The sequence below is a fragment of the Brachypodium distachyon genome, chromosome 3 (genome assembly GCF_000005505.3).
Source record: "Brachypodium distachyon strain Bd21 chromosome 3, Brachypodium_distachyon_v3.0, whole genome shotgun sequence".
Lineage (NCBI taxonomy): Eukaryota > Viridiplantae > Streptophyta > Magnoliopsida > Poales > Poaceae > Brachypodium > Brachypodium distachyon.
The window spans coordinates 30,038,809-30,110,302 of NC_016133.3; the positions used below are offsets into that span (position 1 = coordinate 30,038,809).

A 71,494-nucleotide genomic window follows, 5' to 3' on the forward strand; every position below is an offset into this window, starting at 1 on the left:
TGTTCGTAGCAAATGCAGGGTTCCTTTTAGATTTCTAGATTGCTTTGGATTATCGTGGATATTTTATTTACACCATGCCATCTTGTTTATTTTGTGGTCGATAGTTAACTTGAAGGCATAGAATCATTTTCTGTTCTTGTAATCTCATTATGCAGGTAGCTGACAGCTTACTTCATGATGAAAGCAGTAACTTAGAGACTCTCATGTTCTGTTCTCAGACCCTCAGAAGCAAGGTAAAACACACATCAATAGCATTACTGTATTCGTTTCAAGCCATGTAGGGACTTGTTAATTAATGTAACGCTGAATGATGTTTTTTTTAACATGATTGCGTTTTAGGTGCAAAGAGACTTTGAAGAGTTGCCCTCGGAAGCTTTTCGACCATTGCAAGATTCTCTTTATGTAAGTAGCAGCTTTTGAAGTTCTTTAACAGTAGAATTTGTGAACTGTTTTGCACTACAATCTATTGAAAGTCAGTTTTACAAGTTTGCAATAAATAATATGTTCTACTGTCATGGCCCCCTCTGGACGGTAATTGTTATCTCTGGTTGATCTTGCTAAAGTTAATTTTTTTTGTTTTGTTTAACTGTGCTACATCTGCAGAAATTGCTGAAGAAATTTAATAAAGGACCGCCAAAAGTTAGAACACAGGTAAATGATTGAATTAAGCAGGCATATTTTACACTGACACAATTCTATTGACAACACCACTTGTTCTGTCAACTCCAGATTTGCATTGCAATTGCTGCTCTGGCTGTGCATGTTCCTGTGGAGGACTGGGGAGGTGGTGGAATTGTGAATTGGCTAGGTGATGAGATGAAATCTCAACAAGAGTTCATCCCAAGCTTCCTTGAACTGCTTATTATTTTGCCACAGGTACATGAACATTTCTTAGCTTGATATGGACGCCTATTATAGTCTCAAATGCTGTCGTCATATCCCCTATTTAATGGAGAGAAAAGGATAACTACAGAGCTATTTTGAGCTGAAGTTTCAGTAGGCCACTTAAAGTTGTAATGCCACCTTATGATTTGAGGAAAAGTAAAGTGTTCGACCTTTTCCTCGTCTTTTCACCACTTGCAAAAGGTTCTCTAATAGTCAATGGGCGGTCAGTGGTCTTGTTGCTATTATGTTAATAATAAAGTAGATCATTGATGAATCACATCCATAGATACAATATGAGATTTTCCTAGAGCTTTGAAATATTTTAACCAGGTTTTTTTTAAAACACACAAATATATTGTACTGATCATATATTTGTCATGGTGATCATGTTTGAGTTCAGTTGAGTGATATACATCATCTAATCAAAATCTCGTGGTCCAACACATTCAATGATTAAGTGACTAGATTATCCTAATACAATTAGGGCCAGTTCTTTTCGGCTTCTAAACCGGCTTCTAGGTCCACAGCAGCTGAAGCCGAAAAGAACTCGATTCCAACCAGTTTCTAGGAGCAGCCCAACCCCTAAAATCCTTCATATGAGAAAAAGCTGGTCTAGGGTAGCTTCCTGGGCTTCTAAAAAATCCCACCTTTCTTTGCCCCCAAAAGACGCTCTAATTACATGACAAATGCCACCGCGTACCGATTTGTTTCTTTCTCCCGTGCAATCCCCATCGCGAGCCATCTCCTGCCTCCTTTCCTCATCTTCTCCAGTTGAGACTAGGGTTCGAGCCGCCGCCGCCCTTCTGGTTCGTCGGAGATGCGAGGCCGTGGCCCTTCTGATTCTTCGGCACGGCGAGGGCCGCCGCCCTTCTAGTTCGTCGGAGATGCGAGGGTCGCCGCCCTTCTGGTTCGTGGCCGTCGCCGCCAGCCGCCTCTACTCGCCGGCCGTCTCTTCTCCGTCCTCCTCGCCCTGATGACCTGATCTCCTCTGTCCTGACCGGATCTACTCTGCCGCCGGCGCCTGAACTCCTCCGCCGCACATGCTGTTGCCCGGCGAGCTCTGTCCTTCGTTCCAACAAGAAACCTGAAGATATTTTCATATGCTGATCCTGATTCTGATTTTGTGTTGTATTTGGAGTAGTACCAATGAATGATTTTGATACGAGTAGAAATTTTTGATCTTTGTGGATGTCTCCCCTGTGTCTTTGATGTCTTTGATGTATGTTACAGTTCGATATGAATTATTATGAGCTAGTTAAGATATGCAGTTCTTGATATGAATTATGAGCCAGTTTGGGTCAGGGTATTACGGTCTTTATATCTGAAAACTCCCCTACCACAAAAGCCGAAAAGAACTGGACTGAAGTTTCTAATGGGCTTCTCTCCACTACGGTTTCTGTGGGTAGAGAAGCTTAAGCCGTTTCTGGAGAAGCCGAAGCCAAAAAGAACTGGCCCTTAGTTAAGAACCAGTATATTCTGGCATTCACTAGTCTATGTTATATATATTTCTTTTTTTAAAGATATTATACATTTTTCTAGGTGAAACTGAACTTACTTCTATGCTATCCTGCAGGAAACTTCTAGTTATAAAATAGCTGTTCGTCCTGAAAGGCGCAGGCAATTCGAGAATGACCTTTGTTCATCAGCTGATGTTGCTCTTAGTCTATTGACTGCCTGCTTGGGTTTGGATGAGCTAAAAGAACAGGTTAATTTCTTTTCTGTGAAGATCGCTTTTTGTGACACGAACCAAAGTTTACTTAGTGAAGTGGTTAGGGATAGGAAACATGTTGCATATGCATGATAAAAGGGGATACTCACCCCCACACCCCACCTAAAGGGAAGGCATTGAAATAATGAGATTTGTACACATGTTGCAAAATAATTGAGACAACTCAATCAGTAGTCCAGTACAAAATATAATGAGAACTGATTGTCTTGAAGTATGTGCTACGGAGTTAGGGTGGATACGAGCCGAGCTTGACAAAAGCTCGGGAACAGCGAGCCGAACTGGCTCAGCCCGAGGCTGCTGGCGAGCCACCGGAGCAGGCTCAGCTCGAGCTACTGCCTGGCTTGGGCTGGGTCGTGAGCCAGTGCAGTAAAGCACCGGAGCAGCATTAGCAGTGCAGTAAAGGAACATCAGCATTTGCAGTGCAGCAACAGCGCAGCAGTAATCAGCAGCGCCCAGCAACCGGCAGCACAGCAGCCAGCAGTTCCTTCTCCTTGGCCTCCGTCTTCTGCTGCTCCATAGCATGTGGCGAGCCGGCGAGCGTGACAGCAGCGATTTTGGAAGAAGGAAACAGGGGCGAGTGCTGTTGCAGGCGGCGAGTGCTGAGCAGCGGCGGTGCGGAGGTCAGGATTGGCCGAATCGGGTGCTTGGGCGTTCGGCCAGGCTAACCCTAGCTGGATTGCTGGGCCAAAGAGGCTGATCTGTTGTGGGCCTGAATCTATGTGGCTCGTTGAGCTGGACGTATCAAAATGAGCTTGAATATTAAGCTTGGCTCAGGCTTTCTTCCCATTGGGCCGAGCCCAAGTTGATCCGAGCCACCATTAGCTCGACCCAGAATCCGGATGTCCACCCTGAATATGGAGTTTATTTACTATTTGGGCAGTAAGCTGAGGTTTTTCCCCCCTGTTGTTTACTTGTTATGTATCTTGCATGCATATGCAAAATCCTTCCAAAACTGAGACCTCTCTGGGCTACTTCTCTTTGTTTTGGAGTTTGGACACTAGGAAATTTTGTTGCTACTTCCCTTTGTTTTGGCTACTAGGAGATGTAGTTATTACTCCTCTCTGTTTTGGCCAATAGGACATGTAGTTGAAAGTACTTTACTTGAGAGGCATCTTTTGGTTGCTGTTCTCTTTGCTGGTTACAACATTGGGACGTCTATAATGTGCTTGGCATCTCGGTACAGGCAAATGTGATTTTCATGTTCCACATGGTCACAATCTAACTTAGATGGTTACACACTTGTTTTTGAACATGTGGGGCCATGGTTTGTAGGAGAACATAATGCATAGAAAAAAGGGGCTAATCTCTAGTTTAAACACCTGGCAGACCTACAATATATTACTTTCTTTAATCGTCTGCAAAACTTTGGAGGGGCCCTTGTTGGTGTACACAAAGCTCTGCCCCTGTGGACAACCTAACTTCTGACTCTTATCTTTTCTGGATACCATATTTTAATTATTGCCTCAATATGCTTCCCTGAACCCAGAACTACATATATATGCAATTCCTAAACACAGTTATGCAACGGCAGGACTATGTGTATTTTGGCAACTAATCCTGGTTGTTTATTTCACAGGTTTTGGAGGGTTTTGCTTCTTGGCTTCGTTTCTGTCATGGGTATGCAGCTTCTGGGATTTTGATATAGTAATACTTTATTCCTTGAGAATGTAACTGTTGCTGTACACCTAACATTTTCTATTCATACTATTACTAATGTTCACTAACTGCATTGGCCTCATGAATTTATGGAAGTGTTATTTTTCCTCAGAGTCTCCGCATCTACCCTTGCTTCACATCCTTTGGTTCATACGTCACTCTCTTCGTTGAACACTGATCAGTTTCTGGAGGCAGCTGTAAATGGTATTGTTTGTATATGCAACATTTGCTATTTTTAGTGCATCTCTTGTTCTCTTACTACCATAGTGATTTACTGGTGTTCATCTTATTCAGTTTTTATGAGATTGCAAAGTTCACAGATTTATATTTGTTTCTGACTATCTACCGTGCAAATGTTGTTCTAGGCACTAGAAACTACAATGGTATTTCTTTTATTTGTTACGTTGAATTTAGGGATAATAAAGATTAAAGGAAGATCGCAAACCAACTATGGATGTTTGTTCTAACTCATTTATAATCTTGTAGTTTCTACGGAACAGTATGAATTTGGGATTATGAGGTTTCAACAATTTGTAGGGTCATGTCTACAAAGTTTGAATCAAAACCAAGTGGAAAAGCAATTAACGCTTAGTAGGTTTTAAACAAAAATAGATTTCTGGTGTAGGTCTCCACAGGTGAAAGAAACGAGTCACGCTTGAGTTGGTTTCAACTAGTTTAACTATAAAACACAATATCTGGAGCTGGTTACTAGAGGTGGATGAAACATGGGCGAGTGTTAGTGCAGGTTCACATATGTGCTCTTTTGCAACCAAGGTCTGGCTCTAGGTGTCGAAGATGTTGGCCGCAGCCCTACAGTGACAGATCAGGACTTCTTAGATGATTTTCCTAGATGTGTGTGTGGCTTTCTTACCAGCTGCTTGGTTACGTCATCCTCCTCGGTCTTGATGCTCCATCACAAACACTGATTGCTTCGCAGGCTCTCTGTTCCACCCTCTTCTTCCATGCTCTGTAGCAGCACCTCTGTCTGGAGCTCAGTAGAGTGTAGATTGAATAATCTAAGTTTCAACTGCAACTTCATTACAATAATAAGCCCCAGCTTGGCTAAACAGTTGGCTATTTTTTATTTTTTTTTGGCTCAAGTCAGATTGTGAAGCTGCAGCTATTTTCTTGAGCAAAAACATGTGGCCTGAATATGGCGGCTTCTTCGATTTCCCTGTGGGCTTCTTATGTCCTGCGATCTCTCCTTCACCTCTCTTGCCCACACAACCAAGATTGCAAACTGCGGGTGGATAAGAGCTTGCCATTTTTACATCTGGTGCACCCATCAACCATTGTGAAGATCGGAGCCTATATGTTGCTGCTCCTGTCGTGTCGTTGTTGCCAAGATCTTGGTTCACATACTGCTATGCTGCCGCTTCACCGCAAAAATTACTATCTGTTGGCATTGCTAGGATCATGAACTTTTTGTTTCTGATGGATCCACTTATCTCTCATGCTTGATGATTTTGTAAGATCATAATTGTTCCAATAGCTTTTCAAGGTTGTCATGTAAGCTGGCCTTTCGGGCTAGCAAAAGAAGCGTAAAAGGCTACCTATGGATAAGCTAAACCTGGCCAAACAGGCCTACCATAGTTATCATGAATGCCTGCAATTAGTTAAACTACGATACATATTATTTGCTCTGACTTTTGTTATCAGCTTGCTAATGTACTTGTCTCTAAATACCAGTTACCTCTGAGTTGATACATTTTACTGTATCTCGAGATTCTAGTGGCATCACTGAACAGTTTCCGCTGATTCAAATTCTCATCCCTCATGTGATGGGTCTCAAAGAGCATCTGAAAGATTCTTCTAAGGTACAGCGTCTTTTCCAATATTCTGCATTTATGTTCTCTGGCTCATTTTTGTTACCTTGTTCTTAACCCAGGTATTTGAACAATAACTAAGTTGCTTTTTATTTAGAATATGTTACCTAAGGTACACCTACACCTACACCTAACTCTTTTTAGATGAATCCTTTTATGTGGGGAAGGCCGGACATTTTGATTTCGTTTTTTAATTTTATTAGTGAACTTCACAAATCCTTCAGTTCAGTGTAAGATCCTAGAATAAGAAAGTTGGTTATATCCATGGACATCATGCATGCCCGAGTAATTTACATGCAAATAGTAAAAAAAATAGATTGCATGCATGCATATAGAATCACGTCCAGCATTTTGTAGTAACGAATTTCAAAATATGTTCTCTCTCAAACGGTGTACTTGATTTATGATCCGTCTTCGCCATTGGATTTGTCTTGACGAGATCTTCAAAACTAGATCCCATATTGACATGTTCCGACGAACCTTTTTTTGGGCTTAAAAGTTACCCTCAAAGAACTAATGAAGTTACCACCTTGTAACGTGTGAAGTTACCCCGTAATGAAACACAAATAGCCATGTGCCTCCATTCATCTTGGTCAAAATCTAGCACCCACCGCAGCATCCTGCATCTCCTTCACTCCAATCGAGATACCATCTCCATTTAAAATGCCTCACACAAACTCATCTCCTTGTCGTCTGTAATGGACACAAATTGCCACTCCCATAATGCACATAAATTGCCATCCTCTGATGAACATAAAATTGCCACCCCTAATGCACACAAGTTGTCACCTTCGATGAAAACAAATTGCCACCCTAATGCACGATGATTGCCATCTCTTTGAACACAAATTGACATCCTAATGTAGACAAACTGTCACCTCTAATGAACACAAATTGCCACCCCTAATGCCGTCATGCCGATAAATTGCGACCCTAAGGACCACATTTAAACGTTGTACGTCCATCCATTTCGGTCAAAATCTAGCACACACCGCTCGCTCCACCAGCTTGATTCCGTCGTCACAACCCTGGTCTCGTCCGGGTGTAGTGAGTGTGCAGAGCTCCTCCCCGGTGCAAGCCTTGCGGGAGAGGGACCACCGCTCGATCCACCCTCGATTACAATTTGTGTACAAGCAGCCTGATTCGCCATCCGATAATATGTAATGTCACCACCCAATAATATATGAAGTTGCCACCCTATTAGTAACATAATGCCACGTGTCAATTATATATAAAATACGGTGGCGATTTTTGTTTCAATGGTACCATCCAATAATATGTAAATCACCACCTAATAATATATGATGCCACCCTATTAGTAATAAATTACCACGTCATAACTTCATATGGTGGCGATTTGTGCATCGAAGTTGCCACGTGGTAAAGTTGCCACCCAATATATATATATGAAATAGTGTTGTGTTAGGAATACATTAGCGCATGGTAACTTTTCTTAAACAAGTGTGGTAACTTTTGCATTACCGCATGGTAACAGAAGGGTCAAATAATTTGTTGAAAAAACATATGAGAGAGATCTACTTTTGAAGCTCTCATCGATACGAAGTCAACAGTGAAAACAGATTGTGAATCGGACAAACAATCTACAAAACATTTTGAGTTTTCAAAATAACTATTAAAAAAAGTACATGCAGAGAGCATGCATGCTGCTATAACAAACACAAGTGCATGCATGGGTTGTGCCCTTCCCGATTAGCAAAAGCAAAGTAGCGCAGCAGGCGGCAGGCAGCGCATCGCAATAGCGCTCGAGCGTGTCGCGCAGCCGAACAAACGCACGAACGTGCGCGCAATATATTTTCTGTATATCCATTGTGGACAGTAATATTATCAAATTGAGCAAATTTGATATGAATCTCAATTTATCTTGGTTCTTGCTCTATAGAAGGCTGTTTCTATTATGTGACATCAATCAGATCCTTGAATTCTGAAATGCAGTGAGCATGTTGTATTTACCTTTTGTCTGGCAAAAATCTTGTCTTGCTCTATGGATCCTTTTATTGTTCCCTTTAACATTTTGTGCCATGAGTGCATGATCTGATGATCAGCATGTGTATCTGCGTATCCCCCCCTGATAACTCATTTTTCATTATCAGGATGAAGAAGACGTAAAAGCTATCGCTCGTTTGTTTGCAGACATGGGTGATTCTTATGTCGACTTGATTGCAACAGGTAATACTTGATAGATGATGGCGATCTAAAATATGTTTTTTTTATGTTGTATAAAAGAAACGGAGATCAGTGTGGCCATTTAAGCATTGTGCTTGCATTTCGTATTTTAAATGTTCAGGTGATGCCATGGAAATAGTGAATGCACTACTAGAGGTTACTTCTCATTCAGAATTTGACATCTCCTCCATGACGTTTAATTTCTGGCACCATCTTAAACGTAACCTGACTGGGAGGTAACTTTACTAAGATATTATTACTTAAATTACTTGAGAAAACAACCAGTTAAGTGCTTAAACATTTTAGGGACTCATATGCATCGTGTGGATCTGAGATGTCAATTGAAGCTGAGAGAAACAGAAGGATGCAAATATTCCGTCCTCCGTTTGAAATTCTTGTGTCTCTGGTATGTATTTTGAGGGGGTAGAGACTGTTAAGTAATCGTCTTCTTTTCTGATGATAAAAAAGGGGAGACACTTATCCACCTTTTGTGGTGCTAACTAACCAGTTCATTCCATGTATAGTTTATTGGGATAATCACCTGTTCATTTCATGCTGTTTTGATTTACCGAATCAGGTCAGTTCCCGAGTTGAATATCCTGAGGACTACCACACTTTTTCAGAGGAAGACCGGAGGGATTTCAGACATGCTAGATATGGTAATACTATCTGATCTCTTTGAGCTGAGTTACTTTGCAGTTCATTGGCTATTTTATACAATTGCCATGTAATTTCAGATCCATTTGTTTTTCAGCGGTTAGTGACGTGCTAATTGATGCAACTGATGTTCTTGGAGGTGACTCAACACTAAAAATACTATTCATGAAGCTAATTCAAGTGAGTTCAGCTATTTTCTTATCCATCTGTGTTACTTGCCACAATCTTGTGGCGAGTCTATTTGTATGTTCAACAATTCCCTTCCTAAGAGAAATTTCTGCTTGCTGCTTGGCACTGGTATCTATACTTTTCCTATTGCACCGCAACAGTTTCTTAGTTTTTGTATATAGTCTATCATGTGGGTTTCCACTTATTGATGTGTGGATTTTTTGTTGTTGGCACTGAGTCATAAATGAATATGTATTTAACAAATTTAGTTAACTGTAGTATATTAGCTATATGCACCGTCTCTTGTTTTTCACAATCACATAGTTTTGAATATCTTGTGCATTAAGCCATTAACTCATGCTAGTTGCAGGTTCAGCCGCTGTAACTTATGCAAACTGTATGAAATGAACTTCTTGTTTGCGTGTTTATGTCGTATACTCAGCACAATACTATCATAAGTTCTTATCCATCCATCTTATACCATAGTTGCACAATTGATTTTCTCTTTTTCAGATAGTTAAGAGTAAAATACACTGCAGATCCTAATTCGTTTTTAAAGGTGTCAAGTTAGTCTCTAAACTTTGAAAATGCACGTTCGGGTCCTGATACTTTTTTAAGTTGTTCATCACAAGTTCTAAGTGTATGCCTCCTCGTTTGACCGGGTGACGTGGCCATTTGACCAGCGCCACGTAGACCTGTGCCCACCTATCGGGTAACATGTTTGATTGCCATATAGGCCTGAACTCACCTGGAGAGAAAGAAAGGAGGAGGCATATTTTTTTTTTGGCAAATTACATTCCAACTTGTTACCTAACAGGTGGGCTCTACGTGGTGCTGGTCAAACGGCTATGTCACCCGGTCAGACGAGGAGGCACACACTTAGAACTTGTGGTGAACAACTTAAAAAAAGGATTAGGAACTAACTTGGCACCTTTAGAAAAGAATTAGGACCTTCAGTGTATTTTACTCTAATATCAGTATGGAGTAATTTAATCTCTTCTATCTTAGATACTGATGATTATTCGCCGAGCTTCCTAATCCAACTAAGAAATTTGCTTAGTTCTCTGTAATAAAACCCATATGCTTTTGGATTTCAGGCATGTGGAAGCTGCGCCGAACAGAATCAGAATTGGCAACCTGTAGAGGCTGCTCTGTTCTGTATACAAGCCATTGCTAAATCAGTCTCGGTTGAAGAGAAGGAAATATTACCACAGGTACGAATGGCATCTTGATTATGCCAACTTCTGATCTGTAAGATCTTCTCTTTGTATGGCTAGTTTCTCTGTGCCTCACCACAATTATTTACTACCATATTCATAACGGGTGCTAGCTTGTGACGATAATGTGCTGATGCTGTTCTTTGAAGGTTATGCCATTGCTTCCCAGGTTACCTCATCAAGAACTACTGCTACAGACAGGTTTGTTTTTGTGTAATTGATAGTGCATAGTTTATTTTTTAAACCATACACTGTGAATAGCATTAGGAATTGCATGTAGACCGTAGCTAGTTACTGCCTGTGATGGCTGGTTGGGTTTATGGTAAGTTAGGGCTGTTTGTGTATAGCTGTTTGGCAGGAGTCTGGTGTGATTCGGTTTTCCTAGCTTGATTATGATGACAATGGGAGTTCAAATACGCTTGAATCTTGCAGTTTGTTCAACTATTGGAGCATTTTCAAAATGGATTGACGCTGCACCAGCTGAACTGCCGATCCTACCACCTTTAGTTGATATTCTCAACAAGGGTATGAGCACATCAGAGGATACAGCTGCAGCTGCTTCTATGGCATTTAAGTATATATGTGAAGGTATGGCATATCCACATCTTACCATGGGTCTGTCTGGCTGGAATGAAGTAATTATTGTGTATCTTCCCATTTGTATTGATAGTGCTATTTTAATATACGAAGGTGTGATGATATATTGCGGTATTGCATAGTTTATGGAGCATCTTTTTGTACTATTGTTTAAATTGTTTAAATTTTATAACAGGTTTCTTAATATTATCATATAGTTAACTTGTCCCTTTTTTGTGTGATAAGACTGTAGGGGAAAGTTCTCGGGTTCATTGGATGGTCTTTTCCAGATTTATCATATTGCAATAAGTGGAGTTGGTGGTTATAAAGTTTCTTCGGAAGACTCATTGCATTTGGTTGAAGCCTTAAGGTTCCTTAAATTCCCACCATTTCACACTCAAGCTATTATTACTACTTTTTTTGGCTGTATTCAACATTCCACCTTACTTGCTCTTGTATGACACTTACCAGTGTTGTTATCACGACGCTTCCGCCAGACCATGCTAGAAGAGCCCTGGAGTTAATCTGCATGCCAGTGATTAATAGCTTGCAGGTGAGTTGCAATCTTTGGTAGTCATTAGTCAACTGTCAATACAATCCTCGGTAATTTTTTATTTAAAAAACAGGAAATAATCCAGCAAGGTGAAAACACTCTTCAACAAGTCCCTGCTCGGCAATTAACCGTTCACATAGACCGGTTATCGTGCATTTTTAGGTGGTGACCTCCCATTTGTCTTTTTCTTTTACAAAATTTTATTTTGTATTAATCTCCAAATTGTTGCAGCAATGTGAAACTTCCAGAAGTAGTTGCTGAAGCTGTGAATAGATATTGGCCCACATTGAAAGTCATCTTTGATCAGTGAGTATCGGAACCAGGCAAAATCTAAGAGATGTTCCTATTAGTATTATATATACAATTATAGAAGGAAGATCTCATCCATCCCTACTTTTTTAATTTGATCTTTTGCAGTCGGGCATGGGATACACGGACCATGGAATCTCTCTGCCGATCTTGCAAATTTGCTGTAAGTTTTTTTTTATTAATCTGAGTTGGTGGAATTAGTACAAGAGTAGCATTTAAAAAAAAATGGTAGGTAAATGGGAAATCATGCCTTTATTTATCTTCAGATGTGTGCCTTTTACTTGTATGGAGAGCATTGGAGTATTTGCCTAGCTGACTCCTATTGTCACTGTAACACCACATGCATGTGGATTCTTCACCAAAATTTCATGCTAATATTATTCTTTACGTGCTGCAGGTAAGGACATGTGGGAGGTTCATGGGAATCACCATCGGTGAAATGCTTCTAGAAATCCAAACACTATATCAGCAACACAATCAGTCTTGCTTCCTGTACTTATCCAGTGAAGTTATCAAGGTTCTTTTTTTTCCAGAAGTCTAGAGATATACTTTTATTTGTATTTCACATTTTCTGACACCATTTTATGTATAGATATTTGGATCTGATCCATCTTGTGCGAGCTATCTTGCAAGTCTGATACAGACACTCTTCAACCATACGATACAGCTTCTCAGAACAATTCAAGTAATTCCTGCTTTTCAACCCACAGAAGCATATTTAACAAAGCGGGAACTAATTCATTGGATTTCGTTCTCTACGTCGCAGGATTTTACAGCTAGACCAGACATAGCTGATGATTGTTTTCTGCTTGCGTCAAGATGTATTCGTTACTGTCCTGATCTATTTGTACCTACAGAGTTGTTTCCAAGATTGGTTGACTGTGCAATGACTGGTATAACTATACAACACAGGTAGTATCTTGATTCTTGAAGATTAATCATGACTTCTGTTCAGAAATATAAGGCACACTTGACTAGGTTCAGTCTCGATGCAAGATTTGACTATGTTTTTTTTTCCAACAATATGCTATCAAAAAATAATTTAAAGCATTCAATGTTATTTTTGTAGTCTATCCATGTTGTTTTCCACACTTCTGGTTTATAAGATCTAAAAAGTTGGTTGCCTGCATCTTAAGACACCCTAAATAGACTATCAGATGCTAGAATTGTCTCAGATTCAGATTATGCAAGGGCTGGATATACTTGTTTATCCCTGTTCTATGATTCTATCTGATAGTGCAATGGCTAACTGTTGCTGTATCTTTCATGCTATGTTACAGGGAGGCCTGCAAATCCATACTATGTTTTCTATCTGACACCTTTGATCTTGCGAAATCGCCTGAGGGAGAAAAGTACCGAGAACTAATAAACACAATTGTACTTCAGCGTGGTGCAACCCTTACAAGAATTATGATTGCTTCCTTAACAGGGGCGCTGCCATCTGGTCGCTTGGAGGAGGTATGTGTTATGATGTCTTCTGTGATATTTCCTTTTGTCACTTGATACAGCTATGCCTTTTGTGCTACTGCGATATTTCGAGAATGTTCGTGTTTATACGTAATCCTGCTTGTGAGCTTAAACAAAATCTTCCTTATAAAAAAACTGTTCTGCTGAGTCTTAAATTAGTGATGGGAGAAGGATGAACTTCATATCTTCTGCATGGTCCTTTGCAGGTCTCTTATGTTCTGCTGTCCCTTAGCAGAGCTTTTGGTGGCAATATGTTGAATTGGACAAGAGATTGCATTGCCCTTATACCCCCCCAAGCCCTAACAGATTCAGAACGCTCAAGATTCTTGACAATTATATCTGATGCATCATCAGGATCTAGTCTTGGTTCCTTGACTGATCGATTTGCGGAAATCTCAGAGGTTTGTAGACGGAATAAAACGGTGCAGGAAATTGTTCAAGGTGCTTTGCAGCCTCATGACTTGACCTTCACGGTTGTTCCGCGGCATTCGTGATGACTGGACATTTTTATAAGACCAGTTGAAAACCCGTGATGGAGTGAGTATTGGTGCATGTATCCACGTCATCTTGGATTTTTCCCTTTCATACAGGTTTGAGTTGCGGCGTCATACTGTTCAGATTTCTTGAGAGGATAGATAGCTAGGTCAGCCAGTAGTCATTGCGATTCATTTCGTGTTTCAGTCTTTGTACATGTGTTAGTGCATTTATGTATGTGGGAGGAAAATCGTGTTGTATTATCTCAAAATACAGTTGTATACATACTCAGCTGGGTGATCACGCTGATTGTGATCTGCCTTGGTCTTGAATTTTGTAATGATTGACCATCTTAAGTTTGTAAATTGAGATGGTCAATTCTTTCTATGTAAACATCTGCCGAATATTTGATGGTGTCCTTGATGTCACATCGCGGCTGTCTTGGAGATTCCGTGTGAGCCTTGATACGAGTCAGTATAGTAGGAATTACCGGTTTATGATGATTGATTAATTATTTCTGGTTCTTATTAATACTCTGGAATTCATATTGGAAAAAAGTTTTGTAATGGCAAACTAGTTTTTAAGCCCCGTAAATAGTTGTATAATTGATACTTGAAGTTTAATTTGCGTATTGCTCATTGATGGGCGACAGAGTAATTCATACTGTGTAAGTTTTCGAAAACGAAACATCTCTCACTCGTTGCGGGTTTTACTTTGTATGTGAATGCTGCACTCGATAGGATCCTCAAATTTGTGTAGAACTTTTGCCAGCAGGAGCAACATCATCTGTGCAGTTTTGTAGTACAGTACAACAGAGCTGAGCAGGCTGAGTTATCTCGGAACTGGGTAAGTCGAAGACTACCATAGTACCATGTGAAGCTGATGGACGTCAGCCGGCCGCGAAGCACAGCACGAAGAAGGGCATGCACGTCATCCAGGAGGACCGAGAACGATCAGTCCGGACTCCGGAACGGACAGGCAGAGACGGACCCGCCCGCCGACGAAATTTATTACTAGCACGCATGAATGCATGTGAGCGCGCGAGACGAGACGCACGACGGCGCGGAGTGTCCGATCGATGTCGCGGCCGGCCGACGGAGCGTACGTACGTGAGCAGGGCGTGCGCGTACGGTTGTTACGTGACCCGGACCGATCGATCAGATTCTGGCGGCTGGACGAGGGTGCATGGCATGTACACTTGTACAGTACGTACGTGCCACTTGCGCGTGTGCTGCAGCTGCCACGCGACAAGATGCGACGGTACTGAGTCTGAGCATGCGTGGGACGTACGTACGAGACGCGGACACGTCGCTCGACCATGCGTGTGGCAATCGCATGGTACGGTTTTCTTGGGGTTTTCGGACCGGAACTTCTGCATCAGCTTTTGGTGATTTTAACGATCTTAAAAATATTTCTTTTGTTTGCACATGAAACTGAAAAACACTTTGAGACGTGTTTTTAATGCTTCTAGTTGAGATTCTGGCTCAGCATTTGATGATTTTAACAATCTCAAAAATATTTCTCCTGTTTACACATGAAACTGACAAACACTTCCGGACCGTGTTTTTGGTGCTTCTAGCTGAGAAGCACGTCAGGTGTCTCTCAGCTTCATTTGTAAACGAGAGAAGTGATTTTGAGATTGCTAAAAACACCAGAAACTGAAGCCCAAACAAACAGGGGCCTTCGAACGATTGAGTCATCGAGCTATCGAGCTAAGCTAGTCTGTGTTTGTTTTCTCTCCTCTCTGTGCGTAGGCCTGAGAATGGTTCAGTTTTTTTTTTTGAACGATGAGATTGGTTCAGTTAAACCGGTGTTGGTTCAGGTGAGAATAGGCTGGGCGTCAAAACAGTTTGGTTTAGGTTTGGTTCCCCGTGAAAACAAGTTGGTCTAATTTCGTTCGGGCCCAAATAGCTTAGTTCAGAACCGAATAAGAGACGATGGGTTAACAACCGGTTCTCAGATTTGGTTGGGCAGCCTATCCCTTCCCCCGTCTCGAGCGGCCTACTCCCGCCGGCCACCGCTGCTCCCCTTCCTGATTCTGTTGATGAACTCCTGGTAGCAGCCGCCGCGCTCGCCGGCCCCGTCTCCGCAACTGCTTGGCCTCTTCGAGTCTCCGCTACGGTGCCACATCCGGATAACTGAACCATTCTCAGGCCTAGATGCGTTCCTCCATCACGTTCTCACCTCCCCTACCGATGATACTATTAAATTAAGAAGTCCGTTTTCAACCTTAACAAAGTCCGAATCAAACCCTGACTTCTTAATCTCTAAATTTTGAACTCTGACTTTAATCGTAGAAATGGCGATTGGTATACTGATTTCGTTGACTTGGGGCCAGGATTGCCGAGTAAGCCGAACGAGACATTCCCAAGTCAAGATTCTCTCTTCCTTTTGGCATCGACGTCCGTGCTTACAGATGGCGTGCGACGTTGGCCAATAATTTACGGCAGACAGAGACAACATGATACTTCTTTGTTGCTACCATGGGCCTGTTTGGTTTAATCCCGACCAGCCCTGCCAAAATTTTGGTACGATGAAAATTAGGGCATGATCAAAATTTTGGTGAGACACACTTGTTTGGATTATGACCATTGTGCTTGCCAATTTTTCTAGCAAAATGGTTAGGTCTTTGTTTGATTTTCTTTACAAGGTAGGTTGGGCTTCTACTGGGCCGTGCTAAATGAGATTAGCATTTCGTACCGGACTAAACAGGATTAGTTACACGCTCCTCTTTTTAACCCGTCTGCCTAGATTGATCATTAATTGCGTGGCTCTCGTTGATGTCTGTTTAGATAGTTCACGTGCCTCCTTTATAGTGGGCCCATCGAGGGAAAGAGCTGTGCCAATTTTTTGGCGAAGCAATCGGCCGCCCTCAGCTCGCCCACGCGCTGGCGAGAATCACACGGGCTAAGCAGGGCGGACGCGGGCGAGCCAAATTCCCGGTATCGGACCAAACGACCGCCAAATCACGTTGGCAAGCCAACTTTTTGGTAAGGTTCGCTTTGGTTGTGAACCAAACGTACCCCATTTCTCGAGACGTCGATCATAGGTACCCTTTGCGGGACTTCTGATATAATTTCGAGTCCATGATATATCCATCTACAATGCACCAGTTGATGAGATGAACAAAGTACAAGGGGTTAAAACGATTGGTCAAATTAAGCGAGCATGAACCAATAAACCAATAAAAAGTATCACCCGCTCAGTAAAAAATTTGTACTAAGTTAGTACAATATGTGCGACACTTTTTATGAATCGTAGGGAGTAGTTAACTGAGATTCCCATTAATTAGTAATTTCCTAGTTGTCTTAGCTCGGGGCTTAGACACCGGGGATGCGAGGCATCCCTTTTTGGTTCGGCGGTGGACGTTCGGGATCGCTTCGGCGATCGCCGATGAGGCCAATGACGAGCGTACAATGCACAAACTCGTTTACCCAGGTTCGGGCCACCCGGAGGTGTAAAACCCTACGTCCTGCTTCTGAGTGTTTATTAGCCAATGAACAAGCGTTTACAAGGTTGCCAGGGGAGCCCCGAGCGCTCTCTTCACTTTCTGCTAAGTGGCTACTTACTACTTCTGAACTAAATCTCTCGGAATTGCAATCTACGCTCGAGTCTAACTTTCGGAAAACGGAACCCCCCGACCGGTCGCGTGGATCCTCCTTTTATACTCAAGGGGATACCACAGGTGCCTTGGTGCATGGGAGACAAGTGTCGAACAAAGACCCTAGACAGCTTGCCCTCACTGCGCTGGCATGCATGCATGGTGCAAAGCGCTGTAGCTGGGGTGGTACGTGCCTTATATTCACTGCGAGCCACTCATTGTGGGCTGACTAGACAGGGAACCACCTTTTCTGTCGAAGCATTTAATGCTTGCTTGTGCCATACTCCACGCCCTAACCAGCCCTGTGCAAAAGGAGCCTGCCGGGTGACCACGTGGTGCCATTACTCTGCTTGCTCTGGGCGCCGGCCTTGTTGTAAGTGCCTACGCCAGGGAACACCCTCCCCGGCAAGTGACCTTCCCGAAGGGCGCCCTGACGGGAACCTTCGCGCTGCCATCCGGGGCAACCCCCGCAGCCCGGCTAGTTCTGCCGGGCTGGTGGCTTCCCGGGCAGCTTGCACCAGGCTGCCCGGGGTGAAGTCCTTGCGGGGAGCAAGTGAGGCGACCCACGCGTTGCGCAATGGTGGTACCCCGGGTGCCACGGGTGCGACAATAGCCCCCGGGCGTGGGCTGGCAACGCCTGTTCCCGAGCGAAGTCATCCTTGGTCGGTTGCCGGGCTATGCCCTTAACCGACGCGTGGGTCCCGAGTCGTTCCGGGTTCCCGTTCATGTGCTGCTCCAAGGACTCCGCCGTTACGGCAGAGTAGTGGGGGCGAGATTTCCGCCCTAAGCCCCCTTTAATTGTGGGTGGTTAAAGCCATGTCCCGCATTCCCCTTTTAAATCATAGTTATCACCCGCACACCCGTAGGGTGTGGATGTAACCGTTGCTCGGCGCTAGGGTGCTATAAAATCCCACCGCTGCTCTGAGGGGCAAACACTTAGCCCCCAGTCCTTCTTTCTCATCCCCATTCCTCCTTGCGCCCCTGAATCCTGCTAATCGCCGCCCACATTCCCCAGGGCGCCCACGGCCCCCAAGAGAGGGAAGGGTTCCGAAAGCTCGGCGCTCAACAAGGGCGAGAAAGACCCCAAGAAGCCCTTGTCGAAGAAGGACCAGAAGAACCGGGAGATGAGGGCCACGCGGGCCTTCTTCAAGCCCGGCTACAACGGCGAAGGGGTCGACAAGCTCCGGCACGCCGTCGCCACCTCGTTCAACGAGTACGGCGAGACGCTCCTCTTCCCTGCTGGCGGCGACCACCAAGACAACGACTTCCGGGTGTTCGGCCGCTTCATCCTTGCTGGGTTCGTACCTCCGTACTCCCTCTTCGTCCATGCTCTCATGACGGCGTACCAGCTTAAGGGTGCGCAGCTCCACCCCACTTCCCTCTTCCTTCTCGCCGTCTTCCAATTTCTGTGTGAGCGGTTTATCGAAGTGATGCCATCGGTGGCGTTGTTCCGCCATTACTTCTACCCACACGTCGAGCAGTCGGGAGCGATGTCGTCGTGGGTCTCGTTCCGCGCCCGCAATAAGATGAAGTCGGAGTTCATCGTGCGGAGCGAGAAGAAGATCGAGAAGGAGTGGCACGGGAGCTGGTGTTGGGTTCGCGTGGATGAGCCCGATGAGTTCATTCACGTGCCCACCGAGCTGCCAGTGAGTAACGGCAGCTGGCGGGACCGCTACAGTCGGTACACAGAGCTCCTTCCCATCATCAAGAAGATCAAGGCCTTGCGGCTAGCGGGGCTCACCGATCTGGATGTGGCACGCACCTACATCAGCCGGCGCATCGCCCGCTGCAGCTGCGGTCCCGCCCCGCGTGGATGTACACGGGGCCCGGCGACTCCACGCGCCTACATAGCATGGGCGTGACATCGGTGATGATCCAGGAGTGGGTGAAAGGAATCACTGGCGAGGACGTTCCATTCACGGAGCTGCTCCCGGGGGCTCCATCCCTTCACGCCGACGTCGCGGGCCTCCACGACATCATCGGCAGCTACCAACTCTGCAACGAGTGGGGGCTGATGTCCGATCCCCCGGTCCCAGCGCCGAAGCCTCCGCCACCCGTAGCCTGTGGGAAGCAAGTGGCTGACGAGAGCGAGGGGGGATCGGATTCCGGTTGGCCCGGCAACGAGTCCTCCGGCAACGAGGCTGGCGGCGTTGCCGGGGCCAGGACGGTCCTCCCTGAGGCGGAGGTGGAGGACGAGGACGTCGTGCCGCTAGTGCGGCGACCAAGGGTGCGAGCGGCAGTAGCTTCCTCTGCAACGGCGGCGGCCGCCGCGGCAACTGGGGCTGCGGCAACTCCACGAGGGTCTGCGGCCCCGCCAAAGCGAGGAATCTTCACGGGTTACTCGCTCAGGCTCAACCCCCCAAGGTAAGCTGTCGTTGTCTTTCTCCCCCTTCCGTTTATGAGTTTGTGCCTGCCTTGATGCCTTTGCTTCTCCGTCGACGCCTTGCAGGGACAGCGCTCCGGCCGGAGCCGGCAAGAGGGGGAGAACCGACACTGCACCCGCCGCGCCTAGCAAGAAGCCGCGCACCCGGGCCAGTGTCAGTGCCAGCCAGGCCAACACGCGGGCCAGCGGCGCCGCCACTACGCCTGCCGCCGCCCCGGTCCCAGAGGAGGAGCCCGCAGCAGGTACGGTCCCCTCTCCTGATTCCATTGTAGATGCTCCCTTTGCACGCTGATCCTTAACCGTTGTGATTTTCTTGGCTTGCAGGCGAAACCCGGCCTGCAGCGGTCAGCCCGCTAGCAGAAGCCGGGACGGAGGGGGACAAATCTCCCCCCACAAGCGCGGTGGCCCCGCAAGGTACTTACTAGGAACTCCCTTGCGCTCGTCGCCGAGTACCCCATCCTAGCTTGAGATACTCATTCTGCTCTTGTCGCAGGTCCCGATGTGCCCACCACGGGGGCGGACGACACCGTGATTGACCTCACCTCTGACGCCGAGGACGCAGAGCTGAGGGACTAGCCGGAGGTGGCCCCTGCGCCAAGCCCCGCCGCCCCAGATACGACGGTGGTGGCACTTACTGCCGCTACCGGAGTGGGGCTCGATGGGGCGTCCCCGGTCCCGCCGGCCGGAGGCGCGGACCCCGTGGCCGCTCAGCAGGAGACGACTCCCGCCTGGGGCGAGGCCCCTCCACCAGACCTGCAGTCCACGGGCACGAACGTGGAGGAAGGCATGGTTGGGGAGCAGCAGGCGGCTCCCCTGCAAGGGGACGATGCTCCTCCCGGCCAAACCATGGCAGCGGGGGTCTCGTCCTCGTCTGCCGCTACTTCCAGCCCAGACCTCGGCATCCTTGCCGGGGCGACTTGGGACCCAAGTATCTACGATCAGGGGCACCAGTTCCTTGACACCATCAAGGAGCAGCAACTGGCGTTCGTCACCTCATTCAACAAGGTGAGGGAGCACCATGAGCTCGCGAAGGGCCGGCCGCACGAAGTGCGGCGGGATGTCGATAGGGAGCGGCAGGAGCTCTCCCGGCTAAGGGAGGAGACCCGCCTGGCTCGGCAGGCTAGGGACGAGGCCGCAACGCCGATCGTTTCCGAGGCAGAGATCCATCGGCAACTAGAGGTCCAACGCGCCGAGCACCAGCAAGTACTAGACTCGCTGGCCGCGGCGCGGGAGAAGGCCAACAAGGAGCACGAGGAGGTGCTCGCAATAGCTCAAGCTCGCCTCAACAAGAAGAGCGAGCTGGTCAGTAGCTACTCCTCCCAGCTCCAGGCGCTGCGCACGAAGCTGGAGGAGCAGGCCAAGGTCGCGGAGGACGCGGCCGCGGCATCGGCGTGGCGAGAGAAGGAGCTCAATTCCACTAAGGAAAAGAGCGCCCATCTCGAGTCCGAATTGTCCACCGCCCGGGGTGAGCTCGTCAAGATGGGCGAGGACAATGTGAGCAAGGCCAAGGAGATCGCGCGGCTCGCGGAACTCCTTCGCAAGGCCAAGCATGAGGTGGCGCTGGCGCGCGGCAACCACGACAAGTTGGCGGAGCAGCGGCGGAGGGAGACCGAGAAGCTGCACGAGATCGCCCAGGCCGTACGCGAGCTGCTGTCGAGGTTCGAGCTGCAAGCCGCGAAGGTGGACGGTACGAATGTCAGCACCCTGATCCCGTTCTTCTCCGACATGGTGGAGGAGCTCGGGGCGCTGGACGTGTGGATCTCCAAGTTTTGCGACGGGAAGATAGCGTCGTGCGCCAGGGAGATCGCCGAGACAATCCTCCCCCGGGTGCACTACCACCACCCCGACTTCCCTTTCGAGACGCTGCTGGACGCGTGGTCGGACAGCGAGGACGGCCCCTCCCACAGCAGGGCAGTAAGAAGGTTCGTTGAAGAAGTGGTGGAGCGGATGCAGAGGAAACCGGAGCCGGAGCCGGAGCCCCCAGCGGAAGCCCCCGGCAACCAGCCGTCTTAGTCCCCCGCAAGCTTTGTTTTCATTTTGCTTCCTGCAAGTGGTGCTTGGCGCCGTTGAACAATTATGGTTTTATTAGTCCATGTAATCATTTGCTACTTTTAGAAATTTTGTTTTTTGGTTTTTCTTGGTACTTGCTCCGGGAATTGACTCATGGGGTGGATCCTCCAGCCCTCGTGTGTTGCACTTTGTGTTGCCGGGGACTCGCACGCTACCCACTTAACCAGACCAGGGACCCGTGACGGACCCGCGGTGCCAACCTGGGGCCAAGTAGCAGCGGCGAGCCACTCCGCTTGCAGGTTAGCTACTCCCAAGCACGCGCCTACGGGATGGACCCGCAAGCAACCTGGGGCCAAGTAGCAGCGGCAAGCCACTCCGCTTGAAGGTTAGCTACTCCCAAGCACGCGCCTACGGGATGGACCCGCAAGCCACATGAGGAGCGCACTCCCCCCGTGAACGTTCTTCTAACACTCCAGCCACACGCAAGACTCGACCAACACCAACGAGCCAGCGTTGAGTATTAGAAAGCTAGGCGCCTATGATAATGCACTTAGTTGTCTGCCTCATGTCGAACGTATCAGTTCTATACTTGAAACGCCTGATGAAGGGGTGCGGCAGGGACGCTGTGGCAGTGCACCCATCGGCGGTGAGCACTGATGGCATGCACCCCCACAGCGTCTCCACGGCATCCCTCGTCTTGGAACCGCCTGCTGGAGGGACGCGGCAAGGGCACGGTGGCAGTGCACCCATTGGTGCTGAGCTCTGATGGCATGCACCACCATCGTGTCTCTGCGGCCTCCCTCGCTTCTGTAGCCATTTCCTTAGCTTTGCTCTGAGTTGCTCCGTGGTCTCCATGCCCTTTTGTAGGCACGGTGAAGAATCCTGCTGCCGCGCGCGCTGAGCTACCACTGCATCCATGGCGACACCCTCCTGTGGTAAGAACCTTGAAGCGGTCACCATGCACCAGTGGCTCCCCGCTAGACGACATGGCCCGTGATTACTCCACAAGCATCACAGTGTGCCCGATCCCTATCCTTATCCTGCATGTCAGATTCTTACCAAGCCCGAGATGCTGCAAAAAAAATTCGAAATGCACGAAAAAACGGTACAGCACAGACAGCCCTCCTGCCTCCCAGCCCCCGGGCACAGAAGGGTCGATTCCAAACTTGGGTGTGAGCACTCTTTTATTCCCAAGACGCAGCTACTGCGTGGTGCGCGTTGCGGGGAACCCGGCAATGGCACGACCCCGTGCTGGAGTGATCCGGCAACGGGATTTATGTTTTCGAGGCTCCGGCAGCCCCCTGCTCACAGCCAAGGATGGAGAGAAACTTTTGTGCACCTAGAGCAGGAGACAGAAGGAAGAACATGCAATAATCGAGACAACTTAAAATTCAAAGGAAATCACTTATCTTTATTCATAGAAACTAGCGGATTACAATCGGGGGTTGCCCGGCTATACTAGTTCGAGAGGCATGCTGCAGCAGCATCACCCGTGGGTCAGGCTCCGCCGCTTCACAGTTAGAACTTGCGCAAGTGATCAAGATTCCAGCTATTTTGCACCGGCAAGCCTTCTTCGGTTTCCAGCCGGACAGCCCCCGGCCTGGTCACCTGCACTACCCGGAAGGGGCCCTCCCATTTCGGAGCCAACTTGTTCCCGGCCTTCGTTCCTTCTATCCGGCGCAGGACAAGGTCTCCGACTTCGAGCTACCGGGTAAGGACCCGCCTGTCATGATAACGGCGGAGCCCCTGCTGATAGCATGCAGCTCGTACAACAGCCCGGCATCGAAGTTCTTCGATGAAGTTAAGATCATCAACCCTCTGCTCGTGTTGGCTATACTTGCCGTACGCGCGTACCCGAGGGGATCCATGCTTGAGCTCGAGGGGCGGCACCGCTTCTGCCCCGTAGACAAGGGCGAAAGGAGTTTCACCCGTTACCCGGCTAGGTGTGGTCCTGATTGACCACAGCACGGGCTGGAGTTCTTCGACCCAGTGCTTTCCGTGGCCTTTGAGCTTGTCAAAGGTTCTCGTTTTGAGCCCCCGCAACACCTCTGTGTTGGCTCACTCCGCCTGTCCGTTGCTCCTCGGGTGAGCAACAGAGGCGAAGTAGATCTTGATGCCCATGCCCTCGCAGTAGGCTTGGAACACGGCGCTTGTAAATTGTGTGCCATTGTCGGTCTTGATGTCGTTAGGCACACCAAACCGGCACACAATGCTCTTGAAGAATTTTATGGCCGCCTGAGCGGTCATCTTCCGCACTGGTTCCACTTCCACCCACTTGGAGAACTTGTCGATGGCCACGAGTAAATACTCGTAGCCGCCAACCGCTCTCGGCAACTTGCCAACGATGTCCAGCCCCCAGACCGCAAACGGCCAGGAGGATGGAATGACTTGCAGGGCTTGTGCCGGCTGGTTACTCTTCTTTGCATGGAACTGGCACGCCTCGCACGTCTTGACTAGTTGTTCGGCATCAGCTAGCACTGTAGGCCAGTAGAAGCCGTGCCGGAAAGCCTTACCGGCTAGAGTCTGGAAGGCCACATGGTGCGAGCATGTGCCTCGGTGTATGTCTTCCAGAAGTGCGCGCCCTTCGTCTTGGGGCATGCAGAGGAGCTTTACTCCATTTACACGCCTCCGGTAGAGATCCCCGTAAACCAGAGCGTACATCTTGGCTTGCCGGGCTACGCGCTCCGCGGCAACGTCGTCTTCAGGGAGGGCTTCCCCCTTGAGGTAGCGGGCAATGTCCACCGCCCAAGGAGGGGTTTCCCTACTCATGCATGCCGCCACATCGGCGACATGGACCTCCGCTGTTGCGCGGTTTCCCTCAGTTGCCGGGGGGGCTTCCCCGGCAGCCAGCTTGGGAGTGACTGAAGGCACAGTCTGCCTGTGCCAGAAGACCCCTGCCGGGACTTTCCGGCGCTCTGCTGCCCACTTGGACAGTTCATCAGCCACGAAGTTGTCCTTGCGCTTGATGTGCTCGAATCGCAAACCCTTGAACTTGCGCTCTAGCTTGCGGACTTCATCCACGTACGCTGCCATCTGCGGGCAGTCGTAGTCCTTGTTAACATGGTTGATCACAAGTTGGGAATCCCCACGAACAGCCAGGCGCTTGATATCGAGGGCGATTGCCACCCGCAACCCGGCGAGCAACCCCTCGTTCTCAGCTGTGTTGTTGGTGGAGTTGGGGAAGTTGAGTTGGATGGCAAATTTCAACTGGTCGCCCGCGGGTGACTCGATGACGACTATGGTGCCAGCCCCCTGCAGGCTGAATGCACCGTCGAAGTACATGATCCAGTGGCCTTCGTCCAGCTTGCCGGGCAAGCTGGTCTTCAGCTCCTCTTCCTCCATGCCCGTCGAGGTCCACTCTGCAACGAAATCTTCCAGGGCGGCACTCTTGATACACTTGGTGTTTGTGAAGTGCAGATTAAACTCGGACAACTCCATCCTCCACTCGGCCACCCTCCCGGTGGCTTCACGGTTGGTGAGGGCCCGCTTGAGGCAGAATCCGGACACCACCGTGATGTAGTGTGCCTGGAAGTACTGGCGCAGCTTGCGTGATGCAAGCAGAAAACCCAGCAAGAGCTTCTGCACTTGCGGGTACCGTACGCGGGCGTCGTGCAGCACCGTGCTGACGGAGTACACGGGATGCTGGACGAGCCGCTTGCGTGATGTCGACGCCGCCGGCTCGATGGCGGTTCCTGGGTCCGAGGCGGTTGCTGGGCTGGCTCAGCCCCTTGCCTCACAAACTCAGCCCCCAGGAGATCTTCTTCTCTCTCAGCAACAAGCACCGAGCTGACCACTTGGTCAGTCGCCGCTAGGTAGAGCAGCAGCGGCTCGCCCCGCTTGGGGGCGACGAGGATTGACGGCGACTTCAGGTATCACTTCAGGTCCTGGAACGCCGCCTCAGCCTCGAGGGTCCAATCAATTGGGCCCTTCTTCTTCATTACCTTGAAAAAAGGCAAGGCGCGTTCGCCCAGCCTTGAAATGAAACGCCACAGCACGGCTACACAGCCGTTGAGGCGCTGAACGTCCTTCACCCTGCGGGGAGCCTCCATCTTCTCGATAGCTTCTATCTTCCTTGGGTTGGCCTGAATCCCCTGTGTGAAACCAAGAAGCCCAGAAACTGCCCCGAATCTACACCAAAGATGCATTTCTCAGGGTTTAACTTGAGTTTGATCCTGCGGAGGTTATCAAACGTCTCCCGCAGGTCATCAATAAGCGAGTCCCCGTGCTTTGACTTGATGATGATATCATCCATGTAGGCCTCAACGTTTCGGCCTAGGTGGGGTCCCAAACACTCGTGCAACGCACGCTGGAATGTTGAGCCCGCGTTCTTCAACCCGAAAGGCATGCACGTGTAGCAGTAGCAGCCAACCATGGTGATGAACGTTGTTTTCTCCTCATCCTCGACTGCCATCTTGATTTGATGGTAGCCGGAGAAAGCATCCAAAAAACACAAGCAAATCGCAACCGGTAGTGGAATCTACTATTTGATCAATGCGGGGTATAGGGAAAGGGTCTTTGGGACATGCACGATTAAGATCGGTAAAGTCTACACACATGCGTAATTTATTTTCCCCCTTGGGTACTACAACTGGATTCGCTAACCAGTGGGGTACTGTACTTCCCTGATAGCCTCCGCAGCCTTCAACTTGTCCACTTCTTGCTTGATGAAGTCTTTGCGCTCCTGTGCTTGATGGCGGATCTTTTGCTTGACGGGGCGGGCGTCTGGACGCACCGCAAGTCGATGCTCGATCACCTCTCTAGGGACTCCGGGAAGATCCGATGGCTCCCAAGCGAACACGTCGGCATTCTTCCGGAGGAAAGTGATGAGGGCGCTTTCCTATTTGGCATTGAGGTTCGCACCGATGGTGACGGTGCGCTCCTCGTTGCCGGCCTAGAGGGGCATCTTCTTCACCTTGGCGGCCTCCTCCTTGAGCTTCTGGCCTTTGACAGGGCGTGAGCTCGAGCTTGTGCTTCCCCCGGCAAGCTGCTGCGGGGTAACACGAGCCTCCTTCGCTTCCGACGACGCCTTCGTCACCGGAATCGGCTGCGGCGGCGGCCTTGCCGACCTCGCCAACACACCAAGCTGCATTTTTAAGATCGCACTTGATGGAGAGGACTCCGTACGTGGACGGCATCGTCATCACGCCATAGGCGTAATGGGTTGCCGCCATGAACTTGATTAGCGCTAGCCGACCAAGGATCCCGTTGTACGACAATGGGGTGTGAGCCACATCGAACACGGGGTGCTCAGTTCTGAATGCTTCCTGGGACCCGAAGGTAACCGGCAGGGTGATGTGCCCCAGGGGGCGCACGATCCCGGGGTTTACTCCCCAGAACGGATCGGTGGACTTCATCTGCTCCAGCGGCAGCTGAAGCTTCTCCACCAACCTGGCGGACAGGAGGTTTAACCCCGCTCCGTTGTCCACCAGCACCTTGGTCACCGTCATGTTGTTGATGATCGACGAGACCACGAAGGGAAGAACCCCTGACCCCATATGTCGGGCTGGGTGGTCGTCGGAGTTGAAAGTGATCGGCACGTGCGACCACTTCAACGGCTGCTGCGGCTCCATGTCCGGCAACAGCACACACACCTCCCGGGTGAGGCGCTTCACCGCGCTATGGGATGAGAGAGCATAAGCTCCCCCATGGATGCAGGCGACGCCGCGGGGCTCCTGGAAGCCAGGCTCGTCGCCCTCACTGTAGTAGGACCCGCGCTGCTCCTCAGCACGGGCCTTGTCTCATCCTCAAGGGGGGGGGGGGGGCTCCCTGCCGGCGCGGACTTGGGCTCGGCCCCCTTGGGCTTCTTCTCTACCGGCATCCCCGCTGGCAGGGCAGGCTTCGCTCCGGCTCTGGGGTCACTCGAGCAGTCACGGGAGAGATGCCCGATGTCCCCGCAATTGAAGCAGGCGCCGGCTGCTCACGCCTCTGCTTGATACCCTGCAGGATGCGGCAATCCTGCGCGTCATGGGTGGCGTTGGCGTGGATGGGGCAGCGGGGCGCGTCGCCCGGCTTGCCACCAGACCCGCCATCGGACGAGGCCTTTTTCGCAGGCCTCGAGGTAGCCCCTGGTTCCGCCGCAAGCACTTGCTTCCCGCTGCGTTTCCGGGAGCCCTTCTTCTGCGAGCCCTCAGCGGGACTCGCGACAGTCTTAGCTGTAAGCTCGGGCGCCAAACGCCCTTCCTCGGCCTTGGCACACTTGTGCGCCAAGGCGTAGAGGTCTTGCGTCGTCTGGATCCGGTGCGTGCTCAGCTTCTCACGCATTTGGGGTCGTGGACATTGATGGCGAAGGTGTGGATGATGGCGGCAGCCTCCGCCTCTGGAATGGAGTAGGAGAGACTGGAGAAGCGGTTGATGAAGCTCTGCAACATCTCCCCAGGTTTCTGCATCACGGTGTGCAGCTCCGCCATGGTTCCCGGGCGCTTGTAGCCGCCCTGGAACGCGCTCACTAACTGCTCGCGCAGGTCTGCCCAGGAGGCTATGGACCCGACGGGCAGGTTGAGCAATCAGGTCCTCGCTGATCCTTTGAGGACCATCGGGAACCAGTTGGCCTTGACCTTGTCATCGGCGCCGATGGCATGCATCCCCAACGTGTAAGTCAGGAGGAAATCCTTGTGGTTCACGGTCCCGTCGTACGTTTCAAGCGCCGGTGCTCGGAACTTGCGGGGCCATGTCACCCGGCGCAGCTCACGGGTGAACGCGGTGCAGCCGTCCTCGGCGCCCATGGGAGCATTTTGCCTCACGCCGGCGCCGGCGCTCCAGGCGCGGGCGGAGGTTTTCTTGCTGGCGGGCGTTCAGGACGCCCCGCTCGTCACCCCCCGCGTAACAGTCGGTGACGAATCCGTGGATCCCACGGGATCCTCGCCTCCTTGCCCTCCCTGCGGGGGAGGGTTCTCTCCTTGCCCCGAGACGCGGGACGCGTCCCGGGTTCTGCCCTCGGCCTGAACAAGCCGGGGCACCCTCGCCTTGCGGCTGCTGGGCGGCGAGCGCAAGGAGCGCGTCCAGCTCCGCACTCCATACCTCATGCGCTGGCATGCCTTGCGGTGGCTCGTAGCGCACCATGACACGCGCGGCTATGATAGCCTCCGCCGGGGTTTGGGTGGGAGGCTGCCGATTCTCCGACCGGCTGCCCTCCGCCCTGCCCCCCGGTGCCCCCGGGTGAGTAGGGCGAGATTCCGTCGGCGTCGCACGCAACGCGGTGTGCTTGTGGCCCAGTTGCCGCTGCGCATCTTCGGCCCGCGAGTGGATTCGCCGGCCGGCGCGGGCGGCGTCGTGGCCTCTCACGCGATTGGCTCCGGTGCTGGGAGCCGCTGGGCCCCTCAGCCAATTGTCCGCCGACGGCCGAGGAGGCGGAGGTGGCAACTGCGACTGCGGCTGCGCCCGGGGAGGGCTCAGGGTTCTCCTGACCCTGCGACGTGGGCTGTACGTTGTGTGATCGTGTGTGCGCCGCTGGGGCACCACGCGGGTCGATCCGAGGGTCGCCAGCTTGCTTGGGAGGCATAGCGACGGGCTCTGTCGTCGGAGGAGACGAAGCTGACGTAGCTGCCGACATCAGTGCCGGCGGTCACCGGCGAGCTCTCCGCACGTGCCCCCTACCTGCCGCGCCAGATGTTGTAGCCCGGGGCTTAGACACCGGGGATGTGAGGCGCCCCCTTTTTGGTTCGGCAGTGGGCGTTGGGGATCGCTCCGGCGATCGCCGGCAAGGCCAATGACGAGCGTACAATGCACAAGCTCGTTTACCTAGGTTCGGGCCACCCGGAGGTGTAAAACCCTACGTCCTGCTTCTGAGTGTTTATTAGCCAATGAACAAGCGTTTACAAGGTTGCCGGGGGAGCCCCCCGAGCGCTCTCTTCCCTTTCTGCTAAGTGGCTACTTACTACTTCTGGACTAAATCTCTCGAAATTGTAATCTACGCTCGAGTCTAACTTTCGGAAAACGGAACCCCCCGACCGGTGGCGCGGGTCCTCTTTTTATACTCAAGGGGATACCACAGGTGCCTCGGTACATGGGGGACAAGTGTCGAGCAAAGACCCTAAGCAGCTTGCCCTCGCTGCGCTGGCATGCATGCATGGTGCAAAGCGCTATAGCTGGGGCGGTACATGCCTTAGATTCACTGCGAGCCATTCACTGTTGGCTGACTAGACAGGGAACCACCCTTCTGTCGGAGCATTTAATGTTTGCTTGTGCCATACTCCACGCCCTGACCAGCTCTGTGCAAAAGGAGCCTGCCAGGCGGCCATGTGGTGCCATTACTCTGCTTGCTCTAGACGCCGGCCCTGTTGTAAGCGCCTACGCCAGGAACACCCTCCCCGGCAAGTGACCTTCCTGAAGGGCGCCCTGACAGGAACCTTCGCGCTGCCATCCGGGGCAACCCCCGCAGCCCGGCTAGTCCTGCCGGGCTGGTGGCTTCCCGGGCAGTTTGCACCGGGCTGCCCGGGGTGCAATCCTTGCGGGTAGCAAAGAAGGCGACCCATGCGTTGCGCAATGGTGGTATCCCGGGTGCCACTGGTGCGACACTAGCATAGTTAAAATTATCAAAATTAAAAAATAGGAGATAAGAGACTCATTCAGGTCCTATCTCGAATGCTTAGTCATCAATCTCGGCGCCACGTCAACAAAATCAGTCTGTCAAAGCCGATTCTCAGGATTAGGGGCTTACTTGACTGTTCATGATCAGTAATGTGAGGGTCTAAAATTGAAGTATTGAAAGGCTAAGATCTGATTCCGACTTTCTCTACAAAATCACCATTGAAAATATACTTTTCTCTGTTATCTAGCGTTACAAATTCCTTATTAATACTCCTGCAAGCGTCGTGTCAAAAAGAAAACCAAAATACTCTTACAACCCTAACCATCTGTGTCTACCGGCTCTGAAAACCACGCACGCACGGACCGTCCCGTACGTCCGTCGCGCGCCTGCTGCACGCTGTCGCCACTCGGAATAGTAACGCGGACGACCGCATAAATAGTAAGCTCAGCAGCTGCCATGGACCCGTCACGTTCCTCGCATCACCGACGCGCGCTAGCCTCCAGGCCTTTCCCGTGTACGTACCGCACCAAGCATAGCGTGGGATTCAGTGCCACGCGGGCGCAGGGGCAGGCGTGGTTCGTGTGTGATTTGACATGCTCACCAATGGATGGAGCACTGGCAGAGAGACCTGCGCACCTGCGTAATTTGAAAATAAATTATGCTTGCTATACCATCACTCACCTGAGAGCCAATCGGCTATTTTTAACGTAAAATGCTATTTAAAAAGAAAATATATTAATAGTGAATTGTGTTTTTTTTTAGTATGTGCGGTTATTGCAGAGAATATATGAATAGTTAAATAACATATTTGAGCAAGAGGTTTCGTGCTTGGAAAACGTTCACTTAGTAGTCATGAAACCACCTAGTTTTGGAGGTACAGTTTAGAGTACTCAATTGAGATTGCAAATGCGTAGTGCTTGGATCATAATTAAACGCCTACAAATGGATCAAAAGAGGGTTACAATTTTTCTGGATTGTAGTTCTTTTAATTGAAAATGTAAATCTTTTAGGATGCGTCAGACTTCAAGAAGATGGATTCTTGACCATCAGTGTCTGTGCAGACATGTTGCCTCATGTAAAAATAATTGTACAGTATAAAAGCATATTCACAACGACTCTAGTAATAGGAATTTGGTATTTTGGATCTTTCTTTAGAGAAGAAAATGTGTGACTGGTAAAATTCTAAAAGGACTTATGGATCTAGTAATAGGAATTTGATATTTTGGATCTTTCTTTAGAGAAAAAAAATGTGTGACTGCTAAATTTGTAAAATGACTTGCATTATAGATGGGTGGTAGTAAATGGCATCTTCTTCTTTGATAATAGGGAATATTGTTTATTTTAGTAGCTTGTCCAAAATATAGAGTTAAATTTTAAAAAAGGAATCAAGTGCATCCTACATTGAGCAATCTGATTGGTTAAAACTCAATAGTTGTGCGGATATTAAATTTTCGCTTTCTAAAAAGCATAGCTCCATAGAATAGTTTCTTCGTAGCCTGGAATATTGAATACTTTATACACTTCAGTGAAAAGCACCATGTTTAGAAAAAAATAAATACAAAAGAGACAGACACCAAGCCCTGCAAGTTGATGGCTGCGTATGCATACAGAGAAGCACAATAAGACAGGCAAGATTTTTGGAAGCTTAAATCCGAAAATTCGAGAAACATAAAATTTCTACAACTGATCTGTTCGCTACCAAAAAAACAACTTTGGTTCTCATGCAGTTGTTTGGAAGATCCTAAATACTTGAACATAGAAAAGAAGTATCTAAAAAACTAAATTCAAAACAAACAAATTAGGCAAAGTTGTCACTTTTTCAGTCATCCAAGTCAAAGTTTCACTTCCGAACACTCAATTTGAGACAAGCAAATTATATCTGCCACCTGAAACACCTCTGCAATCTTTATTGCAGACAGATTCTCTTTATCGTGGCCAATTCCGGTATCTTCTCACTCCAATGCTTGTTTACTTTCCCCTGTTACAACACTCACTGCATTATATTCTGAGAGAGAGAGGCCTATGCAAAAACAACAAGACAGCCACAAGAAGAACCCCGTCCAATCCTCTCAGAGCACCAAATTAAAGCTCCACAGGAAAGGCATAGGTAATCCAAGCCACCATGGTAGGACCTGCCACCAAAATTCACTGCCAACTAAGTAGGAAGCAAACAATCATATAACACACAGGCCACCTGTTATCCTTCTTTCTTTTTGATGCCTGGCTCCCGAATTGCCACATAATGCACCATACTTTCTAAAGCCATGCCAAAAGAAAAAAGACGCCTGAGAACTTATCAGACTGCAGTCTGAAGTCACCATAAAAAATAATCAAGAATTGGAGAACATCTGAACTTCTATTGCATCACTCTTGCAGTGTGCACACTAAATTCTCACTGCACCTATCTAGCAGCAATGGATCTCCCAAATCAAACGACAGGACTAACCATTTAGTACATTCCGATCTGTAGGTTAGAAGAACACACCAATACAACATCCTTTGTTGTGCTATTCACCTTAGCAAATTGTCGATATATACCTATAAAAAATTAAAGAGCTGAACAATGAGTGCAGAACAGAGAGGTACTAACATCAGTACCTGGTAGAAATCAAGTGGAATTTCTAGATCTCCTTGCAAGAAATACTAATTTAACTAATGGCCATAATATGTGGCTAAAAATAGCTAATTGAATAAAGTATGTCTGTACAGACAAAATCTTACTCCAAATAATGGAGCACCACCTCTCCATTTTACGTTTTTAACTTCTTGTTTGCATACTTGCAGGAAAAACATTATTAATCATCCATGAAAACATGCTCCAAAAATCAGCGTTCATGCTAATAATAATAGTTTTAGCATGTCAAATTAAGAAGGCTCTGGCAGAACAGAAGACACTGTAAGGGAAGGTACAAGCAAAATGCACTTAAAAATTATAGGATAATATATTTATATCTGTACTACTTAATTTGCACAAAAAATTAGTACCATGCTAGTTAAAGAAACATAGCATGTTTACCTACGTTTACAACTCTTGTCTAGGACTGGTTTATTTCATCTCCATCTTTTTTTTTCTTTTTTCGAAAAGGGGAAGAGTTCCCGGCCTCTGCATCAAGCATCAAGCGATGCACACAACCATATTTTATTACGAAGTTATAAGAGTCTTACAAATCACTAATTTCATCTCCATCTAATCAATCACAAATTTAATCAAAAGTTCAGAACTTTATTTCATCACCATCTAATCAATCACAAATTTAATCAAAAGTTCAGAACATCAGCGCCTGTAGCATCGAGGCAAATCTAGTGGAGTCTGGATGCCTGCTGCCTAAACAACCAAAAGTTCATAAGATACACAAATTGCCTGTCAGAGGTAGTAGCCTAGCAACTCCTTTTAGAGCTCACTCCGTGAAAGTCGATGCTATGTTGTAGCAGTGAATGGAAAAAGAGAGGACACTTTTCTCCTGGTAAATTCATCAAGCAACTTATCTGCATACACATCTAAGATGGAGGGCAAGCATGACCAAACCTGATGGTGTGACTGCTGAAAGCTAAGAACAAGCAAGATAGGCACATCGCAGTCTCACAAATCAACATGCGCTTGGTAAGAAGAGGTGGACTTTGCTGGTAGCGGCCGTCAGCGCCCTATGGCCGCTGGTGTCTGACCAAGAATTATGCAAACCATTGTCAATAAGAGAAAACAAAAAACAATCAGGTTGTGGAGAGCATACTCTGCATGCAGAATACCACTAATATTAACTCACAATTGTGTCCATGCAAAAATCCCATATCTCTTATCTTAGATTAAAAGATATGTAGCCAACTCACGAAAAACCAAGCAAGACCAGTCATTATATCTGTTCTAAGAGTAAATTCTTTTCTTTACCCCCTAGTTTAATTTTTGTGACACGAATTGCCCCATTTAGTGAAACTTTTGCCACTTTTTACCCCATCTAATTTTTTTTCCTGTTTTCCTCGTCATGACAGTTTGGGCCTACACGTTAGTGACATTCCTAGGCATCCATCGTGTGGTTGATGAACTGTGGAGGCCCTTGAGCCCACGCTTGGTGAGGCAGCCTGACTCGGCACCGCTCGCGGGCGGCCATGGCCACCTCCCGCTACAGCTGCCTGCTCTATCTCCAATTACTTTGTCCGCTGGTACAACTTAGCTAAAGTAGGAGTAGAACTCATCAACAAGATGCATATCCATTTAGTGGAGAGCATAGTAGTGTGCAATGTTTTTCCCCCTGTTACGACTTCCTTCGAGTGGTGTATATGCTCACGCAAATCCCCCTATTTAGAATTAGAAGCAACCTGGACGGCATGCACATGGCCTCCCAGCCTCTACCACGCTTCCTCCTGCTGCTGTCCTCTACGTGCATGCAGGCGGCTACCGAGCTGCAGCTGCAGCGGGAGGTGGCCATGGCTGCCTGCGAGCAGCATCAGCTGAACCAGTCGGGTTCCGGCGCCAATTGCGTCTCAAGGGCATCCGTTTCATATCATCGCACGACAGATACCTAGGAACGCCTATGACGTGCGGAACCAAGTTGTCATAATTCGGATAAAACAGTGGAAATTATTAGCTGGGTTAATAAGAATGGGGTAAAATTGTAGAAATCTCACTAAATGGGGTAATTTGCGTCAAAGAAGTGAAAGTAGGGGGTAAAAAAGGAATTCACTCATTTTACAGCACTCGAGCGAATGGTTGATTGACAGGCAGTCGATGGAAGACGAAGGCTTGTCGACCCCAAACTGAAGCTTTATCCACTGCTGCTATGCATCTTGTCCTAGGATATTGGCCTTCAGCAACTGTTCTTCCTCTGGATCCTTTGCGCCCTTGAGCTCGTGAATGTACATCGACAAAAGAGAACAAAAATCACAGCGCACCGCACAACAAACTTCAGAACGGCCCAACTGCAGAAATTAGATAAAGGCAGAAGCACGAACCTCACGGGCAGCAATCAACAGAGGAAGCGCACGGACAGACTGAGGCGACTACAACGGACGGACAGCCCCCACCAACACAACCTGAATCAGAACGGACAGAGCCACGCAGGGCAAACTCCAACCAGAATCACACACAAAAAAGAGCCCATCGAGGGGGCATCACGGACCGCCATCCAGCAAGCACTGGGCCCTCCGAAAGAACGGCGCGCAGCAGCCCAAGCCACTGCCCCAGCGGAGGAGCACACCAAGAGGCGAAAAGGGGAACGAACCTGCAGCGCACACCGGCAAATCGAGGGAAAAGACCAGCGGCCAGTGGGGGCAGCAGCGCACCCCAGGACGGGCGGCGAGAACAGGGATAGCAGCCGCGAGCGAGGAATCGGAAGAGGACGCCCCTTCTGAAAGAAAGAAGGGAAGAAAGAAAACGCAAGAAGAAAGAGGCGGCCGGAAAAAAAAACCACGTAGCCCCTCGAACCGACCCGGACGCGCGAGGAGCTGACGACACGTACGCGGAACAAACCGTCATAGCGCCAACCTCTCTGACAAGCTGGCCTCCGGTGCAAGGAACCCATCCGCAGAAAGAGGCAAAGCACTGAGAGCGTGGGGATTCTGCCCGGGCGTAGAGATTGTAGGGATGTGCAGCGGGGCCAGCAAAGGACAGACTGACGGTGCGGTCGTTTCTCTCCTCTGTGGTTCAATTCGGGGCGTCGGCCACCGCCGTGAGTGGGTTGCGAGAAACAAAGAAACCGGTGCACTATGCACAGCTTTATTACGTTCCACTTGCATTGACAAGACGAAGGGTGTGTTTTTCTTTGACGTGCACCGTGCACAACAGTAGTATAAATGTATAATCCCAGGTGGGTTTGGCTGATGGATTCATTTTCTTGGCACCGAATTTTTTGATGGCACCAACTTTGTTAGCAAGAAAGACGGATCACATATGAAGTGCCGGAGCCGAGACATATCTAGGGTGTTTAGTGTTGCATCGATGGAACACAATAAGTGCGAACAAAATGCACACCACGACATGCTAACATTTGCGATGAACGTACCTAACGGAATGTATGTTAGCAGTGTGTTTAAACTTGAGAGGGATTAGATGTTCGGGCTGAGCTTGGCCCCCTATCCTATGATGATTGGGGGGCTAAGTGCTTCGCTGACGATCAATTGGCTGCTTTATACCGTGATGAGGAAACTAAGTGGTCGCAGCGGGCGAAGGTTAATAGTGTCTGCAGTGGCGATAACAACACGCGTTACTTTCACTTGGTTGCTAATGGGAAGCATCGTAAGAAGCAAATTTTTCAGCTTGAGCAGGCGGAAGGTACGATTGTTGGTGATGAATAGCTGAATCTGTATATCACCAACTATTATAAACAATTGTTTGGTCCATCAAAGGCTAGTACAATATCTATGGATGAATCAATGTATGCTGATCTTGCGCGTGTTAGCCCGGAGGAGAATGCCCTTCTCACTGCACCGTTTGCAGAGGATGAGGTGTGAGAGGCGGTTTTTCAGATGAAGCTCAATAAGGCTTCGGGCCTTGATGGTCTCCCGGCTGAGTTTTATCAAAAGTTTTGGGCTGTGATTAAGGAGGATTTGATGGCTCTTTTTGTTGACTTTCATGCTGGATCCCTCATTCATTATCGTAAGTTGCTGAATAAAGAATGGGAAGGGGTCGAGGACCGTTTTGAGAAGAAACTTAGCTGTTGGAAGGGGAAACTTTTGTCTAGTGGTGGCCGTCTTACGCTTATTAATTCGGTATTAACTAGTTTGCCCATGTTTATGATGTCCTTTTTTGAAATTCCAAAAGGGGTAGCTAAATGATTGGACTTTTACCGTTCGAGATTCTTTTGGCAATGTGATGAACAAAAAAGAAAATATAGATTGGCTAAGTGGGATATCTTATGCCGGCCTCGTGATCAAGGAGGTTTGGGGACTGAGAATTTCGAACTTAAAAATATTTGTTTGCTGAGCAAATGGCTCTTTAAACTTCTTGAGGGTGAGGGGCTGTGGGTGGATTTATTGCATAATAAATATCTCTATGCAAGCTCCTTGTCCCAAGTTCGTATGAGGGCTTTAGATTCGCCTTTTTGGAAGGGATTGTTGCGGGTACAACAGTTCTTCTTCCCTCATATCTCCTTTTCGGTGAATTGTGGGGCTGATGTTTGTTTTTGGGAAGACACATGGATTGGTGCCTCTCCTCTCAGACAACAGTTTCCATCCCTCTATAGGATTGCACTTAATCGTAAGGATTCGGTTGCCAATGTGCTGGGGGCGGATCCTCCTAATATTGCTTTTCGTAGAGAAATTGTTGGGAATTGTCTGGTGTCATGGTTGGAGTTGTGTCACAAAATTGAGTCAGTGAATCTTGTGGATCAGGCTGACTCCTTTACCTGGAATCTGAACTCTTCTGCGTCATATTCGGTGAAGTCCCTGTACAAATCGCTTATTAATAATGATTGCCAATTCCGACATAAAGTTATTTGGAAGCTTAAGGTTCCTCTTAAAATTAAAATTTTTGCTTGGTATTTTATGTCGTGGGGTGGTGCTTACTAAGGATAATTTGGCCAAAAAAAATTGTGGTGGTAGCAAGACAAGTGTTTTTTGTGATCAAGATGAGACCATTCAACATCTATTTTTTCAGTGTCCGATGGCGCGTTTGGTCTGGCGAACCGTCTTTGTGACATTTAGTTTACCTCCTCCATCATGTGTTATTTTTATGTTTGGTCCGTGGCTTCGGGGTGTTGAATTTTTTTTTGCTTCGCTCATCCATGTAGGGACTTGTGCGATGTGTTGGTCTATATGGAATTGCAGAAATGATTTGGTTTTTCATAACAAGAAAGTGGCTAATTTTTTGCAGGTTGTTCTTCGGGCGTCCCATTGGCTCCGTACGTAGTCCCTACTGTTTCGGACGGAGGCACAGGGGTATATGGAATCTGGGTGCAACCATTTGGAGACGGTAGCACGGGAGTTATTCAGCCGGTTTGGATGGCGCGCAGGTCTTAGGCTGGAAGTGTATTGATGTTTTCCTTCGTTCTTTGTTCATTATCTTTTGTAACTCGGAGACATGTACTTTGAGTACTTTTAATAATTTATGGCTGTGTGCATCGCTCGATGTAGAGGCCGAGAGAAGTCCACCTTTTCGAAAAAAAAGCAAGCAATAATTATGACAATGAACTATCATATGTTTAACAGTTGTGGCATGACAATGGTTAAACGTGCAATCAAAGTCACGCAAATATGTTATTGAATATTTTTTAATGAGCATTTACATACAACTATCGAGCAAGTTCAAAGCAAAAATAACGTACTCTCTCAGATCCTAAATTCTTGACTAAATTTGCTCAAATATGGATGTATCTATTCTTAAAAAACGTCTAGATACATGTAATATTTCGACAACAATTTATAATCGGAGAGAGTAACATTCTAGCCAAAGTGTTGCTATCCCTGCTTCAATTTGGCACGGCAAGGTTAATGTTTATAGAATTGGTGGTGGCTATAGGGACAGTTTCTAACGCCATGCCGAGCCACTAACATCCAAGCTAAAAGGAGAGAAAAAGGCATCACGTCAGGTAGCGCGCACCCAAGAGCCCAAACTTTAAACGAAGCTCGTATTCCACAGGTGCTTAAGCCCGCCTAAACAAAAGTCTAAGACACACGTGAATTGCTCCGAAGTGTCCGACTTCAAACGAAGTGGCGATGCCACGCCTGACGTCATGGCTTAACGTCCACAACAACAAAACGTGGAGGATTATTTTCCCTAGCATCTAGATTAGCGCAAGCGTTGAACATGGTCTAAGGCCAAGTTCGAGAGCCCCCCACTCCTCAGAATCTACCAAATCTGCTCTCATCATTTCTCCACTCCGCCGCCATGTTGGCAGCGATGGAGGGCGGCTTCGTAGGGGGAGGGTGATGTCAAGAGCTGCCGAGAGAGGGGAGGGTGGCGGCATTAGGAGTGGAGTTCCCGAGGGATTGGAGGATGGCGGTAGTGGAGGGCGGCAGCAGCCCTAGGTTTTCACCATGGGGTCACCACGGTGGATAGAGTAATAGGAGGGGTGAATGGGTGATGCAAGTGCAGAGAGAGTGGGAGGGCACCATTTTCACTCCAGTTGGGTGCAGGCACATATCACATGGAACTTGTTGTTTTTACAGACTGTCTGATCTGAAAAACATGAAACACGGAATATGCAGTTTGGCCAAAATGGCTTGCCGGCCAAGGCGCTCCATGAAATAGGTTCGACGGGTTTAGAGTTTTTTTTTCAAAAAGTGGTCAAAGCCCCGGTCTCTGTATCAATCGATGCACACAACCATTTTTGTTGCAAAGTTATAAAAAGTAGCCACGAGTTTATAGTGTTTGACCCATCTCTGCCCACCACACGAGGAGTTCCCGAACAAGCCATAAAGAAAGACAGTTTCTACCATACCCAATACTCTTTCCAGTTGAATGGAGTATCTGGCAAAGGTAATTTAGTCCTTTCACATTTTAAATAGAAAGAAGAAGTGGGAGTAAAAAATCTCGCAGTCCAGCTGATCCCCCTTCAAGTAGCTAGGCTCCGTTTCCCTTTTTCTGATTTCCATGGTACGGCGTCGCCGCCTGCCGTCTCCTCTCCAAGCCCTCGCCTCTTCCTCATCAACAACCACATACAACCCACGATGCCTGTTTTCAAGCCTTCGCCGCCCATTCTCTCCGCGTGCGTGACCATAGAAGCCGGGAACGGGGGTCGCTGCCGCGTGGTCACGGGCTGGGAGAAATCCTTGTGTGGCTTTTGCTGTCGCCGACGATGAGGATGCATGCGGGCGTCGTGTCCTCCTTGGAGACGCCGTTGTGGCTTGATTGCGGATCCTTCCTCCTCTGGCGCTGGGGTAACCCTTGGTCTCGTTGACAAACCCGACAGCAGCGGCGCTGCTGCGTCGTTTTCTCTCTTGGGAGCGTCGTCTTGGTGCCCTTGGAGCCTTCAACGGGCGTATGCAGTGGGTGATGGTGCTTGTCCCAGGCCTGGGGCATTGGGTTTCCAGGCGCGATGCACCCCTTCGTCAACGAATCTTGGAGAATCCCCTTCCTCGGTTCCGCCTTGTTGTTGCCCCACTTGCCGATCTTCTTCTTGGAGTCATGGTGGGCAAGGCCGGGGCGGTCCTGATGATGTGGTCTTTCTTCGGGAGGTTTGGCGGCGGGCCTGAAGCGGTTGCTGAAGTCCGGTGTTCGGCATCTTTGTCTTTTGGCTAGATGTTGTACATGGGTTCTACGATGGTTGATACTGAGTTCTAGTCCGAACTAGCCAGGGTCAGTGGTGTGGTGTGGTTTCTCTTTTGCCACTCGTGGGCGTTGTTCTTGCGCCGTCTCGGCGTTGTACTACTCTTCTGGCTCTTCTTTTTTAATCGATGATGCACCCGCTGGATTGCATTTTTGAAAAAAAGTAGATTTTTCTAATAGTTGACCAAGTTTATAGATTAATCTACCAACATATAGAATTCTAGATTAGTTCTATCAAATATATCATAATATATAACTCTTCATTCCAGGCTTCTTTAGAATGCTGTTCTTCAGACCGATGATAGGATCTTGCTCCTCACGGTTTCTTTTGGGGAAATTTTGCAGTCATTCTATTTGCCTGGATCGTTTTTTGCTGATAACCAGTGAATCTGTCACCTCCTCCCCTTTCTCTATGGAGCCGCAGTGATTATGCCCAAAGACATCACGTGATTGCTAAATCAAAGGGGCACCTTTGCAGCAAAATTGTGCCTCGGTAATTCACATATGAATATAGCAGACATTGCATCTGTGAACACCAAAGGGAATCTGGAAATGGGCAATGCGGACATCCACGAGGAATAAATGCAAGGAGAGAGACCCGCAACAGTCTCCGTTATAGGAGTCAAAGGGTCAAACCTCCCATGTCATGATCAAAGAAGTTAGAGTAGGGGCCAAGAAAGCTCTAGGGAAGGATTTACCAATTTACTCTCACTTTCCCTCCCCCTCAAGGATAGACATGGTCTTTTGTCATGAACCTCTAGGCTATAAATAATCTTCAAGGGGGCATCTATGATTCACTCTCCATTGGAATAAGATCAAAGGGGAGAGTGCTAGAACAACCTAAGGAGCCCGCTCTCGAGTGCTTGGGTCGAACTAGTCTCGACTCGACCTCAGGGACGCGACTTGGGAAGGCTAGTTTCGAGGTTTCGGGCCGTCTAGTACGACCCCGACTCGAAATAGAGGGATCGGGTTAAAGCCTCCAAGGTAACCCAACCTCGCTACTTGAGAAGACAAATTCGGCCCAAGTCCGAGGAGGCTTCTAGAGATCTCTCGCCATAGGTGATTTGGAAAGACGAGTTCAGCCCAAACACTTGACTAATGACCCTCTCGAAGCCTCTCCTAACATAGGACTAAGTCGTACCCGCAAGGTCGACCGAATCTATTCAAAAAATATCGACGTGTCAACTTGTCCCAAATGTACGGTGACTTTCGCTATAAGACCGACGTACACCTCCTGCATATTATTCTCGCATTTATGCCATCGAGCATTAGCACTCTGTATTTCTGTTGTTTTTTAGAACAACAACACTGCTAATCCTAAATATGCCACTGCTGGTATCGTCGTGTACCCTGCTCGAGAGGTGATTTTTTTTTTCGACTGACCCAAGGTGAAAATTTTTTTTTTGCGGGTCTGATTTATTTTAAAAGAGCTTTTCTCTACCAACGAGTCTGTCGGGATCCAGTGCTGTGGTGTCCTTTTACTGTCTATCTATCTTACCGAGAAATAATCCCATTGTGACGATCCAAGAGCCAATATAAATTAATTTGTCCACGCCTATAAGTTCTTCCACGCATATAACATTATTTCGACGACATTTAATTTGAAAGAGCTACATCTGATTATCCTAGGCGATGTGCGGATACTGCAGGAGGGTACGATTGATCATGCCATGCCATGCGATTGATACTTGCTGCAGCATCAGTCCTCTAGAAAGAAAGAAAAAACATCAGTATTGCGCCGGCGGCTCCGGCCACCAAGGAAAAGGACAGGTAGAGAACGAACAAAACTTGTGTGCAATTTCCAAAGTTGCCACTATTTTCCACAAACTTGTCGTACAGCTGTAATTAATCTCTCCGTTCCGTTCGCGGATACACGTCATTTTGATCAAGTGTCTTTCTTATTTAATATAAAACGATGGACAAGATCACAACTGAAAAAAGAAATCATTTTTTTTATAGTTGACAGTGAGTTATCATGAATTTTTGGCAGCCACGAATAAGAGAAGGCAATACATGCGAGTGATACAAGCTTCGACAAATACTTGTTGCTACCGTGCAAGTGCAAGTGGTGCACCGCCGCATCGGCACCGGCACTGAGCATATTTGGAGCACATAATGAAATTAAAACTCTGGACCATTTATCTAAAACAAAGCTAGCTTACATACCTTGAATAAAGATCTGTCCTTTTTTATTTTTCTTAATCCTGAATAGAGACATGATAATGTTATATACTTCCTCCGTCCAATAAAAGAATGTCTCAACTTTGACTAAATTTGAATGCATCTATACACTAAGTCATGTGTTATAGTTACATCTAAATTTTGACAAACTTAAAACATCTTTTGTTGGACGGAGGAGTATTTTTTTGGAATTTGGCATTTTTCCTGACCGATGATAATTGAAGAAACTACTGCCTGTTGTCATGTTGCCCGTACCTATATATCAATAGAAACGCAAAAAGTTACTCTTATGCGAGAATTGATCAGAGAAACTTATCAGTGTCGAAGTACAGTGAAGTGGAGTGGACAATGCAACCATAACTATATCGACGACTCATCCACAGATCAACCAAAAGCATGTTTTTAACCAACAGAAGTGGAAATCACAGAGTAAATCCTAGATAAAAATGCATATCTATATATACACTTTCAAGTAACTAATGCAAGATACGATCATTTCTACGGACTACAAAGAATGCACTAGATGTTTAAAGAGAATGTTGTAACATTATATAGTTGTGATCGATCTCAATCAGATGAATAATTTATACTTGCTATCATTTGAATGGTTGGAAGATGACAAGTCGCTGCCTCCAAGTTAAATCTTTAAAGGTTTATCAAACTTAGACTTCCCCACTAAGAAAAACGTACGGTCTAAACATGTAAATCTACCGTGTGAGTGTTCTTTACATAATGGAAAGATCATCGTACGATGCACACAACAAAATTTTAGGACCTCTTTGATTTGCAGAACACAAAAAACACGAGTAAAAAAATTGCAGGAATTGGATTTCATAAGACGATGAATCATACAAAGAAGACATAAATAATAAGTATAAGCTTTTAATTGCACCATAGGAAATATACAGAAACTTAATCTATTGAAGAATTAGGTTTTAGTTATAGTTGTCATAATGAAACAAAAGAATTTTTGTACGAGGTTTGAAATGCATGCGAATTAATCCATCAAATCAATGTCCACAGTTCAAATCCTGAAAATCGAACAAGCCATGTACAAAATTTTCCATAGAAACAGAATCATCTCAAATCCCAATAAAATTCTTTTAAATCTAGAGACCCTTATTTAAGCCGGATCGAAGAAACTGATGCAAAAATCAACTTATAAAATGACAGCAAATGACATTTGGTGGTGTGGCATGGTGCTTTCAACCAATACAACGACATAAACAACATAGAATTGATAAAAGAACAACTGGACGACGGAACCCACCTCGTCACCCCACTTTTTATCTCGCTGACATGTGACCCCTTCTCTTCTTCATTCCCTCTTTTTGCTATGAACCGGATCTATGATTTTGGCTAAAACGACGTACTTGCAGTACTTTTAGCCCCAAAATGTTCACTTAGTTATCTAATACTCTACCTCCTGTTCAACGCAGAGCTAGGTTGTGGATGCTGGAAGGCCTAACAAAATCAGGTGAAAATGGAATGTCTTAGCAAATCAACAGTACTTGAGACTTGAGGGGCACTACTGTACCCAACGATGCACCGTACAATCCATTGTTCAAAGGTCAGAGGCACGTACATGACCCCTCATTTCTGTAGCCATTTGTAGCATAGCTCATGGCATGTACTGTAGTAACATATGTGTACTCGAGCAGTACTTCCAGACATGTGAAGCCTCAGCCGGGGGTACACATCCTCATTTTCGAAAAAAAAAATGATGTGAAGCCTCAGCAAGACGACACCCACGCAACACAGGAGTGAGTTGGGTGTGCAACAGTATAAACTATCTGTGGCCTGTTCGCCCTGTTGAGAGGGAGCTTCCCATTACCCTATGGGCAAATGGCCACGCAAGAGAACATCCTGATGGCAGGGAGATATCTTTGCAAGCCATGGCTTGCTGCTTGATTTGATGTGAGCGGCAGGAGAGTGGGTGCAAGGAAAGCTGTGACATGTGTGATGGATACAAAGTTACAAACACATGGCCTTTAATTTCTCTTTGACGTTGAAGTCTAGTACTGACCATGAACCAACAAAGAAAGCAAATGTGAGAAAACAAGGCTGGCCTGTTTTAGACAGGACTAGAGTAGAAAAAAGACTAGGTCCTAGCACACTGTTGTACGCACAACAATACACCACCCACTAGCTAGCATTGTTCTCTTCAAGATAGACTGCATGGAGACTTTCCTCCCGGTGATAACTCAAAAAAAAAATCACATGGTCTTACAGTAATGCAATTTTCACCTACACTTGCTCGTGGAATGCCCTTGTATGCACTTGCAAGCTGTAGCTTAGCTTAGCTCAGTCTGAACCTGACAAATTGAGGTTCTACATGTAGTCTTCTACTTGCTACCATAACAGGAATTAATATGGAAAGTAGAGGCATGGTATGGCATCCTAATAAGCACATCAACCAGTGAAAGAGTTGCAGAGGCAGTAAGATGCAAAAGGAAGAACATGTGAAATCCTAAGCATCAACCAGTGAAAGATTTCCAGAGGCAGGAAGATGGATGCACATTGCACAAACACTAACAAGTGAACTATATCCCCCAAACGTCCGTGCTGAAAATCAAGCTTTTCTGGCTTCTGTACAGACTAGCATATATAGCGGTTCATGTGTGCAAGCTGAAAGAAGCTATAGCTAGGTACGACCATACCATATATATGTGTACATTTTTTTTCCCAATTGATGCATCTCCTTGACAGTGACGCTGCGCGCAGGCCAAGGAAGCCTAGCTAGCTATACTGGAGTAGCTAGCCAAGCTACTTATGGCATTAGCCGTACTGTTATTTTACCATAAAAAGCAATGCAAAAAGCGTCCTGAAAAGGGCGTCGTCGTAGTATCATATCCATCGCCCGTCCGTGACGACCCGACCCGGCGACCCCTCCATCCTTCAATTCCCTCCCCGAGAAGAACAGTACGTTAGATTCCCCAACCCCCCGACTGGACGACACGCCCTGACATGACTCCACGAACCCACACCGGCCGCCTGGCTACCCACCTCTCATTGAAAATGCAAATACAGCATATACTGTATGCAACAAGAATACGTACTCGATCGTGTTGCAAAGATTAACAAGCTAGAGCTAGCGCGCGAGATTGATCAATTAATTTCACCGATTACAAAGGAGCATAAGAGATCATATTAGCTGGATCAATTAACCATGCAAGCTAGCTGAAAAAATGATGAGCAAAATTAATACCGCGAGGAATCGATAACAAGCATGCATGGATCCACGGATCAGGAACTAATTCGCCCGTAGGAGCAGAAATCGATCGTCGTCTTAGCTAGGGATATATAATAGTGGCAAGAACTACTGCAGCTAGCTAGCAGCAGAGATAGATGGATGGTACGAGAGTACATGTGAGGAGAATACGTAGGGCCGGGGGGGATCGACGACTGACACGCGCAGCGACGCTGCCAGCCGGCCGGCAGTGGTAGTGAAGCCGTTGATCGATCTGGGTGCAGACGGCTCTAAAGCTAGCTCACACGGCGGCACCGGAAGGCGGCGGCGGCGGCGGCGGAGGCATGTGGTGGTGGTGGCCGACGCCGTTGCTGCTATTGCCATTAAGGTCTCCGTGGTGCGGGCCAGCAGCAGGGTTGTTCTTCCTGCGCTTCTTCTTCTCGTAGCTGACGCCGCGCGCCCTGGCCTGGTGCTCGCGGACCTCGCGGAGGTAGAGCCTGACGGCGCGGGCCCCGAATGGGTTGTTCTCGGGCCTGCCGCCGTTCTCCTCGTAGGCGGCCCGGAGGCGGCCCACGAGCGCGTCGAGGCTGCCCCAGGCCTGCCTGAGCGGGCACGGGCAGGGCGCCGGCGGGTTCGGGTGGCCGAAGAAGGGGCAGCCCTGCGCGTGCACCTTGGTCTTGCCGAACTGGTCCAGGTACCGCAGGAACTCCAGCACGTGCGCGCCGCTGCAACGGCCCAGCGACAGCGGCGGCCGGTGGTTCCGCAGGTACTGCCCGAACGTGTTCCAGTCGCGACGCTTCTGGGACTCGTACCGGCTCGGGGACGACAAGGGGGACGCGCCGGCTGAGGATGCTGCAGCGACCCCGCCGCCGCCGCCGCTGTTGTTGTCCGAGTGCGGGCTGTCCGGGTGCGGTACCAAGTCCATCCTAGCTCGATCTAGCTCCGGCACTGTCAGTGACAAATTAACCAAAACAAACAGATTAACCATGGAATGAATGATAGGAGTTAACACTTAACACCCGAGAAGGGCCAAAACGATATAGCGAGAGGAAGAAGAATATAGGGGGATCCATTCCATTTAGGCGCAAGCTAGTGGTCCTGACGCTAGTCTGAAGGAGAAGGAGGAAGGTGGCATCTCGATTCTCTCCCGGCCGGCCTACTATAAATAAGTAGCGCTTCAACGACTCTACTCAACGACTCACCTCACTTTGCAGCTCCGATCCTCTCCAGTGAAGAACAGGGACCGGCCGGGGAGATATTTCCCGCGGCACCAACAAAGCAAGCTAGATCAACGAACGGAGGCCACAGAAGATCTATATGTATCGCTCGTACGTAGTCTACCCACTGCAAGAACGTGCACGAGGTGGCAGGAGGAGGATCGATCGATGTTGGTGTGGGAGCTTCAGCTACACGCTGGATCGATTGACATCGATCCTGTGGGCTGTGGCGACGGACGGTCCAAGAGGGGAACTGGAGCAGCCGAGCAGTACGTAGCAGGAGAGGGGGAGCTAGGAAAGTGAAGCTTGTGGGGTGTATTAATGGAGGCTCTAGCAACGCTAGCTCTTCAAGGAGGGGGAGGGGAGGGGGGAGGTGAATATGGGCCGGGGAGGGAGGAGACAGCGGGCGATGAAAGGTGATGTGACGGGATGAATGGATGGATGGACGGGGGCAAAAGTTAGGGGCCGGTGAAATATCGGTACGGCGAGGAGGGTTTTAAATTCTGATGTAGCTAGCCGAGACGGGATCGAGCTGCAAGAGTGGAAGATGGAATTAGAACGGCGATTTGCGAGGGCTTTACACGGCCGATTAATTTGGCTATCTGCTGGGGTCCAACATGAAATTTCATCAAGAAAAGCACTTATACCAGGTGTTGTGTACGTAGGACTATATATAGGCCAGGGATTGGATTTCAGTCGACAGAATGAGTTTACGGCCATGGCTTGTAGATTGGTGGTTTCTTGCTCCTTCTGATGCGTGAGTTAATGGATTTATTTTTCTTGACACTGACTGATACACTAAGCACACGATTGTTGGATATTTGTGCGTCCACTCGTGTCGTCCTTTCATATACAGTTGTATGCACCAACGTAGTATAGTAGTTGGTCCAATGCTCGTGGCCTGATCGTTAATTTGGAGCGTACTGATTGAGGAGAGGATGTACAGAAAAGACACGGAAAAATATCTTTAGTATCTAAGAACTAATTAGGAGGAACACAAAGATTTCATATTTGCTTTCCGACCACCCAGATTTCTATTGGTAAAAAAATCATGTGCCTTCACTATCGAAAATAAGATTTTTACTGAGTCTCTTTATCGGGCTCTCGGCAAAGAGGCACATATGCCAAGGGCAAGGAGAAATGCACTCGGCAAAGCCACGACCCACAACAAACTAGGCCAAGGCCAGGTCCATGACAAATTGGGCCAGGGCCAATCAGGAATGAAAAAAAGCTCTCGACAACAACAAATACTTGGGAAACCACCCCAACAAACTTGTCTTGGTTGACAGCAAGGAGATGGCACATCGATCTTTCTGAGTGTCCGGCAGAGACTGTTTGTTACTTCTTGTTTTCATTTTCCTTTGGTGTAAATTATGATGTAAATTAACCACACATTTTTTAGCTGAACTTTTACTAGGTCTAATTTAGCATTAGTAATGGGTAATGTGAATTAAAACCTCCACTTCTATGTAAAAGTAATTATTTACCACTTTCTAGAGTTTGTTTAATAGGGAAAAATAAAATAATATTTAAAAATTGTAAAAAAAAACTCTTTTGCATGGTGTCATATTACGTGCATATAGGCTTGTGATTAATAATACAAGTTAATACAAAAAAACTAAATGGTAAATTCTTGACAATCAGAAAATGTTTCTGAAGTTAGGGTTTAAACATCCAAATTTGAACCCAAACAAAGATTTTTTTTAATAATTTGTCCACATGCATTTTGAATTGAATATTTTATATGGTTTCATTTAGTATTATTAGTGAGTAATGTGAACTAAAATCACCAAGTTATATGTGAAAATAATTATTTACCATTTTTTAGAGTTGTTTAATAGGGAAAAATAAAGGAATACTTGAAAACTATAAAAAAATTAAAAGTCTTTTGGATGATGCCATATTATGAGTATATAGGCTTGGGATAAATAGGGCAAGTCAATACATAAATTTAAAATGTTACATGCATCACAAAATTAGCTGAGCCAATCAATCACTAAATGCAGTGATGAAACTGACACCAATGAGAAGGCGGTACAACGGTAAGACGTGTGTAGGTGAGGGAGTCAATGAGTCCACAGGTTACGGGGTCGGGAGGTGATTGCATAAATTATTGCTACCTAGCAGGAACTAAAGTGTAGCAGAATCAATTTTGTAAAGAGAAAATTAGAAGGTGATTATTACTTGTGACAATTTTGCAAGACGTGTGTAATAAAAAGGATTGTTTTTTTAGTAATATTAGTTATGCAAATTATTCTCTGTCTTGTTAAAGGGATAAATTAAGGTAGTGTTTGTTTTAGAGAAATGAAATGGAACGGTTCTATTTCTTTAGATACGGAGTGTAATGGTTATAGTTTTGTACATTCCAAGAACAGGTTCTATTTTTTTTATGAGTATGAAATGTAATGGTACTAAATCTATCTGCAGCTTCATTTTTCGTCGAAAAGTCAAGATCACATGCACAGTCGCAAAGCAACAACACTTGCAGTACGTCATGCATGAACCACATACACTGTTTGCTCCCCTCGGAAGTTTCTTAAAAAATAATCGTTTTCAGGTAGCAGCCTTGCTATTCGTCTTCCCTTTGACTGTAGGACAATGGCTACTGCTAATTTCGTGCGTTGTCTGCCTTGACCAATCATGCATAAACAAACGTTGGGGCAAACAGGACATGTGCTATGCTGCAACAGTGGAGTTCTGCGACGATTGTTCTTGATAGCTGGGCCGGTGCTCTCATTATGGATCGGTGCATCATATCACACTGTCCAGCCATAAAATCTCGTAGTACTTGAGTTTATGCATTTAAAAAAAGTTATTTGCATAATCGATCTTTTGAGCATCAAATACCAAAGCCTAACCGGGCATTACGCTCCTTTTGCCGCGGCCGCAGCCACTCCCCGGAAAAAGGTTACACATTGGGGACGGTAACCCGGCCCGTCCACTAAGCCTGCGTGCACTCGTGCGCACTGGTGACGGTGATGATATCTGCCACCGGTGCTAACTAGCACAGGTGGCGGCTTGCACAACCGCCGTTGGTAATCTGTAGGGAGCTTCAGAAAGTGCACCGTTGGTCACGGTAAGGACATCCACTGTTACATGCCAGTGGCGGTGAACAGGAACCGCCACTGTTTTTTCCGATTTTAAAAAAATATTTTTTTTATATTAGAACGTTCCTGTAACAGCAATATATCACAGCACAACAATAGATAACAGCAATATATATGAGAAAATCACACATCCATGATAGATAACAGCATCCGTTCACAAAACTTATTACAAAAACACATATATTCAATATTTAACATTGTACATCAAAGTTTCAATACATCGGCACAACCTCGCCTTCATAAAAATCACCATTTTCCTTCAGGACCTCTTTGTTCAGAATGTTGGCTATCTCCCTCTGAATATCAAACACAAGAACAACTAGGTTGTGTCCATATTCTGATTCCGTCTTGAAGTAATCCACCATCTGCTGGTAGGTCATCTTCGTCTTGGGCTGGAAATTGGTGATCCAATTGCGGATGATGTACGCGCAGTAGTATCCACAGAAGACTGTACCTTGCGGTTGTTGTATGCATGGGAAGTTTTTGTGATGGGTTATTTTCTTCCTGCCGTAGCTTGGCAACTCATAGTCAATCACCGTCTTTTTCCACGCCTCTTCGAAGAGTGTTCCGACGGCTTTGAAGTCGCGCTGCTCATAGCCTTTCTTCCGTCAGAGTGAATCAAGATACGTCACCGACCCTTCTTCGAAAGAGAAGGCCACCACCACCCAACGTTAGCTGTTTACAAAAAGAACACACATTTATAACCAAAAAGAGAACTTAGTGGAACGAGAAAGAAAGCAATGGTCGTGAGAACAACTTACTCTAAATGGTAGAGTGTAAGAACATAACGGCGTTGCTTGTGCATTGCGGAGAACTTAGCTAGGTATGAAATTGCCTTCTCTCTCGAACCCCGTTTCCATTCTTCTAGACCGATGGTTGCTTTGCTGAACAGGAGAGGATCGGCGATGGCAACGTGTGGTTCTTTCAAGCGGAAGGACTCCCTTGTGAAGTATACACACCAGAGTCTTAACATGTTGTTGTCTAAGCACTTCTAGTTGAAGACGCGAAACAAGTCAAGGAAGTCCACGCCGAAGGTAAATTCCTTTGTCTGCAGGTCCCCCGTTTCGGCATCGTAGAAGCCATAATACTCTGGCACCTTCACATTCATCTGTTGACCATGTCGTGCAGAATTAGCTGATGATGCCAAGTAGTAGCCACGTAGCTCTTGCATCTCTCGCGGCAGGCTCCTTAGGTCCTTAAGGCTGACCATCGGTTGTCCAGGGTAGAACATCAGCACTTTATCGAATTCCCTGGCCCCGAAGTAGGCTCCGCCGACTAAATCACCAGCTACAGGAGGGGGGGGGGGTTCATATTCAAAATATCTGGCCGGTTTTCCCAATTACCTTCGATTATTGGTGGATTGAAGTGACCGCTCCCGTACAAGGGTTCGATCAATGTGCTTTTAGTGCTAGTCCCTGGATCGACTCACTAGCACACATAGTTTCAAGATGTAATATCATATAAAATGGTCTCAAGATGTAATATCATATAAAATGGTCTCAAGTATTACAACGCAATATCCAGAATTTAAGAATACTTACAAACTGGCATAACCACTTGGGTTAGCTCGAATTAAAACAAAAGTTCAACAGCGGAAAACGAAAGATACAAGGGCTACATCAACACCACGGTGAGAGCATGTTGGAATGTAGGCCCGTAACCCCAAGGCAAATACGTACCCTCACTCTTCGTCAGAGCTTCCTGCATCATCAAATGATGCAGCCACTAGGGTCAATACATTGAATGTATTGGCAAGAACACTAGTTGTTATATCGGAACCTACCAAGTACATGCATAATCCGGCAAGGTGGAGTTCAGGCTATTTGCATAAAAACATCGTTATTTCATCCTATCATTTTAAGCAAAATAGTTTTATCACTATTGGACATGGGGTAGACACACCCATGCTCCTATTAAACTAAGGACACCGGATAGACATCAACGAGTGCTCCTATCCCAAGTTCAAACCATCAAGTTTTATTATGAAGTTGGAATGAGTGAGACTATCCTTACAGCTCCATTATACAGTTGCTCATAATTGTCCATGACCGGGGACACGGCTAAGTATTTAGTTTGACACTTTCGAGAGGTTGTACACATTCCCCACAAGAAACCGATGTGTTAATCCATTACTGTTCTCAAGGTAGAGTAGCAACGGCATCGATTACAAGACTTTCAGAAGTCATTCCCCAGACCACGGAAGAATCACGCTCCCTCTACACATGCTACCTCAGTACAATTCTCCGGACCTGGGTTCAAACAACTTACTCAATCCTGCCAGAGCCCATTTAGCATGTGGTTGTACTGGAAGCTACTAAATAGGAAACTAGTCCAGTTTCTGGATACCTCGGGTGGCATTCCACATTTGCAACGCAGGCGCTGCCGAATCCACGGAGAGACGACTCATAGAAATGGTCCCAAAGAAATAAACCTGACATCGCATAACATCTAAAACCTCAAAGCCGTCCACCCAGGATGGTTCATTAATTTAATTTTTTTGCCATACTCTAATAAAACTTTTCATTTCTCCATAAACATAACATTATCATGATGTAATGATTTCCTCATGATACTACCATAGCTTAGCATTCAACTACAATCGATGGCAAATTGATAGCATGGTAATGGCAAGGGTAAAACTATACTACCTGGGATTTGTAGCTAGCATAGAGATACGAATAATATTCCTAATGCAACTAATAAAGCAACTAGTGCATATTAAAAAAAATATTTGGGAGATGATCAAAGTGTAACTTGCCTTGTCCAAAGCTATGGTAGTTCTTGCACTCTTCGCAACAACAAGGTTCACACTCCAAACAATCTAAAATAAAAAAATACACACACACATAAACGTGCTATTCAATAAAAAACATGCCATGATGATGCATACGTAGGTTGGTTTTAAACTTGACAAGTTTAGCTTCTGTTTTAAAGATCTTTACAAAAGGTTTGGACAGATTATAAACTAATAAGAAAATATGTACTTTGTAAGAAACAAAGGTGAGCTTTAATTAAAAGCTTATTTGATTTTTATAAGGCATGGAGCAAGATTAATTTGGTGTGGCAATATTATTTGCCAAATATTTTCCCTTCTGATCCTAATGGACAGAGGGTAACCTATAGACATTTTACAACATGTAGCACGTTCAAAATCATTTTGAAACAATTCATATGAATTTAAACCATAATTAATCATTCTGTAATTTGGTTCTGTTAAAGTTGTTCAAGTTCAAAATTGAACTATGCCAAAAGATTCTACATGTTGTGAGGATTCCAGAAAGGTGCGGAACTTCAAATTTGGCCACACGGTTTAAAAGATATGAATGTTTGAAGTTTTGGGGGCTTTTCTGCAAAAGTCCCTTTTTAAATTTCGGTCCGGGAAACATTTTAATAAAAAGGGTGACATGTGGCGTCTTTCTATTAGCCGGTACCGGTTCACTTAAGTGGACAAATTTCAGGCGTTGGATCCAGATCGGACGGACGAGATGGGGCCTTCCTTACCTCCGACTAGGGTCCCTTCTCCGGTGAGCTCGGTGGCGGCGGCGATTTCGAGCGGATGGTGGCGCGTGTCTCCGGTGCGGCTCCGGCTTCGGGACAAGGTGGGGGAGGTGCGGCTTGACGTGGCGAACCTCGTGGTGGTGGAGTTCTTCCTCGCGGGCGACGGAGGCGATGCCTAGGTGGTCGGGACGGTGGCGGCCGGCGGCGTGCTTCGGGCGTGACGGCGAACACGAGCTTCGGTGCTCCAAAAATAAAAAGTAACCGCATCAAAAGCTTCGCAAAGAGGAGGGTGGCAGCGACTGCGGACCTTTTGGTCACCGGTGGCGAGCTCCACACGGCGGCGACAGTGGCTAGGTGGCACTGTGAAATTAGAGAAGTTCGGTGGTGGTTCGGGCAAGAGAGGAGAGGGAAAAAGAAGAGGAACTCAGGGGCTTCAATCTGACGCGCTTGGACTCAGATATGGGGGAATGGTGGCGGAGAAATCGCGTGGAGATCGTGGGGGCCCGGCTCGGGTTCATGGCTGGGAAAATCGGCTCGGGGGTTGGAGGTTAGGGACGGGCCTGACATGCGGGACCCGCATGTCAGTGGGTGCGCGGCTCGGCGCGTGCGTGGAGATGGGACGCACGGCTCGGTAAGTGGGCCGGCCCGGTACGGGTCGGTCCGGTTCCCCCTTTTTTTTATTTTTCCCTTTTCAATTTCTATTTTTTGTTTTTGAATACAACATGTGATTCAAAACCCAAATCAAATCAAATAAAATGCAACAAAATTTGTACAATCGTATCTTCATATGATTCAACCTCTGGGACAAGAATTCCCTCAAAATAAATATTTAAAAATACTTTTGCCTATAATCTTGCCTTTAGGGCTTTATAGCTAGTAAAATATTTTAGAGTTTCGAATCCAATTCAAATACCAAGATATGGGGTAGCATTTTCATTGCATTAAACCCCTTTTTATGCCAAAACCCTCATGGGTTAAAATGCAATTAACAAAAGAAGGGTGAAAAGCCAGATTCAAATAAAAGCACTTTTTTTAATGGGTTTTTCTCAGTTAACCTTTAGGGTTTTAAATGTGATTACATGCAAAGGTTATATGATGCTTATGAAATGCAATGCATATGAAAGGTTTTGAAAATTTGGGATGTTACACGGATTGCTGGGTTGCTTGCCCGTTGAGTCCAACTCTTTACTCTTCAAGTCACATGATCTCTTGCTGATTTTGGACCCCGTCTTATTGGTGCGCCGGCGTTTCAAAAATTCGGCGTCCTCTTGATCCTTGAAGGTCTGGGAGACCTGCTTGCCAGACGCGTACTCCAGCGCGCCCGCCACAGATTTCCGTGGCATGGGTGTAGGTCGTGGTGGTTGTGAGGGTTGGCTGTCTTTACGGTGGGGCGGCGACGGATTAGGCAGTGGCACATGAGCTGGTGTAGCGCATCATCGCTGCAGTCTTGCGCTGGTTCAAAATTGAAGCATCCTTGCCCCGACGTTGGTGAATCCGGATGTGCCGGCTTATTGGGGGATGGGCCAAGGGGCGATGGAGAGGGAAGTCGTCGAGCGGAAGCCGGTGGAGACGCTCCGGGACATGACGGAGAGGGAGAAGGTTGGGTAGCTTGGGCAACCAACCTCCTGGGCCACTGGATTTACGTGCCCCGGCATTGCCCTAGAGTCACTGATTCCTCCTCTGGAGGATAAGGGACCAGCGTCTTGTCAAATTTCGGGAGCACGTAGTCCACCTGCACCCTGACATGATCCGGGGCCATGGGCGTGTTGTGCACGACCGGCATTCTTGGCATCAGCAGACCACGCACGCCTAACGGATTCCCGATGGATGGCATCAATATCCGGCACTTAATACTCTTCTATGCGTGACAAACAAATTAACATACGTACGTTAGTGTTATGGTGTGAAGAATGACGTAATTGAGTGTATATATATACTATGGTACCAATAAGGAGCTTACCGGGATGTCATCAGATGGGCCATCAGGTTCATCCGGGAGTTCGGTGCTGGAGCCAGCACTGCTCTTATACGGTGGCGGCGAAGGATTCGGAGTCGACGGATGATCATTCGGAGTCATAGGCCTCGGTGTCGCGCCCCGGTTGCCATCATATGTAGCAACGAACTCCTCCATAGTCTGGCCCGAGTCCCTTGCTTTTTTCAAGCAAGCGAAAAACTCCTCCCTCGCCGCCTTTTTCGCCACCTCTATTATTTCTTCGTGCTTCTCGGCCTTTCATTTACGGATCCGGGCTTCTTTCTCTTGGGGAAAGACATTGCGGTGAAGGGCCCCGGTTCCTAAGGCTCGAATATGGCCCCGTGCTCATTTCTTCCTAGAGCATAGCTTAGTGGTGAATCCCACTGTGCACGGAGCTCGTCACGGGAGCCTTCCGACTCGAACTCGGTGACCTTGTCCTGAAATAAGACAAAGTCGGTGCCAATTTATAAGTGAGTGTGTTAGAAGCTAAACTGAAAAAGAAGTGGCGATTGAGGCCTTACGATTAAAACTTTATGTTCTTCGCGGATAGGTTTCAGGCCCACCCACTGTTCTTTTGTCATAGTACTCTGCACAAAGGTGGTGGACCGGTCATGATGGAGCATTGTTGGGACATGAGGGACTATTCCTCTTGCCGCAAGCTCGGCGTCCTCCTTCTCCCACACTGGCTTCTTTACCTCGATACCACGACTGCCAAGGCGGTGGTTAAATTTCCTCTTGGCACGTAGCGCGGCGTACCACTCTTGGGTTGCTTTGAAATTTGAATCCTTTTCCTTCTCCTTGAACTCCTCCCATTCCTCCTCTGAGATCCTCGGCCATTTCTTATTAATCACTGACTCCCAATCTTCGTTCAAAAAAGCTCTGGCCTTGGTACCCCAATTGCTCTGACCCCTACGCATTGTGGTCTTCATCGCTCGGAATACTTCTTCACGGAGCACGGGATCAGGCACCTCGAACCTCTCCCATGCCTTGGCACAACAATCTTGATTTATGCTCTCAGGAACCTCGGTCCATCTTTGATTGATGTTCGTGAACTCGCGAACGATTGCATTGCAAGTGTTGGCGAAACACGCGACCCTCTTTGGTGATTTGGGTTTCCCCACGTCGTCAGTCCTGGTGACGATGAATTTCTCCTTCATCAGCTTGTTAGACCCACGCGGCGTCTTCTTCTTCTTAGAAGTAGCCTGCGACGTGGTAGCCTCAGAGCCTGCGTTGAAGCCCGAAGGATCATCGCCGCCGTGTTCAGTCTCGTCGTCTTGGCTATGGGATATTGGTGTGCCCGACGATGGAGAACCCTGAGGTGAGTTCTCAGGGTTTTCTCCATCGCGACCCTGAGCTTCCTATACAATGCCCTTACATGGATTACTTTAAAAAATTGAAAAATTCGGCATGACCCGTTGATATGGACATGATCACCATGGATACGACCATTACAACCCTAATTGTAGGAGTATTCAATAACAATTATAATCAGGTGAATTCAATTATTAAATGTGTTCAATATATTACTTGCAAAGAGGCAGAGCTACTATTTTGTATAATCTTATTATGTGGGCATCTAATTGAACTTTACAAGTCCAAAGTGAAGATGAGGTGTGATAGCATGCAGCGGGAGATGCAAGGTGAAGTCCATCAAGTCTACTTTCCAACAAATCAAACGGCACAAGATTCAGAGCTTGCTAGAGAAAGATATCACGAATTAAAGTTGAATCCGATTCGGGTCCGAGCTGTCAGGAGACCCGAATTTGTTTTTATCACCCAGGCTGCATAGGGAGTTCAAATCAAGGAAAAAAGTACTTGTTGGAAAGGTAATTTTAAAACCTTTCCAACGGATCCGGCCCCACAATGAGATTCGACGCATGCTGACCGTGGAGGACAAAACAAGATGACGGATCTGCTTTTCTGTTTCCTAAAGAGTTGTAGTTTGTTAAGAAAGTTAGAAATAGAATTGGATTTCGGCCTCCTTACTCAAGGTGGACGAAAATATCTCTCCCTCCTCCTTTATATACCCCATGAGCCCCCCTAAGGAGCCTTGGGTTTTGATTAGATAAAGTTTAGCCATCTTTGCTACTTTTGTGTAATCGCGTGTGTCGGTTAGACCACCTGTTTTACCGTTGTCAAGACTCCAGCTTATCGTCTCGTTGAGACATTGGTTTGATATAGTATACTCGCAATTTTAGATTGCATCTGCTATTTATCTTGTTCTTGCTTGTTCTTCGATTGCTTGCAGGAACAAAGACCTTCGTGGTCAGGTTGATCGTGCCCCCGCGTGATCAATAACCCTCTGGAGTTGGTGTATCCATTGCTAAGGCGCTGCATTCTAGGCGGTAGTCGGATCGTCAACGTCAGCTCCTACCCAAATCGAGAGTTATCAATCTAGACAGATCGGGCCACCCCGACCCATATCACCCATACTGTAAATCTAGAAAAATTCGGCATGACCCGTGCTATAAAGCTAGCGAATTGGTCTACCCGATAATGAAACCTGCATAAAAATTACCCACCCACATATACTCCCTCGGCGTGATGGCCGGCCCCTTAAATTTCAACGGCCTCGGCACGATGGCCGGGCCAAAATCAAGCATATTCAATTGTATAAAAAAAAAATACACTAATCGCCCTAATCCTTAACCCTACCGTCATGCATATTCATATCCATTATATGATATATATTCAAGCGAATCCTTTGACCAACAATGTGAGGCGTATTAGTTTTCCTTTGACCAATGCTTTGACCCGAAATTACTCTATTAATATGACCAACAATATGGTGCGTATTAGCTTTCCTTTGACCAATGCTTTGACCACAAATTACTCTACTAATATATAATTATATGACATATATTCATATCCATTATCTGACATATATGACCAATGCTTTGACCACAAATTACTCTATTAATATATAATTATATGACATATATCCATTATATGACATATATTCAACCGAATCATAATATGCCTCGTATTGTTGGACTGATGTACTTCCTCCGATCCTAAATTCTTGTCCCAAATTTGTCGAACAATCTCACATTCACACAAAAAAAATTCCTAACCCTAGAACAGCAAACCCTAGAATTCTTGTCTCAAACAGTAAACCCTAGAACAGCAAACAGTAAACAGTAAACTTAAAATTTTTTCCTAACCCTAGAACTTACCTCAGTTCCGCGAGTGCGGACCATGGCGGCGGCGACGGTGGCGACGGGTCAGGGACGGCGTGTCGGGGAGGAGAAGGGGAAGAGGAGGGGCCGGAGGAGAACGGCGGGTGGGGGAGGAGGAGGGGAATGGCAGCGGCGAAGCGGGTAGGGGAGGGGAACGGCGGCGGCGGCTACGAGTCGGTGGCGGGGCAGGGCTTCGCCCGCGTTAGGGTTTGCGGTGCCGCTGCTGGTGTGTGAGACGCGCGGGCGAGTGCTCGAAATTCGCCAAGTCCTGTCGCTATTTATTTATACCACGGCAGAACTAGTGGCGGTCCGAGAGAAAGAACGGCCACTAGTGCTGGCCAAGGGGATTTTTGCGCCATCACTCGTGGCGGTTCACCAAGCAAAACAGCCACCGGTGCTGCTAAGCACCGGTGGCTAGTTGGTGCCTCCGACCGCCACCAGTGCTTCTCCGTGCCTATAGCACTGGAGCGAGCACCGGTGGCGGTCTATTTGCAAAACCAGCCACTGGTGCTGCACCAGTGCTCCTGCATCTAGCACTAGCGCCGGTTTGCCTGCAAAACCGCCACTAATACTAATTCTGAATCAAGTTTTAAATTCATATTAAATTCTGCGTACATTCAAAAATTAAAATACCTGTCCTTTTGAGTGTAAACTACTAATATCATGTCCCATGCAAACTTTGAAACCTAAATACAGAAATATCATCAACCATTTGTATGATTATGTTGTTCATAATCAAGTTATTAATTGCTATAAAATTGAATTTTGCTCAAAATGATCTGAAATTTTGCATGGAATGTTTCTATCAATAAAAAATCTTACATATAAATTTTTGTCTAAAAATTCAAAAGGATGCACCTTGGTTCTTTATTTTTTTCACATTGGTTCTTCATTTTGGAACCATCTAGGTAGATCTGTCAGAAACCATCCAACCCCATGAACCAAATGTGACATGTTTTTTTTGTTTGAACTTGAACTTTTTTTATGGGTGTTCTATAGCAATAGGGAAGTATCCACACCAAATTTGACAATTTTTTGAGAAAAAATGAATTTTATAGAATTTTTATAGCACAAAAGCCACACATAATGACACTTAATCATAGAAATTAGGGTATATAACATTTGAATTTATGGTTCAAAAGTTTATTGAGAATAAACAATCTTATTATACACATAAAAAAACAGGTGGTGTATTTATTTAAAGGCAAAATATCCGGTGAAAACCACCTCTACGGTGCAAACTTTGAAAACTTCATCGAAAAAGGTTCAAAAAATTCTCGGAAAAATTACATATGTTAGAAAAGTGATGTTTTATATATGTGCAAAATTTCAAGTCCAAACTCAATGGAATTTGGTAGCAGCAAAAAAAAACAAATTCTGCATGAATAGTGATCTTTCAATGTCTAACACTATTCATCGTAAATTTGTCTTTTTAATTCCTTCCAAATGATTTTGAATTTGAACTTGAAATTTTGCAGGTTTGTAGAACATCACACTCCCAAGATATGATATTTTTGTAGAATTTTTTTGAAACTTTTAAACATGATTTTTATGAAGTTTGCACCGAATGAAGGTTTTCACCAGATGCGCCACCTTATTTAAAACCCAAAGAATATAATATGAATTTAATAGCTTATTGGAAATTCATCACCAGTGGTGGTTTTTCTCGGGAGAACCGCCACTGATATGCGGTACACAAACTTAGGGTCTCTAATGCTTCTGCGTATCATACCAGTGGCCGGTTTCATTGCGAGCGGTTCTCTGTGTAGTCACCGCCACTAGTGTTTATTTAAAACCCAGAGAATGTAATATGAATTTAATAGCTCCTACGAATCATACTAGTGGCCGTATCTTTTCGGCACCGCCACTAGTGCTTGATACTAGTGGCGGTTTGCTGCATTTCATCACTACTAGTGCTTCATACTAGTGGCGGTTCGTGCGTTTTCACCGCCACTAGTGCTCCTCAGAGCGATCTTTCGTGAAGTGGGTAGGGAGTTTAGTCCCACCTCGCTTGTTTACAGTGGATCTGACCAGCATAAATAGGCTTCTCCACCTGCTCTTTCACTTCCGAATCAATTCCCGTACCTCTCTTCCTGGCCGGTGGGCCCGGTTGTCCTCTCTTCCTGGCTGGTGGGCCCGGTTGTCGTTCCGAATACTTGGTGGGCTCGGTCAAAGCCCTGTGGGCCCGGTCAAACCTGCACTAGCAGGTAGTAGGCAGCTCCCTGGTTCGCCGGGCTGGGCTCGAACCCGAAAAGCTGTGTTGACTCGGTGGGCCAATTTTTTTGCATGAAATTTGATAAAGTTATTTTGAAATTCAGAACATATTTAAGACCTTTGATTTGAAATTTGATCAAGTTATTTGAGACAAATGATTTCAAATTTGATCAAGTTACTTCAAATTCAGAACATATTTAAGACATTTGATTTGAAATTTTAACAAGTTATCTAAGACATTTTGATTTCAAATTTGAACAAGTTATTTCAAATTCAGAACATATTTTTGATTTCAAATTTGAACAAGTAGTTATTTAATACATTTGATTTGAAATTTGAACAAGTTATTTAAGACAATTGATTTCAAATTTGATCAAGTTACTTCAAATTCAGAACATATTTAAGACATTTGATTTGAAAGTTGAACAAGTTATTTAAGACATTTTGATTTCAAATTTGAACAAGTTATTTCAAATTCAGAACATAGATTTCAAATTTGACATAATACAAGTTACAATTTTCCATTCAAAAGCATTGTTAAACATCAACTACGAAAAGATACACAAATATTCAACTATTCCACAATCTTGTCCTTCTTCTTCTTTCTGGTCTTCTCCTTCTTCTTATATGTTAGGTTTCGTTGTGGCCGCTTCTAGCGTATGCCTCCTCTCTTGTCTCAGGTCTTGACTTCTTCCTTGTCTGTATTGTCCGTGATGCTTCTTCTTCTTCTTGCTTTGACGTTGAATCAGGAAAACCTTCATAGTCTTGTTGTGAAGTAACTCCGTCGACGCCAACTATGCTTCTTTTCCCTCTCCTTACGACAACACGGTTCTTGCTTATTGGGTCGTCGATGAAGAAAACTTGTTTGCATTTTGAAGCAAACTGCCATGGTTCCCATCTTGCCGGGATTTTCTTCACATCCACTTTATGACGAGGAACCTCACGAGGCAGGGTCATTGTTGTGAATCTATGATCTTCTTGTCTGACATCACGTGCCCATCTGACACGGAACATGGGGATGGTGGTGAAGATGTAGTCAAGCTCTCAGATCTCTTCGATCACGCCACAGTACGCTTATGTAGTGCCTTGGTTATCAGAACTAGTCTCAACAACCAGCACTATACCGCTATATTGGTAACTGCTCTTATGATCTTGATCCTTGGTGTAGTACGTATACCCGTTCATTGCGTACGACTGGTAAGTCACTACGCAGCCGTCGGGTAGTCGCGAGAACTTTTGAGCGGTCCTTTCTTCTTCATTTGCCGCCACCCTGGCATACCAAAAACTCTTGAGCCACATGGCAAATGTTGCATTGTGGGTCTTGTGTATCCAATCAGCACTCCTGTTAGGGTACCGGTTTTCAAGTTCTTCCATATGCATGTCGATGAAAGACTGGACCTCGTACATATGTTGCAGCACCATTGTATGTGCTCTCATATAGTCGTCCTCTCTCCCCGATGAATACACATCCAGAACCTTCCGGCCAAGCCCACCTTCACCTTCTAGTTTTCCCTTATGTCATGATTCGGGTACTCCTATGGGTTTGTGATCCGCCAACCAATCAGTGGCGTACTCCACACACTCTTCTGCATGGTAGCCTTGCATGATGCTACCTTCTGGATGCCCTCTGTTACGAACATACCGCTTCAGCACCCCGTTGTATCGTTCGGGGCCCATACATGTTGTGCAGAAAGGAGGGCCCTAGTAGAATTATCTCGTCGGTGATATGGACCATCAGATGTACCATGATATCGAAGAATGTTGAAGGTAAGAACATCTCACATTCACACAAAATTTGTATCATTGAATCCTTCAGCTGGAGGCAGCGTTCCACCGTGATGGATTTTTGCCCGATTGTGTCAAAGAAGTCACAAAGCTTCATGACCGTCTCTCTGACCCATGGCTCCATGGCACCTCTTATTGCAACCGGAAGTAACTGCGTGATAATCACGTGGCAGTCATGAGACTTCATACCAATAAGCTTGTGATTCTTCATGTCAACGAGTCTCTTGATGCTGGACGAGTAGTTGGATGGAATTTTAATGCTGTGGAGACACTGGCACATTCTGTGTAACTCGGCTTTGCTCAAGGTGTAACACGCAGGTTTACATCGTGTCGTTACCGTGACTTCACCATTGTGGTCTTCTGGTGACTCTTCCTCTACCGCCCATAGCTTCTTCCTTATGCCCAAGAACTCCAGGTCCTTCCGTGCCTTTGGTCCATCTTTTGTCTTATTTGCATTGTTCATTAGCAAGCCCAACAAGCTGTCGCACACGTTCTTCTCGACGTGCATGACATCTATGGTGTGACGGCTTTGTAAGAATTTCCAGTAAGGCAGGTCCCAAAACACCGACCTCCTTTTCCACACAGGTCCCAAAACAACTTTCAAGTTCTTAACAATTTCGTAGATTTCGTGCCCAGTCTTTTCCCTGGGCTTCGGGTGAGGCTCTGACCTCCCATTGAAGTTTTTCTTGTCCTTCCTCCATGGGTCATCGGGTTGCAACCACTTTCGGTGTCCCATGTACATAATCTTCTGTGAAACTAGCAGCCTCTGTGAGTTCGTTTCATCCCCGCACTTTGTACACGCTTTGTACCCATGTGTGCGTTGGCAAGATGAATTCCCGTTCGCAGGGTAGTCATGCACACATATCAGCAGAGCTGCCTGAAGGGTGAACTCCTCCTTCTTGTGAGCGTCCCAAACCTTTCGGCAGGTACTCCAAAGTTCCACAAGTTCATCTTTCAGTAGCTCCAGATACACGTTCAGATCAGCTCCCGGTTGCTTAGGGCCTTGTATGAGAATGGATAGGTGGATGTACTTCCTCTTCATGATAAGCCACGGAGGAAGGTTGTATATGAACAGGATCACTGGCCATGTGTTGTGTTTGCTGCTCATGTTTCCGAACGGATTGATTCCGTCCGTACTCATCCCGAACTTAATGTTCCTGGGCTCTGCGTCGAAGTCTGGAAACTCCTCGTCCAGGGTCCTCCATTGAGCCGCATCGGCGGGGTGTCTAAGTACCCCATCGTCGTTACGGTACACCCCATCAGGATCGATATTCTTCTGAGTCGGGTCGTGGAAGATGAACCAACTGGCCTTCTTCTCGTTTTGAAACCAACGCTCCAGCCGACTACCACATGAGAGGTACCATACCGTCTTCGCTGTTGGACCACGAGTCAGTTCTTCCTTCGGGAGGCCCTCAGGATTGGGGTCTTTCTTCCTGTATCGGGATGTTTTGCATACTGGACAGTTGTGCATGTCTTTGTAGTCACCCTTGTATATGATGCAGTCCAACGGACAAGCATGGTATCTGAAAACCTCTAACCCGAGGGGACATGCAACCTTCTTCGCTTCGTACATGCTCTTAGGCAACATGTTGCTCGCAGGAAGAACTGTAGAAAGGTAACTCAAAATATCCGTGAATCCCGAGTCCACGATGTTATATTTTGCCTTCATTCGGAGAAGTTCGAGCGTTACTTCCAGCACACTTTTGTCCAGCCCTGCATTTTCATACAACGGCATCTCTGCGTCCTCCCTCAGCTTCTGAAATTTACGGGACACTATCTCATTGTCTGCGTCATCTAATTGTTTCCGCAGGTGCACATCATCTAGCATTTCGGCCACCCTGCCTTGCGGAACTTCTTGATCTTCGCCACGGCATGGTTCATCGGGTGGATCATCATGCTCCATGTTCTCCATTTCTGGATCGCTTTCAACTTCAATGGCATCCTCGCCGTGACAAGTGCAACACAACGTGAATAACCCAACACAAAACCGTGTAGGAGCAAGTGCAACTCCACATCGCTTGGCAGAAGCATCATTGTGTTACGATAATTGCTACATGGACAACATGTCATGTCGTCCCCTTTTCTCAGCATATGTTCCGTGGCGACATCAGTGAAGTCTTTCAGTTTTCTTATCCAATCTTCGCAATTTCTTGTCTCCTCGTACATCCAAGCATGGCTCATCGAGCTAAAACACGATAAACAAACATAAATCAAGTTACATATAGTATCACAAAAAATTTCAGCATGACCTTTGCTATAAAATCTACAAACTTTACAAAATTGCAAAATAAACACCCACCCACACCCACATGTACACACGGCACGATGGCCTGTATACATGTACAAACAAAAATTTACAAACATGCACATTCAACACATATCTTATTGAGAGAGAGAGCTTAATTAATCACAGAGAGAGAGAGGGGACCAGAGAGACAGAGGAGGGGGCGCGCAGCAACCAGTAGCAGAAAGAGAGGGAGAAACGGAGCCAGGGGAAGAGTGGGGGACCTCCCGAGCAAGGGGGCCGACTGGGACAGCTCTTGGAGAGAGATCGAGCTCCTCCCGGCCGCCGGCGCCATTTCAGCCACATCGAGGAAGAAGAGAAGAGAGGAAGGAGCTAGAGGAAAGGAGAGGGAGAGGAGGAAGAAGGAGAGGGAAAGGGAGCAACCTTTCGGCTGCCGCCGCCATGGAATTTTGGCAGACTTTCGCCGTCGCCTGTGTTGAGGAGCCGCAGCTGGTCCAGAGACGCACGAGCTGAGGAAGATAAGGCCACAATGACTTTGCTTTTATAGATAACTTACCAGTGGCGGTTCAAAGAATCTTCCTGCCACTGGTAACCGGGATGGGAAACTCTGAGAAGCACTAGTGGCGGTTAACTGATGCGGCCACTGGTACTTGGAGCACCAGTGGCGGTGGAAGCCGCATGAGTGCTCGCACCGCCCCTAGTGCTCCAGTATCAGCGGCGGTGGAAACTAACTGCCACTAGTACTCATTTCAGATTCTTCCAATGACTTACCGGTGGCGGTTTGTTTTTTTGACCACTTTAACCGCCACTGTAGATCGTGCGCTGGTGGTCACTAAAGAGCTCCAGTGCCGGTGAACGACCCCACGGGTGCTAGAGCACGGGTGGCGGTGCTGGTCGTGCGAGTGCTTTCACCGCCACCGATGCTCTACTAGCAGTGGCGGTGGTTGCTCACCGCCACTGGTATTCGTTTTGGATTCCTCCAACAACGTCCAGTGGCGGTGAATTTTTTGGACTAGCTGTACCGCCACTGGAGCTCGTGCGCTAGTAACCCATTCTGGCGTAGTGAGCAGCTAGTACACCTACAAGTATTTGGCCAAGGAGCAGCTACAGCTCCACGCCTTCAATTCACCTGCTTCCCCTGTGTATCTCGCTTTACATCACACCGCCGATGGCTCGGCGCGCTTTCGTTAACCAGCAGCTCATCGTCCCGGATCGACGTCCCCTAGAGCTGGCAGCACGCTTTGGCAAACCCTTGGATTGCAAAATACTCGTGCAACAGCATTCATTTTTATCGCCAAAGAGCCATAAGTTGCTCTCTCTAGCTATTCTGTTTCACCGAAGACTAGAGTCGCGAAGAGCTTGAAGATTTATCATCATGGGTGTTTATTACTGAATAAATAATATGTTTCGACCTCCCTACTTAAATAAAAGAAATCCTAACTTACTACTCAATCCATTTCACAATACAACGTGTATAAATTTTTCTCATTTGTTGCACAATACACCTCCTTTTTCTCTTAGTATCCGCACCCGCCCAATAATTACTCACATCCATTTATTATTAACCCGATATGAGTGGTCAGACACTATAAATGAGACCTGCTTTGGTCCAAGTGCACAAATCTATATGAGGTGTATTTTGAAATGGAGAGAGTATATCATGAAAAAATTTACTTACATCTACAATATCAAATAAGTACATTATGAAAATATATCGTGATAGATTTAATAAAGATAATTAAGAATATATCTTATTCTTATACAAATTCAAATCACTTGTTTTTATTTTCGGACGGAAGTAGTATATAAATTTGATTAAAGTTTAAATTTCTGTCTTAGGACAAAACTAACACTTTTTCTATTTAGAAATTAACAGAGAAAGTGTTAATGTAACATGGTTTGTATACTTTGTGTCATACCTCTATAACATCCAACAGAATAATCTGCTTATGATGTATAGTAACATACAGGAGATCCTACGTCGGGTTTTCATCCTAGGTAGGCTAAGATAAGGGGTAAAACCCCACCAACCGCCCAAGCTATGTTTTAGTTCTCTTTCTAGTTATCGTAGCATAAGCGTATGCAGATTCCTATCACGAAATAATAAATCGTTGCAAATGCGCCAAAAATTGCTGCATCCATTCAAAATGTTTGTTGCATGACTAATAAAATGTTTTCATGGCCCACTATTGCAGATATAGCATTGGGAAAGTGTTACCTTAGCGTACCGTGAAATAGTTGCATGACACATGAAAAGTTGTTGTTTTGAAATAAAAACCCGTGCTTAAAGGGGTAACCTGCAGGAGATTTGGATGGAAACAGTTTTTTGCGTTACAGTGCATGTTCTTCGGTGCTTGGTCTAAGCCTCTAATGGCATCTCCGATGGTGGTTGATACTAAATTTCTTCTCTTCTTTCTTTAATATGTTTTCTTTTTTTCTACTCCTTTCTTTTTCTGGATGGACCCACGTGTCATCATTTTTTCTATCCTGGTATCCGTGTAGTACTTGTTACTTTTTCAAATAACCACTACTTAGTTATAATATTCATCTTTCCTTCTCATTGGCCACTAACTTCTTGGGACCTCTGAAGTACCCCTTGTTGAGGATGCCCTAAGGGCATCCCCAATAAGGGGTACCAAGCAGATAGTTAAAGTCTCTTTCTTACTTTTTGGCTGAGGGTGGAGCAAAAAGGTGAAGATGTGGTATACTGCAAAAGTAACAACCTTAGCACAATAACTAAGAATATGAGAAGATAGTTTAATGAAAAAATGAGTATGCCATGTGGGTTCAAACTAGAAAGTTTACTTTGATAAATGATTGATTGAAGAGAGAGAGAAAAAATAGGAAAGAGAAGAAAGTTAAGTACCGGTACTTCCTCCTTTGTCGTTGAGGATGCCCTAAGGTGCGTTATGTATTGTAGCCTAATCACAGCCTTCCACGTGAAGCATGATAGATGACAGTGGGACACATTAATTTTCCAATACTTTTGTGACGTACCAACGATAATGAACAAGGCAAAGATGATGTTTTCAACTAGTGTTTTCTACCGATATCACAGTTTTTCTTTACTTTGCTAGCTAAATCTTATATATCAAAATAAGAGCCTCACTGCTTATTTTCCTTAACATGAAGCATGCCACCTTAGCAGGTCCACCATGGACACTATCATGCAAACCATGCCACCTTATCAAATCATGCGTGTCTCTTTTTTATAAAAGTCATACGTGTATTCATTTACATTTCTACATGTCACTTCATTAAGTCATGCATGTTTTTTTTCAAGCCGTGCATTTATTCATTTACATTTTTTCATTAATATATCAACTCAAATCATCTCAACCCTCCTCAATTCGATCATGTAAAATAAGAACACTTTTAGATTTTGTTATCTCATTGATGTTAACTAATTTTAAGCATCCATGTATGCATTTGTTTTTACAAGATTCCAAACAACGCGCGGCGCACCATCTAATATATATACAAACAAAGTGAGATTAATAAATTACTGATTATCATACATAGACTAAAAATACCACTTACTCTGACCCATATTATTTATCGCTAATTTAGTACAAAGTTCTACTAAATCAGCGACAAGTAATTAGGAAGTATTATCTATATTAGTATATTAGTGGGACTTGCTAAGTAATTTTATTGGTGATCACAAAGACAGTTTTACTCTCCGCACGTGCTCGATCTCCGATCCTCTCGAGGACAAGCAGCGCATGCAGTTGTATAATACAAGATCAACAGTACACACGTACACGAAATCCTTAATTAACTAAGCCTTCTGGGAATTCGCCATGTAAAGTAGTACTGCTTAAATTAGAGATGCCAGAGTCATGGCAATGTCCTCAAACAAGTACTGTACGTCTTTAACTCTAACTTAAGCAGCACGCTCGCTAATTTTGTGTTAATTCAAGTTCCGATGCTAAAGCCAGCTTCCTAGCTTCTCCGTAACTCGATGTGGAATCGATCTGCCGTGGATGTACAGTGTAAATAAACTTATTTTATGGAGATATTAAGGTTTTATGAACTATATTCGTATATTCAATTTTATGATAAGGATATTCGTATGTCCACTTTGCTAGCATAAATGTCTTTTTCTGTTCTATAAACAACAATTTATGCAAGTCCATCCTTTTTACCATGCGCTTAAGAGTAATTAATAGCTCTTGATTCTTAGTAATAATTTAGCCTGAGAGAACTAACTCTCTTGAACTTTTTTCTGGATAATGGAAGCACAAGTCTGTACCTGGACTAACTAGAGATGCACATTGTTAGACGAACATATAGCTCAATCCTTGGTCTTAAACTTTCTACAATGCCATGTCATTAATTTCTTGCATATCATTTATGTCATGTCACACATAACTTGCTAAGTGACACCATATGATTATTTTGATTTAGTTATCTCAAATAGCTTGTGTTTGCAAAAGTTGATCACATAATCACATTGCATACATACTACAGCTCTGCTTCACCCCACATTTTCCAAACCTATAGAGGGGGCTTTCATTTAACTTGTGTTGGTATGCATTTTGTAATATGCAAAGATTACTAACAAGTGCACTTATATAGAGGAATCTTTCTTATTTATATCTTAGGCCTGTATTTTGGAAATTAAACAGGTACAATAGCAAGTTCTGATTCTTTTGAACAGGTACAATAGCATTGGTTACAGATTTTCACGCACTTCATATCATCGATATTGTGAGTTTTTGCTGCACTGCACAAGGCACTTTTTTTTTCAAAAGAGCTTCATGTGCAGTGTGACCGGATGACATAACGGTGTCAATGCTCTACTTCAGGGCGTATTTAGGATTTTGAGGCCCTGGTGCGAAACGTAAAATGTGGCCTTAAGATTCAAAGACGTTGCATAACCAAACTATACTTTCGGTTCATTATATTACTGGATACATTATATTTTACAATACTCCTTAGAACAATATCAAATCTTCATGCTAAAATAGTAAAGGTTGTGACGAAGCAATAAGTTGCTCATGTTCTACCGAAAAGCACCATCATTTTAGTATTTTCTTAAATGAAATTGAGTAATCACGACAGGACGTGGTCTCATATGATGAATGGGTACAAGAGAAGCAGGACATTTGCCCTTTGCCCCTCTTCTTATGGGGCATTTTCTTTTTCTATTTAATGAGCCTTAAAATTTAATGTTAATAAGTATAGCTAATTAGTAGTAGAATTAAATATGGAGACCCCTAATTTTTGGTGGCCCTGAATAAGTGCACACCTTGCACCTGCCACTATACGGGCCTGCTCTACTTCGATGACTTGTACAAGAAGGAACCGATGGACGAGTTTTCCCCTCATGTCCTTTAACCTATCCAACATCTAGGTATAATCTTTTAAGAGTTAAATGCACGGCAAGTCCTAAAATTATTGGCGTGGTGTCATATAGGTCCTAATACTATGAAAATGTAGTTTTGGATCCTAAAAGTACATTAAGTGTGTCACCAGCGGTCCTAAACCGGCCAGAGCAGGTCTGACCTGCCGACGTTTCTCGTTGACCAGTACTGACCGGTCACGTAGGATGAAGAAAGGGAATTTTTTGCTCAATTGGCCCCCTGACGGACGTTTTTGACAGAAATGGCTCCCTCCCGAACGAAATGTCAAAAATGGCTTGGCGGAAAGCACATATAGTAACACGTGGCCTTTCCTCCAATGGCATTGGTGAAAAGGTCTTTCCGCCTTTGGGATTGGCGGAAGGGGGACAGAAGCGCTTCCCAGCACACAGAGTCAAATGCACAAAACACTGCTACAGTACATTCCGCCAATGGCATTGGCAGAAAGGCCACATGCAGCTTTGTGTGCTTTCTGCCGGGCTAGTTTTGTCAATAGTTTTTGAAGGGGGCCATTTTTGACAAAAGCGTGAGCCAGGGGGCCACTGCTGCAAAAAAATCTGAAGAAAGGATACTCAAATTTGCAATTTGCCCCAGGAAATCTCCCAACCCCAAATCACGGCCCTCTCTCTTCTTTCTCGCACGGGCGCCTCTTCTTCTTTTTCCCGCGAACTCGTCTCGAAGCCCTGGCTAGGCCCTAGCCTCGCGATTCCCTCTCATCCAAACCTCCTAGGCCCTCTGCGCGCCCGAGTGCCACGCGGGCATCATCTTCTTGAGCTCCGGCCAGGTGGCGCCGGGCTCGAAGCCACCGCTTCCGCACCTCCATGGCCTCGTTGAACCGCCTGCGAGGACCGCCTCGACTCCCCGAGGCCGGATCCGCCCTCTTTCAAAGCCCCTGCGCACCGCATGTCCCCCACATCATTGTTCCTCGCCACCACCGTGATATCCCTGTTGTCGGCTGCCTCCAGCATCGTATCTCCCTCGCCGTCGACGCCATCGCCTTCACCGTGCAAGAGCGCACCCGTAGGACCTCTCGACACGCCCTGAGGCGACAGATCGTTGCCGTCTTCCCCAACGTCGGCGACGACTCCATCGCCATTGTCGCGATCCTCTGCACTGTGCCGGC

At 46.5% G+C, this 71,494-nt stretch overlaps 2 protein-coding genes and 1 long non-coding RNA gene across 3 annotated transcripts in view; 1 reads left to right on the plus strand and 2 right to left on the minus strand.

Annotated features, from left to right (window-relative positions):
• Positions 1–14,129, plus strand: part of LOC100840542 (transportin MOS14) — a 15,260-nt gene extending 1,131 nt beyond the window's left edge. The window contains exons 2-27 of the mRNA XM_010236521.3: positions 156–233; positions 340–402; positions 604–651; positions 730–876; positions 2,459–2,590; positions 4,191–4,231; positions 4,383–4,474; positions 5,960–6,087; positions 8,208–8,283; positions 8,402–8,516; positions 8,587–8,686; positions 8,858–8,939; positions 9,035–9,117; positions 10,203–10,319; positions 10,472–10,523; positions 10,755–10,910; positions 11,145–11,268; positions 11,370–11,451; positions 11,525–11,613; positions 11,683–11,757; positions 11,869–11,923; positions 12,158–12,277; positions 12,353–12,445; positions 12,527–12,672; positions 13,041–13,218; positions 13,434–14,129. Coding sequence (XP_010234823.1) covers positions 156–233; positions 340–402; positions 604–651; positions 730–876; positions 2,459–2,590; positions 4,191–4,231; positions 4,383–4,474; positions 5,960–6,087; positions 8,208–8,283; positions 8,402–8,516; positions 8,587–8,686; positions 8,858–8,939; positions 9,035–9,117; positions 10,203–10,319; positions 10,472–10,523; positions 10,755–10,910; positions 11,145–11,268; positions 11,370–11,451; positions 11,525–11,613; positions 11,683–11,757; positions 11,869–11,923; positions 12,158–12,277; positions 12,353–12,445; positions 12,527–12,672; positions 13,041–13,218; positions 13,434–13,721 — 2,760 coding nt within the window. The 3' untranslated portion in view covers positions 13,722–14,129. The remainder of the gene's footprint in view (positions 1–155; positions 234–339; positions 403–603; positions 652–729; positions 877–2,458; positions 2,591–4,190; positions 4,232–4,382; positions 4,475–5,959; positions 6,088–8,207; positions 8,284–8,401; positions 8,517–8,586; positions 8,687–8,857; positions 8,940–9,034; positions 9,118–10,202; positions 10,320–10,471; positions 10,524–10,754; positions 10,911–11,144; positions 11,269–11,369; positions 11,452–11,524; positions 11,614–11,682; positions 11,758–11,868; positions 11,924–12,157; positions 12,278–12,352; positions 12,446–12,526; positions 12,673–13,040; positions 13,219–13,433) is intronic.
• A 17,585-nt stretch (positions 14,130–31,714) lies between these two features.
• On the minus strand, positions 31,715–35,613 carry LOC112272031. The gene is made up of 2 exons (XR_002965710.1): positions 32,669–35,613; positions 31,715–32,478 (listed from the first exon to the last, which is right to left on the minus strand). It is a non-coding gene; the product is annotated as an uncharacterized LOC112272031 (long non-coding RNA).
• Positions 35,614–45,690: 10,077 nt separating this feature from the next.
• On the minus strand, positions 45,691–47,575 carry LOC100826147 (protein G1-like5). Its single transcript, XM_003571832.4, has 2 exons — positions 46,991–47,575; positions 45,691–46,736 (listed from the first exon to the last, which is right to left on the minus strand). The coding sequence occupies exon 2, from the start codon at positions 46,711–46,713 to the stop codon at positions 46,090–46,092; it is 624 nt and encodes a 207-aa protein (XP_003571880.1). The 5' UTR covers positions 46,714–46,736; positions 46,991–47,575; the 3' UTR covers positions 45,691–46,089.
• Positions 47,576–71,494: the final 23,919 nt, after the last annotated feature.

Coding starts and splice junctions, on each gene's coding strand:
- LOC100826147 (XM_003571832.4), bottom strand. CDS start 46,713: ATGGACTTGGTACCGCACCCGGACAGCCCGCACTCGGACAACAACAGC.